Genomic DNA, 72,089 nt, shown 5'->3' on the forward strand with positions numbered 1-72,089 from the left:
AAAGATCTAGGAATTTCAAATCCAATTAAAACCTAATAAATTATTTCGTTTTTCATGGTGGAAATTGGTGAATCGTCATTCGCCTACCTTCAAATATTTTATAGCTTGGATTACGGCATCCCTCTTCCAAATTATAAAATATTGTGTTGGGTCCTAGCCTTAATATTTCATATTGGGTGTTATATTAAGGACTTGGAATCAACTAACTTGATTTTCTCCCATTATAGATGTCTGGTTCAGACAACTATGATCTTCCCAAATCTCTTGAAGATGGTGTCCCTCAACATCATGCTTCACTTCCTCCACCTCCTCCAATTATTCTCCATCACCCACAAGTTCTTGAAAAGTTTAAAGTCACTCAATCCCTATTGGCAAGCATAATCTATGTGTGCTCACATCTTGGAGATAAAGTCACATATTGACAAGCCGGGAGAGTTGGGTGTCAAAGTCTTGTGAAAGTTGGATGTTCAATAACTTTCTTAGTAACATAGTGAGTCTCTTTGGGACTACTATGAGGCAGACTATGACATGACCCTTAATGATGTTATCTTTTTGCTTAGTGTTGTGGAATCAGCAATGATTTGGAACACCAGTAAAGCAAATTTGATTAAAAGAACAACTTCCCAAGTCTTAAATGGACATTGACAATGGTAGCATTGGATATCTAGAAAAAGATTTCTCTTCCCAATGGGAAGGGATCGGCTATAGTCAACTCGGTTGACCAAATGGTAAAGAGAAAGGCTAAGTCTGAGAAAGTCTCATGTGCCATTACCAAAGGGTCCATGTGTTTTGTTGCCAAAGGAAGGGGCATTGGTTGCGGAGCTGCCCTATTCACCTGAAAGGTCATAAGGTTGATCAAGTCAAGAGGTTTGACTCTACTTCGGGTAAAGTCCACTGTCTAACTCTATTAAGTTCCTATTTGGAGATTCTTATTACATAATGTGAATGGGTCACATGTTGATGGTTTTAAGAATCAAAGAAAAGATAGGAAGCTTAAAGTAAGTATATGTTGATTCTGATTGCGAAGGTGGGTTTCAATCGCATGGTTCGACAATCAGAATTTTGAGTTGTTGCTTAAGAGTTATAATATATTGCTTATGAATAGATAACAAAAAGGTTTTCATGTGGATTGTAAGGATAAGTTTTTCCGCAAAGTTTTAAAATAAAAGAAAAAAGGGTTTTAAATTTATTTATTTTAAAAATATCCTTACAATGGCATCTGTGGAAAATTGTTGCTTATATGTTTCCAGTAATAGCAATATTGGAAAGTGGATTTGATTCTTTCATTTGTGGTAGTGTCTGAATTTACCAAATGAAGAAAGTTTTTCATCACCCAAGTTTCAATTGGACAGAAACTTGGAATCATACAAGTTGTATTGTATGATGAATGAGAATTTTCATCTTTGAAAATTAAGACTAATTCTTTGATCACATGTATATGTGAGTCAATTGAAGGACTAAGGAATTAGGTACACTGGGTGTGCGCTGGTCAAGGTCCACCACAAAGATTGATTTGTCATGATTTACTAAAGATTAGTAAATATGATTATACTTATAAGGTTAAGTATAATTCTGTAACATTGGAAAGGTTACAATGTATGACAAAACAAATGAGAAGAATCAAATTAGGCAGAAAGATAAAAGTTTCTCAAATCTGAAAGGATGGGAGAGTACTTTAGTAACATATTTCATGATCATCTTAATGATTATGAAACCATATCACAAATTCATACTCTAAGGACGTCTTAGTGCATTGTTATGGCTAAGAAGAGAGGTCATGAATTATTGGATTGGTTAAGATCGACAAGATGAGTCATACTTTGTTCCAAAACAATTCTTAGAGTCATACTCCAAGATTGTAACATTGAGTGACATAAAGTAAGGTTTAAAACACTTATCAAATGTAGTGTAGAATGTTTCTACCCTTGTACATTTGAGATTGGTAAGTTGTGATGTCTTGGATGAGACAAAGACCAACTAAGACCAATTGTGTGAAGTGTTAGTCTTGATAAGAATCTGAACTATCCCTTGAATATTTGTTTTGTCAAGGAATGGTTCTTTACTGGGGAAACTTATATGTCAAGGGGACAGTGGGAGCCTTAAAGATCCTGAAAGAGTTTCAAGATTTAATCAAGAGTAAAACCTGTAATTTATCACTAGCACACAACTTAAGGTTTGCAACGTATCGTGTTGACATAATTCTTATTTCTGTACCTACTTCAAATAAGTTGAATTTGCATGTGAGTTATCAGAGTTCAACTTGGAAGCATTGGTGGGCCTTGTGCTACCAAGGTGACAAGAAACTAAAATTGAACAAGTTTAATCCATGTAAGGCTGAATTTGTCACTAATCTTATCTTGTGATTATGGTTTTGACAAATTCACATGGATAGGAACTCATACACTATAAAATCTAAGTGTCATAAGGTTTCTCTCCGATTCATGAAAATGATGGTGAGGAAACGCTTTCACTAAGTAGATTTTACGTAGATATCAATTGTGTTATTTGCATTTTCAAAAGTCGTTAGTGGAGCGCGTGTGGTTAACCGGCACACTAACATGGACTTGTGAGAAATGGCAAATGCCTAAGCAATTGAGACTATGATTACGGCATCCCTTTTCATAGTCCTGAAAATTTTTTAGACACACATGTGAGCTATCTAAGAAAGGGTGTATAAATCTAAATTTCAGAAGTCCAGCAGATTTCTGGAAATATGTCAGAGCTAGTGGGAGCATAAGTGTTATGATGATAATCATCATGTTAGTGGGAGCATGATTATTACGTTTAGTGCTGCAAGTTAGCAATGTTAATTATAGAAAACAAAGTTTCAATTCATGAAGTTGCAGGGGTTGAAAAAGTCGGTTTGCTATAATTAAGGGAGAGGAAATTATACTTCATTTCAATTCTAGAAGCTTAGATTGAGATTTTAATCATCTTTAGTCAAGAATATATATATATATATATATATATATATATATATATATATATATATATATATATATATATATATATATATATATATGAATTTTATGTTGGAATGGTTCAACTTGAAGAAATTCTATATATATTGCGTTTTCAAAATTTGATTATGATTACGGCATCCCTCTTCATAGTTAAATTTTGAAAACATGGCAAATAAAAAAAATATTGTAGCAAAAGACTGGTCTAGTATCATGTCTTTATGTCAAACATCATGAATCGTGTACCATATGCTTCGGATATAGGATCGATTGCATGTGCTATAATATTCATCTTTTCTAAATTTTCCAAATGCTTAAGGCATTTAGAAGGGAAAAGACTAGAACTGGATATGACTAAAGTGATTAAGCAATTGTCGAGGACAATCTGAGGTTCACCAAAGATTGGTTGCTCAGGGAAAGTTGGAAGTATGATGTAAGTTGTCGGAAAGGACCATATTGACATATTCTGAAAAGAATAACTCTTGTTCGGAAGTGATAGTCAAAATGGGACTATGGAAATGTCTCCATAGGTGGAAGTTATTCAATCTATGTAAGATTAGAAAACCTTAATGCAAGAAGGATGTTCAAAGCAATGTACTTTGAATATGAGACTTCCGTTCCATAGAAGTTGACCTTCTTTGGAATACTCTGTAATGACTGGTAACAAGGTTTTGGTGACTTTGTGCATAATCATTACAAGAGGAACATTGCATAAAAGTTTAAAATCTAACAGTTTTTTTGGTAAATGATAGGAATCGGGGATTCTCACATTTACAATAAGGATTTGGAATTGTGAAATGAGTATCATTGGAACCATGTTCAATTGATCTACATCACAATGTAAGGATCATAGACAAACATAGTGTGCATACTTGGAGTATGGCATAACTATTGTTTAGAAAAACAAAGTGTTCATGCTAGGAGCATGGGACGACTGTTGTTTTTATTCAAGTCTTAAGTTGATTGTTTGAAACATTATACAATGAATAATGTGTAATCAATATGGTGATAAATAAAAGGTGGTTCTATTTATATTCAAAAGAGTTCTAAGACCATATTGGATTCGATTATTATTGTGTTTCACTTTGCATCTTTTGACTTCCAAAATAGTTAGGTTATTCTTTCCGAATGACTAAGTTATTTAAACACTCCACAGTCGTTCATATGTTGGAAGTAGGTATGAATCAAGACTGTCATGAATCGAGTTTGTAGATGGCTAAATGGGTTTAGTCATAGCAATGGTTGCTACAACATTCATGAGTGCTCATAAGTTATGAGTATTGGATTAAACCCACGCTCACTTGTATCACTTCATGGAATTTATCTCGAGTGATCGTGAGACGTTAATATCATATAAATCTTCAAACCTAGAGATATGAGTTGTTACCTATGAGTTGGTTGTGCATTGATTGCACGTAAACGCATCAGTAACTTGATGTTATAAAACGTGCCTTTGTGTACAATTCAACAAGTAGTAGAACAAGCATATGAGTCGAAGTTTATCTGTTCCTTCTATAAATAGAAGCGATATCTGGGCCCCTCGATGATTTTGTTGTGACCTATGTACCGGCCGGTCAGAACTAAATTGATGTGTTCGATTAAGTTCTTTGTCAAACAAATCGGAAATCGGGAAACAAACTGTTGGACAATAAGTACGGCGTTGTTCCATGTATTTGTCCGGCTCATATCATGAGAACAGAGGATTATATGATCACTTATCTAAAATGGCACTTCATAATTCAACAGAGTTTTCGAGAGCTACGATTGTTGGTTGGTTCCTGAAGTTATATAGGCAAATATAGTTATTAGACTTATCCAAGTGGGAGTCTGTTGGATAAGGTGTCTAAGTCCATAACTTATTTGGTATATACTTGACCCAACCCGGCATGGTCCATTTGGGTTGCATCTCACCCGAACTATTTATGGATAATTTTATGAGAGTTATACACATATGTTTATTAATATATTATAAGTTATAATATATTAATATGAAGTTATGTTATTTAATTAGTATTAGTCTTAAATTAATTATGAATTAATTTAGAGATTAAAAGGAAGACTAATTAGATTATGGGCTATTGGTTTTATATGGTGTGGGCTAACACTCATTTGTTAATGGTCTAGGCCTATATGGAAGTCCATGGATGATCCATGGAGCTTTTAACCCATGGATCCTTGGAATGGAAAGGTCATGGGTTATTAGGGTTTCACCCTAACCATGCACACTATATAAGCATGCTTATGGAGCATGAAATGGAAACTAGTGAACTAGTGTGTGTGTGTGTGCTTGTGTGTGGCCGAAAATACAAGTGTGTATACTCTCTCAAAGTTTTCCAAGAGTTTGTGGTGATTTGTGATTCCATTTGAGGCATTCACACTATTGGTGCTTGGCTCTCAAACTCCAAGGAATCAATCACATCAAAAGGTATGTAATCTCATCTAACTCTTTTATGTTTAAATGTTCCCCATGCCATGTTAAATAGGTTATGAACCTTGGAAAATTATTATTTTGCATGTATTTAGACAAACATAGATCCAAGGTTTATTAGGGTTGCATGCACACTTAGGAAGTGTTAGATTGCTCAAAACCCAACACATCTACCATCAGTGGGAACCAAAGATACATTCTCCAAGACATGTAACAATCCACTGTTCCTCTTCTACACCACCTCTAGGCATCCTGCAAAAAGAAGAGGAAATCGTAGGCTGGTCCAACTTAAGCTGATCTAGCACCTCCCTCTTGTTGGAATGAAACAGGGGCAGAAAAGGAATTGCACAATTCTAATGACAGGAAAGTAACAAAGCAACAAAATAAACTACACAGAGAACAGGGCAAAGTCTGCACCTTTATTCACAGAACTTCTGAAAAGGAATACATCACAACGTACACTTTGCCATCCTTTTAAACTAAGAAAAAGTAGTGCCTAACATAAAGGAAACAAACCATCCTATAACCATGAAAACAGGGACCACTAACCAATGTGACTTGGACTTATTCAAACACACAAGACTAAGTAAAGCTGAACAAAAACGTGCATAAAACATATTAAAAAAAATCTGGATTAAGTTAACAATCTCCCCCCTAATCCAGAGTTTGTCACTTGTTTAACACCAATCAACTCCCACATCTCCTTATGTTTCATTTTCCCCATAACTTTTGTCAGCATATCTACCTTTTGTTCCTAGCTGCATACATGAGTCACCTTCACTTCTCCCTTTTCCACACAATCTCTAATGAAGTGGAATCTTGTGTCTATATGCTTGCTCCTCCTGTGAAATATTGGATTCTTCATGAGGTCTAAGGCAGATTTGTTGTCAATATATAGAGTTGCAGGTGCTATCTTTTGTCTGGTTATCTCTGTGAGGAGGCGCCTTAACCATATTGCTTGGCATGTTGCCATTGTAGCTGCCATAAACTCTTCTTCACACAAAGATAAGGCTACACTTCGCTGTTTCTGGGATGCCCGTGTGACCAGATTCTCATTGATGTAGAAAGCCATGCCACCTGTACTTTTTCTATCATTTACATCCATTTCCAAGTCACTATCAGAATAGCCAGCAATATTAATTTCTTTCTTTCCTTTTGAGTAAACCAAGCCATAATCCAAAGTGCCTTTTATGTACCTAAGAGTGCCTTTCACCACCTGGAGGTGCTTTTCAGTTGGCTTCTCCATGAATCTACTAACTACACCAACTGCAAATGATAAATTGGGACGAGTATGAGTTAAGTACCTCAAGCTTCCCACAATACTTCTGTATTCAGTTGGATTGATCAGTTCCCCTTCTTCATCCTTCTTTAGCTACAACTTCTGATCAATGGGACATTTACTAGAGTTGCAGTCCATCATCTTTGTTTTTTCTAAGATGTTTCTAGCATAAGCCTCTTGCTTTAAAGTTATCCCACCTTCAAATTGAATTACTTTTATCCCAAGATAGTGAGATAGTAAACCTAAGTCACTCATCTCATACCTTTTGTTCATCTGGGCCTTGAAGGTGGTTATTTCCGCCTTGTAATTTCCTGTCACCAATAGGTCATCCACATACACAGCCACAATCAACACTTTTCCATCTTTTTTTACGTGTATATACAGAGTATTCTTGAGAGCATCTTTTGAACTCCAAACTTTTTAAGTACATGTCCAAACAAGCGTTCCAAGCCCTGGGTGCTTGCTGAAGCCCATAAAGGGCTTTCGTGAGCTTATACACTTTGTGCTTTTGACCTCGTTTCTCAAAGCCTTATGGTTGTAGCACATAAACTTCTTCCTCCAGGTTTCCGTTTAGAAAAGTTGATTTTACATCTAAATAATGTACCAACCAGCCATGTGTACTTGCTAGGGCGAGAAGAACACGTACCGTTTCGATCCTAGCAACCGGTGCAAAGACATCTTCATAATCAATTCCATGTTTCTGGACGTAACCTCGTGCCACCAATCTTGCTTTATGTTTCAGAATTCTTCCACTCTGATCTCTTTTCACCTTGAAGACCCACTTCAGTCCAATGGCTTTTCGACCTTTTGGAAGTTCAACCAGATCCCACATCTTGTTTTTCTCAATTGAGTTGAGTTCTGTTCTCATGGCTTCTATCCACTCGTTTTTTCTGCTTGCTTCTATGTACGAGGTTGGCTCTTCATCATCATTGATCAACAGCAGTCGATCGGTGTGTTCATACAGGTCACTTAGTAGTCGGTACCGTTTGGGAGCTCCCCCACCTGTAGAACTCGATGCCATGCTTGACGAACCGACAGATGAGGGTGGAGTTACAGGCGAGGTTGGATGTGGCGGCGATGAGTTTAGAACGGGATTAACCTGCGATTTAACCGGAGTTTCTTGTGGACTTATCTGTGAGTCCATCTGAGAAGTAATGGACTCCAGCCCACTTTCTATCCATGCCTCATTGTTTTGTGGCAGCCCATAATTGACTTCTTCAGGGGTACCTGGTACAGACCCAAATTGAGTATCTTCAATTTCATCTAGGTCATAACCTTCCACCGTAAAGCTCATCCCAGGTGTTGATTTGACTTTGACTGCCTCCTCCCATAACCATGCTTTCTTTTCTTCAAATTTCACATCTCGACTCACATAAATCGACCCCGAATCTGGATCCAATAACCTGTATGCCTTTGTTCCTTTCTCAATTCCAAGGTGTACCACCCTTTTACTTCTATCTTCTAGCTTCTTTAAGTGGCTTTTTGCTATCTTCATTTGGGCGACGCATCCAAACACCCTAAGGTGTCCCACGTTTGGCTTTCTTCCAGTCCATAGTTCGTTCGATGTTGTTTATTTGAGAGCTTTTGAGTTTAATCTATTCAAGATATACATGGCATGACTTATAGCTTCTCCCCATAACACGTGTGGCACCTGCATCGTTTTCAGGTTGCACCTTACCATCCCCAAAATTGTCCTGTTTCTCCTCTCCACAACACCGTTCTGTTGTGGAGAGTATGGAGCCGTGTGATGTCTTTCGAGCCCGGTTTCTCTGCAATACATGGTGAACTGAATTGAAAGAAACTCACCACCACGATCTGTACGGAACACCTTCATTCTTTCTCCCGATTCATTCTCAACTGCTGCTCTAAAGTTCTTGAAAACTTGGAAGGCTTCATCTTTCGTCTTCATCATGTAGACCCACATAGCCCTTGAATGGTCGTCAACAAGTAACATGAAATATTTGTTCCCAGAGGGTGTGGGAGGTGTGACAGGCCCACATAGATCTCCATGTACAAGTTCTAGTCTTCTTGTTGCTCTAAATTACGATTATGTTGGGTAGGCACTTCTCGTCTGTTTTCCAACTAGGCAGCCTTCACAAATCTGAGATGGTATGTTCATTCTTGGCATTCCATTGACCATGCCCTTTTCTGATATCAGCTTCAGCGTATCAAAGTTCACATGGCCCATCCTTGCATGCCAAAGCCATGTGGGTTCAGTGATTTCAGCAAGCATGCACCTTGACTTTACCTCTTCCAATTCAATCTTATACAACCGGTTTTGTGATCTCTGTACCTTCATCAACAACCTTCCTGCAGCATCATGAACCCACAAAAATGGGTCCTTTATCTTAATCTCATCCCCACCATCTGCCAACTAACCTAGGCTTATTATATTACTGCACAAATCTGGTATGTAGTAAACTTCTTGAAGTTTACGTTGCTCACCGTTCTTGCAGTGAAATACTATCGACCCCTTTACTTCAATTCTTACTTTAGACTCGTTCCCAAACTTCACATAGCTTTGGATCGTCTTGTTTAAATCACGGAACTTTCTCTTGTCACCGGTCATGTGGTTGCTGGCTCCGGTGTCCAGATACCACATATTGGACTTGCTTACTACATTTCCCTTTGTTTTTAGTTGTGGGTTCACATTCTCTTCATTCAGGAATACTTCACTAATTTCTTCATCAAAAGATGCTAGTAAGAGGGCTGGTTCATCATCAATATGTTCTTGAATCAAGTTGTTCACCTGATTTCTTTCACGCCTTGGATTCTTGCACTCAGCAGCATAGTGACCAAATTCTTGGCAGTTGTAGCACTGCACACCACTTTTATCTTGGCTACTTGATTTCCCACGTTTATCTTCTTTGTGGTTATGTGAATTACCTCTGCCATGACCTCCGCGGCCTCCTTGATTACCACCTCTACTGCGACCTCTACCCCGTCCTCGTGAGCTTCCACCATGGTTTCCTTTGTGGCTGGATTTGGAGTCTTCTTCTGTCTTCTTCTTGCTTCTTTCTGTCCATTCTTGATGAGTTAAGAGGAGCTTCTTTTCATCAGTTTCACCTTGACCCCACATTCTTTCTTCATGAGCCTTTAACCTTCCTATCACTTCCTCAACTGTCATCTCATCTAAATCACCAAACTGCTCAAGAGTTGAAGCAATCTGCAGGAATTTAGATGGCATTGCCCGTAGTAATTTCTTCACCACATACGACTCTTCAACTGTTTTGCCCAATGTATGAATGTTGCTCACGATGTTAGTCACTTTCACAGCGAATTCATCTACTACCTCCGTATCTTTCATGCTCAAAGATTCAAACTTTGCCTTCAGAGTTTGAATTCTTGCTGTCTTCACTCTATCTGCCCCTAGAAACCTTGTCTTCAATGCATCCCATGATTCCTTTGTTGTTTGCTTCTCCGCCAAAGACAGCAACATGTCTTCTGGAATGCCTTGGTAGATGGCTGCCAAAGCCATCTTGTCTTTCTTCACTTCAACAACTGTGTTTGTTGTTCTAGGCTCAACTGCATCCCATACTCCTTGAGCCTGCATGAAGACTTTCATTTTTATAGCCCAAGCAGCATAATTGGTTCTTGACAGCATAGGGTAGTGGAGTGTGATCTGCCCCTCCTTCTCGTTGTGGTTATTTCCTGTCATCTCTCTCTCACGGGGTTGGTATTTGGGCATGCACCAGGTTGTGCTCTGATACCAAATATTGGAATGAAACAGGGGCAGAAAAGGAATTGCACAATTCTAATGACAGGAAAGTAACAAAGCAACAAAATAAACTACACAGAGAACAGGGCAAAGTCTGCACCTTTATTCACAGAACTTCTGAAAAGGAATACATCACAAAGTACACTTTGCCATCCTTTTAAACTAAGAAAAAGTAGTGCCTAACATAAAGGAAATAAACCATCATGTAACCATGAAAACAGGGACCACTAACCAATGTGACTTAGACTTATTCAAACACACAAGACTAAGTAAAGCTGAACAAAAACGTGCAGAAAACATATTAAAAAAATCTGGATTAAGTCGACACCTCTCATTATCTAACGCAAAAGCCTATGAAAACGATACATGAAAGGCCTATCTCCAACCCATACATCTTTCCAAAAAGACATTTCAGAACCATTATCAAATCTCTTCTGAAAGATGGAAAACAAATTGACACCTTTAGACAATAAATGTAGAATACTATTAATCAGATCCAGCCAAGACGAAGACTTAGAATATGTCAAAGTCTTCTCAATCCCGCCATAACTCCCATGAATAGCTTTCATCACTCTTACCCAAAAAGCATCCTAATGAATAAAAAATGTCCAAATCCATTTGAACAACAAAGAACGGTTGAGATCAAAGAAGCTATTCACCCCAAGACCACATGCCTCGTTATTAGATAAAACTTTTTTCGAAGTCACCCATGTTATCTTCTTTTCTTCCAAACCAACCACTATAAAGAAGTTATTCCTCAAAGACTCCAACTTTGATAGAATACCCATCGATACCTAATATAAGGACTTAAATTATTAGGCAACGACCCAAGCACTGACTTTAAGAGAGTTAGTCTCCCAACAATTGATAATGTCTTCTCTTTCCACTTCAAAAGTTTAGACACCACTTTTTGAACCATTTCTGTCTAAGAGGACAATGTAGACATATTTCCCCATACACTAACACCTAAGTAAGCGAAAGGGGTTTTCATACCTGCACAACCAACCTGGTAAGCCATATCTTCGAATTTATTAGAAGGCACGCCTACCCTTAACAATTTACTTTTCGGTTTTTAGATTTCAAAAAAAGCTATATGCCGAAATGATCATGCCTACCGACTGTCTTAACTAGATAATCCTTATTTGATAACCTTTTATTGTTATTGGGATTAGTGATGGATCTAGCTTTCTGTTATCAGATATCCTTAGATGCTGATCAGTTATACCATTATAGGTCGTTTTGTGTTTGGAGCGCCTACTCATTGGTTGGATCGTTGTTAGTTGTCCAGGTAGTTGTTCAGGTGGATTTTCTCGCTATACTCTGCATTATAATATATATCATTTGTATGATAGGATGTTGTTATGTTGTAGCATGTTGTTAGGAAAATAAATAATTAGTCAATTGCCAGTTGTATTGGATTGTTTGGTTGTCTGTTTGTTATATATGTGTTGACATATCAGGTTGTAAGTTAAGGGTGGTCCAACTTTATGTTGAAAGCCAAGATACTCAGGGCAGACCCACTTTATGATGAAATCTAAATGGGTGGACTATTGGGGTTTCTGTGAAGAAACCCAAGGGATTTGATTCTAGATTGAGGGGCCATAGTTAGGTCGAGGTAGCTATGGCAAGTGCGGAAAGACTCATGATGGAGCCTACAGGGCGGGTGGTTCGGGCTGCTATAAGTGCGGAAAGTCGGGGAACTTTGGTAGCGATTGTACTGCTACGATTATCATCTAGGGACCTAATTTGATTTGCTTCCATTGCAATCAGAAGAGCCACAAGAAGGCCAATTGCCTGAGTTTAGCATCAGGAGGACCAGTAGCAACACCTGCTCCAGCGAATCTGAGGATTACAGATAGTCACCAGGGCAAGGTGGAGGCGCCCATTGTTCAGAGCAGGGCATTTTAGCTGACAGGCGAGGAGGCTCGTGCAGCACCCAATGTGGTCACTAGTATGTATCTTCTCCTTATCTTCTTATTTATATTATTTGTAATGCTTATATGTGGTATCGTTATATAGGTTCATTCGTTGTGAACGATATCCTTGCGTTGGTCCTATTAGATTTGGGGTACCCGATCTTTTGTATCCCTTACGCTTAGCAAGAGATTTGATGATGTCCCGAGAGTTGGATTATCCACTAGAGGTTGAGATTGTTGATGACCGTCCGACGTGAGTGTCAAGGGTTCACCGAGGATGCATCTTGGAGATATTCAGTGAGCCGTACCGGATTGATCTGGTTCTAATTCCCCTACGTGAGAACAAGTTCATTGTGGAGATGGATTGGTTGAGCCCCAATCCATCTGTAGACCTTTGCAGTGGAAGAGGTGGACCAAATGTCTACAGTATGCAAAATGAAGACTGGTTGTTTTTTTAAAAGTCTACATACTACTAAAAATAATTGATTTTTTACTTTGAAAAGAAGATTAATAAACAAATTTTAATATTTTACATATAACGTACAAAATTTAACAAATTATGTTGCATTATCAAGCAATAAAAGGATCATTTTTAAGATATTCAAAAAAAAATAAGAATCTACATATTATGAATCAAAATACCCATAAAACATTACATTGCAAATTATCCAAGCATCAAAATCCAAGCTCTAAACTACATTCCTATGACGTCGTCATTATATTCCAGCTTTGGGCAATCAAAATAACCAAGGCCAATCAACAATGGTGGCTTGCCAATTAACATTTCCAAATCAATCACGACATCAAGAACGAATTAGTCCCAAATATGACTAATATACAACAATAGGAATACCTTGTGTAATAAAAGTATATATTTTGGATCAATGAGTCCATTGACTTGAAATTTTTGAGAAACTAGTAAGGAAATCAATGTGTATTTGAATATGTGTTTGATATTAAAGATACTTTCCCAGTTATTGAACTGCAATGTCAATAATATTGAAAAACTTCAAAGTAATGCAAGAAAGGGAAATTTCGGCAAGTTGCATATGAAACTACTTATTGCAAATATTTTCCAGATTTCAGCAATATATAAACATTTGAAAAGTAATGAAGTCAGCGAATTTCAGTGGTGGGTGAGGAGGTGAGGACGATAGTTGTTGACAACACCGGTAGGGAGAGGAGGAAGATGATCGATGAAGGAGGGAGGCTATAAGAATGAACGAAGAAGGCGCCTGATAGAAGAGATCATGCATATGCGTGTATTTTTTTAGGTTTTGAATAAATGTGCAGACCTTGGAAACTTAATGCCAAGTCTGTGCCATGAAGACCTCGCGCAGATGTTTTTATGTCTGCAAACTTCAGAAAAACAAACACACTACAAGCATTTATGTTTGCACGTAGTCTGCGCCGCACAGACAAAAGAGATCATGTAGATCTTTAGAGAAAAAACAAACAACCTCTTAGAGAAGAATAAACATGACTACTAAGAGGAAAAGAATCTCTTGTTTCTTTAGCCTTGGGTAATACATAACAAACGTCAAGAAAATCACCATTAATCCCTAAAGGGTTCGTAAGGAAATCTAAAACCTGATTAGAAGTATAACCAAGTCGGCTATACCGGATGGTTTTTGGCAGAAAACAAACAACATTAAAGTCAAGATTTTCCTTATAACAACTCTTATTACCTTGATTACAGTAATACATCCCACAATGTTCTCTACCATTCCCCACCATCAAGGTTTGATGTAAATCCTGATGATAATCTTCTCATTAAAAGTCATGCATATCTTATTATCCTTAATAATTTTGTGAACACACATCAAATTAACATTAAATTTTGGAAAAACTAGAATATCAAATAACATAACGAAGGGTTTGTTTGATATGTCTCTTAATGCGTCTAATAAGAGGTAGGACATGACTCGGTCCGAGTCAAACAGTTTGTTTTGCGTATTTGAGAGGTATGAACGTTTATATTTTATCTGACTGAATCATTCCAAAATGCCGTTGATCGAAAAGATTATTGTGTTTTCCTTTTCCCATAAACAAGTCGATATATTCAATTCTGGACCAACACCTTAAGCCAAATCACCCCTAATCTAAGTGACCACAATCCTCCAACCTCGTCGCTATCCTCCATATTTGTCGCCATCGCCACCATCCTACATCGCCGTCAACTTTTTGATAATGTGTTCTTTAAAATCGATAGTGTATGCCATTGAATGGGGTAGATTTGATTTTGTACAAGTTTGTATGAGATCCCTAACTATGCTTCATAATTTTCTTATCTTTAGTGTTTTGTGATTATTGTTTTCGTTTAGCAGGAAAAGTTGGGAAATATTCTAAGTCTTTTTTAATCCAAAATCTTGAAAATAGTAGCATCTTTATGTTATTAGTTTGTTGTGATTGATGCACATATATCCTTGTGATTTTAACCCAACATGTATTAAATTTGATGTTTATGTATGTTTGTATGTTCATTTGATTTGTGTGTTCTAAAACAATGAATCTTTCAATGGATACATATATTACACCAAGGGTAGATTCATAGAACAACGGTTTATAGGCGTAAAACAACATGTTTTTTTATTTAGAGGTAGATTCAATCATAGCTTCTGAGCTAGTCAGGCCTTTAACTCATTTATTGATCCACTTCACTAAATAATCACTTCGCACTTTTACACAAGAAAGCATCACTATAATCTCTAACCTAAAATTAACACTCAATCCTATTTTGTTAACAAAAGATACGATCTAGTCTAATGAATAAAGAATCAAAAATAAGAAGCAGTTAAGAACTAAACTAGATTTTTCTAGAGAAATTGAAAGAGACTCAAGAGAAGAAAATAAGCAAAAATGTCCCTCTTTAGCTTCGACATGCATTATATATTCCCCGAGTCATGAAATGGGTGACGTATAGGTTTAGAAGGCCTGTGAGCCTTCAAAAAGTCCCATCCGAAAATCTATATAAATGAATCTTTGAAGTTTAATTCTTAGTGTTATGATCATTCTTTTGGTCTAGCTCTACCTATGCCCAATAATATAAGCCCAAATGACATGCTCATAATGTCTGGTTCCCGGTACGTATTTTTAATATAAGTTTTTGCATTTTTACTCTGGGACTTGACGAGTGGGAGCCCCCAACTCATCGAGTCGATGTGAATTTTTTGACGCGGGTGGAAGAATCTACTCGCCGAGTCGGAAGCCCCGACTCGACGAGTAGACCTGTGGGGATGAAACGCTAAGTTTGAGGGTTTACACCCAATTTAAACAAATTATAGGGTCTTCACTCTAGCCTCCATCACCCTCAGACTCTCTTCATGAAACCCTAAATGAATATTGAGTGTTCTTGACCTTTTTGTGCCATTTGTGTGTCTTTGAAGCTTGAGAAGAAAGAGGAGGTTTGGGAGATCAAGAGAAAGCAAGTAGATCTAGAGGTTTTGGCTCTAGCTCAGTTGAGGTAAAAAGCTTATTCCTTGACTATTCATTTCTTAGATCTCTATTTAGGGCTAGTTTCTACCTTTTTCTAAGTCATAGTGAGGCCATTTTCGGGATTGTGTGCATCAATGGGGTTGTACATTAAGATCTTGAACCTTTAAGGGTTCCCATGGCATAAAGGTGCCAACTTTATGGCTATGGGAGTCCCATGCACCTTGTAGACTTCATTTTGGGTCCTTATGAGCTACTTAACCCTTGCATGCACGTAAAGTTTGTAACTTTACGTGCTATATTGACTCTAGGAGGTCAGATCTATGTTCTGGATGCATTAAGCCCGACTAAAATCGACGGGATAGACATGGACTTTGGGGGAATCGATGAGTCGTTCATGGGACTCGGCGAGTTGGGTTATGGTTCCCCAACCTTTAATAGTTTCTGATCGATCTGGTTGAGTCTAAAAGAGGACTCAACAAGATGGACGTGAATATGGGCTTGAAGATCAAAGACCTCGACGAGTTCAAGGATGAACTCGGCGAGTTCAAGGCTATGTCCTCACTATATGAAGAAGAACACGACGAGTTCATGGAAGAACTTGTCTAGTCAAGGACTAAACTCTTCAACTTGTATGAAGCAGGACTCGACGAGCTAAAGGAAGAGCTCGACGAGTCATGAGCAAAAGGTCCCGATTCTGTATGAAGGAGAACTCGAAGAGTAGGATCGAAGTTCCAGTATTTTGTGGGTTATCGAACTCTACGAGTTAGTGGACCAACTCGGCGAGTTGAGTCAACCAAGATGTTGACTTTGACCAAAAGTTGACTTTGACCAGGGTATTGACCTTGACTTTGACTTTGACCTGAGTTGATCCTTGAAAGGGTTGAGAGTATGAAATGGTAATTAAGGAAGGTTGTTATGTGTAGGAGTTTGAGAGGAGTTGATCTCGACATCAAGGACAGTTCGGACACTTCATGACATTGAGGTGAGTTACCTTCCAGTAGATATGAGTCGAAGGCACCAAGGCCGACCTATTAGTAAGAGTTATAATAGAGATAATTGTCTTCGTGGTAATTTCCTGTTATGTTGTTGCCTGTTATGATTATGTGCTAGTCTGATATGATGTTATGTGATATTAGGGGGAATAGTCCCCATGGCCGGTCGATAGGACCAAGGGGTAGGTCGGGCATCCCAATATGCCTGATAGAATGATTATGTTATGCTATTATGTAGTAGTAGTAGGGGTGAAATAGTCACCGTAACCGGTTAAGATAAATCGGAGGGGTAGGTCAGACACCCCGGTATGTCTGACATGGGTAGGTTAGGCACCCCGGTGTGCCTAGCAGGGGTAGGTTGAGCACCCCGGTATGCTCAACAGGGTAGGTCGGGCAACCAGATATGTCTGGTAGTATATGTTATATATGGTATGTGGTATGATGGGGGAACTCACTAAGCTTCTTGCTTACAATTTTCAGTTTTGTTTTCAGGCACCTCTTCATTGAAGGGGGAAGGAGCTGGCACGGTAGCAGCGCATCACACACACAAGATTTCCATATTATGAGATTCTTGGCATTGTACTCTGACATTATTACTTTTTTTATGAAATGGTTTTGAGACATGCGATTGTGGTTTTATGAAATGATATGACTTGATGATGTTTTTCTAAAACGTTATATCAAAAATGAAAATTTTGGTCTGGAAAATTGGGATGTTACAAGTTGGTATCAGAGCCTTGGTTTGAGGGATTCGGACACACTTTCGGGGGTGTTTGGACTCAAATCGAGGGTTTGAAAGAGTTTCACAAGAAAATAGTTTTTCCAAAAGTTAGAGTAAAGAGTTTTGAGAAAGAACAAGGTGTGTGATGCGTGCAACTGGCCGAGCTCAAGTAAGTTTTCCCAAGCTACCCATACATCATATGTTATGATATGATATGATTATTAGAACTGCATGCTAGATTAGGGCTAAGGATCTAGGAAGGATGCCTTTTGTGCCTATAGTATGTGTATGAGAACCGCATGCGAGAATAGAGCTAAGGATCTAGGAAGATGCCTGGTATGCTTGTTGTATGTGCTTATTGAGCTGCATGATAGTACTGAGTAGTTAGTGATATGATAGTCGAGATAGGATATGATTGGTTTGGGTTACTTAATGCTCGAATGTTGCTTGCTTTATGCTATTAGGAGTTCTACTTATCTCTAATTAACTAGTAAACGAATACGCTAAGTTACATATTACAAGGACTAAATAGTTTCAGAGGGTTAGGTTTAGCCCTATTTTGTAGCTCTCGCTTGAGTCTAACCGTTGTAGGGAGAGACCTCTCACTCGATGAATTATCTGGTCTTAGTAATATGTAATGGTATTCACGAGCTAGTTAGGGAGAGTTGACAAGGACTTCTTATGCAGCTGATGGTGGAGAGTGGGTTGGAGGAGTTACCCTAGGGTAAGCCTAGGATGAGATTAGCATAGAGTCCAGCAGTAGTAGAAAGGACTTGGTGAAGTCGAAGCAATCCTTGAGGAAAGTACGGATAGATGTAGAAGGTAGTATGGGCCCGTACTACTGAAAGCATAGGATCCGTTCTCGAATCAAGGAGGGCCGAGATAGAACCGGGGAACTTGTAGAGTGTGTGAGACCTCTCGAGATTATGTATGACCCTGAAACTTATGTATTTTGTTTCAGAATGGTGGTGATTACGCATCACGGAGCAGGAGGATCGGGATCAGGTTCAGGTTCAGGTTCCAAGCTACTTGATGAAGGAATATGCAAGTTCATCGCGTCTGAGATCATGAGAGGCATCCTTGACTCGACCCCGATGATATTTGGGTCGATCAAGGAAGGGATTATTGAGCTAATGGAGGATCACCTCAAGGCATTTAGGAGCGACATGGCATCTGGCCAGACAGGGACACGCACACTCTTCTTCAAGGACTTCAGGGGATGTGGTGAGTCAGACTTCCATGGGGTGAAGGACCCCATTATTGCCAGGAGGTGGATCACAGACATGGATTCCGCTCAGTTGACAAGCTTCTTCCCTGAGGGGTCGAAGGTCTAGTACACTACAGGTTGTTTAAGGGACAGAGCTAGAGATTGGTGGGATTCAGTTGGTGATTCACTGGGAGCCTCAGCCATTGAGGCCATGACTTAGTCGGATTTTGTGACCAAGTTCAGGGCCGAGTTCACTCCAGCTGTGGCGCTTCAGCAGCTGGCCAGGGAGTTTCTTGACCTGAGACAGACTACAGAGACAGTGGTAGAGATTACCACCAAGTTTCGAGAGAGGACGTTATTGGTGCCTCAGTATGCAGGGGATGAGGAGATGCGGAAGACCCGTTATCATGACATATTGAGAGCTGACATTCGGAAACATGTCAGCTACTCAACATGTCCGACATTGGATGACATGATTGCGAGGGTGAGGGAGAAGGAGATTGATATAGATCACATCAGGAAGAGGAAGTCAAGGGATAGACAGGTTACTGGGGTTTCGGGGAAGAAACCCAAGGTATCCGACTCTAGGTTAGAGGGCCATCAGGGTTGGAGCCGCTACGGGAAATGTGACAAGCTACATGAGGGGGTTTGTAGGCTAGGGTCATCGGGCTGCTATAAGTGCGACAAGATTGGACACTTTGGCAAGGATTATACTGCCCCTACCCCCACATTCCAAACATCAGGCCTGATTTGCTTCCATTGCAATCAGAAGGGCCATAAAAAGACCAATTCCCCGAGACTAGTATCTGCAACGCCAGTGGCGGCGCCAACTCCAGCGACCCTGCGGCTTACGGATGGCTGACAGGGCAAGACAGATAATCCGGTGGTGAGGATTCGAGCCTTCCAGTTGACCGCTGGGGAGGCATGTGTTGCACCCAATGTGGTGACGGGTATGTTTTCTTCTCCATGGCTCTTATTATATCTCATTTATGATATTTATGTATATGTTTTATGTGTTGTTTAGGATCGTTCCATGTGAATGGTATCCCAACCCAGGTATTATTCGATTCGGGATCTACCCGATCATTTTTCTCTCTTGCACTTAGCAAGAGGTTTCCTGAGTCTTTGGGCATGTTGGATTGTCCTTTATATGTCGAGATTGTTGGCGACTGATCAGTACGGGCATCAGAGGTTTTTAGAGATTGTGTTTTGAGACTATATGAGGAGCGCTACCTAGTAAACTTTTGTTAGGCGTGTCAAAACCAACAAATAAAGGGGTACGATATACTCTAAAAGAGAACCACTATATTACACTAAAAGGTAGTACAAGGCAAGTAGGTTCGATCCACAGAGACACGGGACAATCAGTCTATACCTATTTGCGCAAGGTACTTTGGTCACCAACAGTATAGAGGGAGTTTTGAATGCGATGATGAGAACAAACAATTAAAAACACAAGTAATCTACTAAATGAGTGAATTAAATTCAGAATTTGTAAGGACTCCAACTATATGTATGACAACTTAGCAATGTGATTCCAAGATAACATGATATTTGCTCAATTCCATCTAAGTTGGTACTTGAAAGTGTTAACAAGCTCTAACACTTTCCATTCACCATATTAATGAACCAAAATAAGATCTTTGATTAACCCTAACCTTACTAACCTAATCTAAACAAGCTCTTAGAATTAGATTAAAAGATTGCATTAAGCTTTATATGAATGTTCCCAACAACACGCAATACTCCTCACAAGCTCGAGAGTGTAAAAGTGTGTTAAAAGATTTACACTAAATTCATTCAATGGAAATCAATTTAATGCTTGTTACTTAGTCCAATTCACAAAACAATTACGGATTTTTCAAAATGAATAACTTGAATGACCTAACCCTAATTCAAATGGCCAATAAGAATCACAATTAGAATCAAACATTCATTTGAAGCAAAATAAATTTCACTAGATAGAAATTAAAAGCAAACATCAAGTCATATGAATGAAATCACAACCAAGAAGTCAAAACATAAAGTTTGAGAAACTAGGGTTCTAGCCACATATGGCTAGAACAAAATCACAAGTTAAAAGATGGAAATAATGTGCAATTACAACTTACAAATAAGAGAAATAATGTTTCCAAATGATAAATGATCAAATCCTTGCAAAAGCCTTTGAAATCCCCTCACCAATAGTGCTCTGATATGATGTGTGTCTCTAAAAATGACCCTAATCCCGTAATATGAAAGATAGGAAAAACTGTCAAAAGGCAGTTTTTGGGTCGAACACGGCCCGTGTCAAAATAGGCTAAACTGACACAATTCGTGTTCAGCATGGTCAACATGACCCATGTTAAAATAGGCTAAACTGACACGAGTCGTGTTCAGCATGGTCAACAACTTCTTCTTGGTCAAACACGACCATGTTCATTTTTTAGTGCAAATCCAACAGGACCCATGTACAAAATGCACCTAACAACTTGGTTCCCATTCCATTGCTTGATTTTTTCAACTTTTCCGTTCTTCGCTCGATCATCCCGAAATCTTCACCAATGCTTCCCGACACCTCCCAAAGCGCGTTCTATCCTCCGGTTTACTTGAAAAGAACATGAAAGCGTGAAAATAAGGTTGTTCTAGAGACTGACATGAATTAGATGAAATGAAAGAAAAATGAATAACAACTATGCTAAATAGATGCATAAAAGGGACTAAAAGTTGTACAAAAAGGTGCACAAAATGCACCTAACAACTTGGTTCCCATTCCGTTGTGTGGGAACAAGGTTATCATTGGCATGGACTGGTTGAGCCCTAATGGGGAAATGATCGACTTTGTGCAACAGTTAGTATGGGTCAAGACCCCAAGCAGGGGAGAGCTGGTGATTCAGGGTGAGAGGCCACAGCGTGGACTAGCTTTATGCTCAGCAGCTCGGGCTAGGCACTATCTTCAACAGGGTTACACAGGGTATGTCGCCTAAGTTATGGATACCGAGAGGTGGGTAAGGCGACTGTGAATGATGTACCAATGGTGCAAGAGTACTCGGACATATTCCTAGAGGAGCTGCCTAGGATACCTCCGGAGAGACAGGTAGAGTTCAGGATCGACCTAGTCCCTGGTACGGCTCCTATAGCCAAGGCACCATATCGGTTGGCTCCTCCAGAGATGCAGGAGTTGTCTACACAGTTGCAAGAGCTGTTAGAAAAGGGATTCATTAGACCGAGCAGTTCACCCTGGGGAACCCCGATCATGTTTGTAAGGAAGAAGGACGGGTTGCATCAAATGTCTATAGATTACCGGGAGCTGAACAAGATAAAGATGAAGAACTATTACCCACTCCCGAGGATTGATGATCTCTTCGACCAGCTACAGGGGGCATCTTGGTTTTCCAAGACAGACTTGCATTCAGACTACCATCATATGAGGGTCAGAGACGAGGATGTACACAAGACTATTTTCCGAACTTGTTATGGCCACTACAAGTTCGTCGTGATGCCCTTCGGGCTCACCAATGCTCCTTCCGCGTTCATGGACCTTATGAACCGCATATGCAGATCGATGTTAGATCGTTCTGTGATAGAGTTCATTAATGACATCTTGGTTTATTCCAAGACGCAGGAGCAGTACGAGGAGCACTTGCGAGAGGTGTTGGATACCTTGAGGAGGGAGAGCTTGTACGCCAAGTTCTCCAAGTGTGAGTTACGGTTACGCGAGGTGTAGTTTCTTGGGCACCTTGTCACCCAGAACGGTATTTTGGTCGACTCGGCCAAAGTGGAGGCCATGATGAGATGGGAGGTTCCAAAGTCTCCATCTGAGATTCAGAGTTTCTTGGGGTTGGCAACCTATTACTGGAGATTCATTCAGGACTTCTCCAAGATAGCCGTACCCTTGACCCAGTTGATGAAGAAAGACGTGGTCTTTCGCTGGGGGCCTGAGCAGCAGGCAATGTTTGAGACATTGAGAAAGAGACTATGCGAGGCGTCGATTCTATCCCTCTAAAAGGACATGTAGGATTTTGTAGTATACTGTGATGCGTCCATTTCAGGGTTGGGCGTAGTATTAATGCAAATAGGGCATGTTATCGCCTATGCCTCGAGGCAGCTGAAGCCTCACGGGGTGAACTACCTGACACATGATCTGGAGTTAGTGGCCCTGCATGAAGCGGGAAGTAGCCTGACACGTCAAGGGATGCCTGACCTGCAGGAAGGTCAAGGCCGAGCACCAAGAGCATCACGGTAAGACACAACCGTTGGATATCCCTACGTGGAAATGAGAAGATGTTACTATGGATTTCATCACGAAGCTTCCAAAGACCGCACGGGGAGTGGATTCGATTTGGGTCATCGTGGATTGTTTGACCAATAGTGCCAATTTCATACCGATCCAGGAGAGCATCGCAGCCGACAAGCTGGTCGACATCTACATTCGAGAGGTAGTTGCATGACATAGAGTGCCAGTTTTCGTGATTTTAGATTGAGACGTGCGATTCACTTCCAAATTCTGGAAGAAGTTTCACGACGAGTTGGGTACTCGTCTACACTTCAGCACCGTTTTTCACCCGTAGACGGATGCTCAGAGCGAACAGACCATCCAGAATTTGGAGGATATGTTGCGGGCATGCATCTTAGACTTGTGTGGTAGCTGGGATACCTACCTTCCCTTGGCAGAGTTTTCCTACAATAATAGCTACCACGCGAGTATTGGCCGTCCTCCCTTCGAGATGTTATACGGGAGGAAGTGCAAGACCCCGATATGCTGGGGAGAGGTTGGAAAAAGGGTCATAGGGAGTACCGAAGTGGTATTCAAGACGACATAGAGGATCCAACAAGTCCGGAGCAGGCTTCAGACTGCTCAGAGTCGGCAAAAAAGTTATGCCGACAAGCGCCGTTTAGACCTGGAGTTCCAGGTCAGGGATATGGTTCTCTTGAAGGAGTCACCTCGGAAAGGTCTCATCCGGTTCAAGAAGAAGGGCAAATAAGGCCCCAGGTACATCGGTCCTTTCAGGGTTGCAGCCCGGGTGGGCAACGTGGCGTATAGGCTGGATCTGCTAGCCGAGCTTAGCCAGATTCATAGTACCTTTCACGTCTCCCAACTACAGAAGTGTCTGGTAGACGACATTGCAGTGGTGCCTCTAGAGGATATTCAGGTGGATGACAACCTGAACTACATTGAACGACCAGTAGCTATCCTCGACAGAAAGTCGAAGGATCAGAGGAACAAAAGGGTTGAACCGGTGAAGGTGCAATGGCAGCACCGCAAGGGATCAGAATGGACGTGGGAGCCATAGGATGAGATGAGAGAACACTACTCTGAGCTTTTTCCAAATGCATCAGCATACTTCGAGGACAATGTTTAAAACAAGTGGGGGAGAGTTGTAATGCCCGGTTCCCGGTACGTATTTTTAATATAAGTTTTTTGCATTTTTACTCTGGGACTCGACGAGTTGGAAGCCCCAACTCATTGAGTAGATGCGAATTTTGGGACGCAGGTGGAAGAATCTACTCGCCGAGTCGGAAGCCCCGACTCGACGAGTAGACCTGTCTGGATGAAACCCTAAGTTTGAGGGTTTGCACCCTATTTAAACAACTTATAGGGTCTTCACTCCAACCTCCATCACCCTCAGACTCTCTTTACGAAATTCTAATTTAATATTGAGTGTTCTTGAGCTTTTTGTGCCATTTGTGTGTCTTTGAAGCTTGAGAAGAAAGAGGAGGCTTAGGAGATCAAGAGAAAGCAAGTAGATCTGGAGGTTTTGGCACATTTCTAGCTTAGTTAAGGTATAAAGCTGATACCTTGACTATTTATTTCTTAGATCTCTATTTAGGGCTAGTTTCTACCTTTTCTAAGTCATAGTGAAGCCATTTTCGGGATTATGTGCATCAATGGGGTTTTATATTCAGACCTTGAACCTTTAAGGGTTCCCATGGCATCAAGGTGCCAACTTTATGGCTATGGGAGTCCCATGTACCATGTAAACTTCATTTTGGGTCCTTATGAGCTAGTTAACCCATGCATTCACGTAAAGTTTGTAACTTTACGTGCTATATCGACTCTAGGAGGTCAGATCTATGTTCTAGATGCATTAAGCCCGACTAAAATCGACTGGATAGACATGGATTTTGGGGGACTCGACGAGTCATTCATGGTACTCAGTGAGTCAGGTTATGCTTCCCCAACCTTTTCTGTTTCTGATCAATCTAGTTGAGTCTAAAAGAGTACTCAACCAGATGGACGTGAATATGGGCTTGAAGATCAAAGAACTCGACGAGTTCAAGGATGAACTCGACAAGTTCAAGGCAATGTCCCCACTATATGAAGAAAAACTCGACGAGTTCAAGGAAGAACTCGGCGAGTCAAGGACTAAACACTTTAACTTGTATGAAGCAGGACTCAACGAGTTAAAGGATGAGTTCGGCGAGTCATGAGCAAAAGGTCCTGATTCTATATGAAGGAGAACTCAACGAGTTCTTGAAAGACTCGACGAGTAGGATAGAAGTTCTAGTATTTTGTGGGTTATGGAACTCGAAGATTTGGTGGACCAACTTGGCGAGTTGAGTCAACCAAGATATTGATTTTGACTAAAAGTTAACTTTGACCAAGGTGTTGACCTTGACTTTGACTTTGACCTGAGTTGATCCTTGAAAGGGTTAAGATATGCCTGACAGTATGTTGAGCACCCTAGTATGCTCAGTAGAGTAGGTCGGGCACCCAAATATGCCTGACAGTATGTGTTATGTATGGTATGTGGTATGATGGGGGAACTCACTAAGCTTCGTGCTTACAATTTTCAATTTTGTTTTCAGGTACCTTTTCATCGAAGGGGAAGGAGTTGGCACGGTAGCAACGCATCACACACATGATTTCCGCATTATAAGATTCTTGGGATTGTACTCTGACATTATTACTATTTTTATGATATGGTTTTAAGACATGTGGTTGTGGTTTTATGAAATGATATGACTTGATGATGTTTTCTTATAAATGTTTTTCAAAAACGTTATATCAAAAATGAAATTTTTTGTCTGGAAATTGGAATGTTACAATGCTAAAGCCTAAGATATGACTATATCCCTAAAACACAAATAAGAAAATGTAAATCTCTAAAAATAAGAGTGAAAATTGAAGTAGTAATTAAAAGAAAGAACTCTGTCATTTAGTCTTCATTAAAAGACATAAACAATAAATTGTTTATTGATAACCAAGTTTTGGTGAAGTGGGGTTTTATATATATATATATATATATATATATATATATATATATATATATATATATATATATATATATATATATATATATATATATATAGAGAGAGAGAGAGAGAGAGAGAAATTTAATATCCTCCTATATTTTGTTCATATGTATCTTCCTACCAAATTAAATGATGACATGTGTAACATTTAATGCTCATTTATTGAAATTTAATAATATTTTAGGATACTAATATGACATATGTTATCATTTAAATGGGTAGGAGGATTGGTAGGAACAAGGAGGATATTTAATTTCTCATATATATATATATATATATATATATATATATATACATACATATATGAATCGTATCCGATAGAAACACAAGAAATAGTACGAATCAGGAGAAAAATAATCTCCTGAATAATAGGCATATATTGTCTAATATTTACGTATGCTGATAACATTACTTTCATTGGTGAATGGTTTGCAGTTAACTCTATAAATATAAATAGACTTCTTAGATGCTTCTTTTGGCGTCTAGAACGCTGCATCGTCACCATTCATGCCCCCTGTGCCCCCTCCCAATGATAATGTTGCTCCGATGGGTGACAATGAAGTTGGAACCCTCGATTGATCTTAATCGGGGGCTCATGGAAAACTCACAGATCAAATCTGACCAGGAACCTAGTGACTGCGTCTCCTCTTCGCTTGAAGCAGAAAAAACAACCATTATTGGTAAGCAATTGGGGTTCGACATAGAGATGGACAATCCTATATTAGCAGAAGTACTGGGTGATGTAGGAGCTAACACAGTACTCCAATGAATTGGATGTCACTTAATATCAGGGGGATGAGGGAAACCCCAAAAATTACGTGGGCCAGGAGATTGAAAATAAAACATCGACTCTTTTTTTTTGGAATTCAAGAAACCCAACTAACGAATGCAGAAGATATCGATGTTGGAGGATGTTAGGACTCCAACAACTTCGGTTACACAGCTGTTAATTCCAATGGAAGATCTGGTGGGATATTAAGCATTTGGGACAAAAACCTTTTCAATGTCACTGAGGTTATCAAAAACAGGTACTTCCTAATCACAATTGGCCAATGGAAGGGCATATAAATAATAACTATTTCTGCAATGTTTATGGGCCTCACTCGAATCCAAAAAAAAGAACACTTTGGGAGAATATAAGCAGGTTAAAAAATGAAAAACATGGAACTTGGATAATATTTGGAGACTTCAACGTGGTGAGGCACCCCGAGGAACGAATAAACTCACAATTTTGTCAATCCAGTGCCAGAAGCTTCAATCAATTTATTCATGAAGCAGACCTCCATGAAGTCAAGATGGGAGGTCACAGATTTACCTATTTCTGTCGACATGAGTTAAAATTAAGCAAATTAGATCGATTTCTAGTCTGCTCAAACTTCACTGATAAATTCCCCAATACATGCGTCACTGCCCAGCCAAAAGAGTTATCTGATCACTGCCCATTACTGCTTTCCACTAATCTCGCTGATTTTAGGCCCATGTCGTTCTGATTCTTTAATGGTTGGATGCAAAGAGCAGATTTCAATACGGTCGTAGACAATGCTTTGCAATGTTTTAGGGGATATGGTACCCCTGATTTATATCTGGCTGCCAAACTCAAACATCTCAAAGAATGCTTGAAGAAATGGAGACTCACCTCATTCTCAAAAGAAAAAAATAGAGTTAGATCAGATGAAAAAGCTTGTTGACTCGTTGGATATGGTAACTGAATCAAGAACCTTGACGTTAGTAGAGACGAATCAACGCAAGGATGGAAACCAAAAAATTATTGACTTGGAGAAATGGGCAGCCCTTGATCTCAAACAAAAATCATGTATTCGATGGACAGTTGATGGGGAATAGAATACCCGTTTATTTCATGGTCATGTGAATAATAAGAACAGGAAAAATACCATATATGGCCTAACAATCAACGGTGCTTGGTCGACAGATGTGCAGGAAATCATGGGTGAAGCATTTAGATTCTTTGAACAAAAATTCAAGGAACGTTGGCCCGAAAGGCCTAAACTAATCAGTAATCAGTTTATGACCCTTTCTGAAGAGGATAGTGGGAACCTAGAGAAACCTTTCACACTTGAAGAGATCAAGTCAGCCATATGGGCTTGTGGAAATGAAAAAGCCCCAGGCACGGATGGTTTTACTTTCAAGTTCATCAAAAATCAGTGGGAAAGGCTTAAAGATGATATCTTCGCTTTCGTCAAATATTTTGAACACACTGGCAGATTATCAAGAGGATGTAACTCCTCATTCATAACATTGGCGGCTAAGGTCAAAGATCCTTTATCCCTAAGGGACTTTCGTCCTATAAGCCTCATTGGATGTCTTTATAAGATCATTGCCAAGGTGTTATCCTGTAGACTCAAGAAGGTGGTGGGACTCACTGTAGATGAAGTTCAGTCTGCGTATGTAGATGGAAGAAGCATTCTTGATGGTCCTCTGATTGTAAATGAAATCTGCTCTTGGTCAAAGAAGATGAAAAAGAAGATATTACTCTTCAAGGTCAACTTTGATAAGGCATTTGACTCCGTTAACTGGAGTTTTCTTGACTCAACTATGAAGAAGATGGGGTATGGTATGAAATGGTGTAATTGGATTCGTGGCTGCCTGACTTCATCCAGATCATCAGTTCTTGTAAATGGCTCTCCCAAAAAGGAATTCTCACTTGAGAAAGGGGTAAAGCAGGGAGATCCCCTATCCCCATTTCTGTTTATAATTGCTATGGAGGGTCTCAATATAGCAATGAAAGCTACCTACAACAAAGGGATATTCCAAGGTCTTAAAATCCCAAAGTCAAATAAAACGATCTCACATCTCTTTTACGCAGACGATGCCCTCTTCATAGGGGAATGGACTGAAAACAACATCAAAAACTTGGCACGAATACTTCGTTGTTTCCATATCTCATCGGGACTTAAAGTGAATTTCCATAAATCGAGGGTGTTCGGGGTTAGTTTAGAGCTACGTGAGATATCTCGAATGCCAACCCCACTTGGATGTCAGCCTACATCTCTCCCGTTTACGTACCTTGGAGTTCCGGTAGGCACCAACATGAACCTTCAGAAAAATTGGCAACCCGTAATTGATAGGTTTAACGGGAAGTTAACATCCTGGAAGGCAAAATCACTGTCATTTGGTGGAAGGTTAACTCTAACCAAATCAGTCCTTGGGAGTCTCCCTACTTACTTTTTCTCCCTCTTCATGGCACCAATGGGTGTCATTAATTCACTTTAACGAATGCGTAGGAAATTCTTGTTGGGAGAAACGAGAAACAACAAAAAGATAAATTGGGTGGCATGGGAGAAAATTATTCAAAATAAAGAAGTAGGAGGACTCAGACTTGGCTCTCTCCGGGACTTTAACATAGCTCTTATTGCAAAATGGTGGTGGCGGTTTAGAGAGAATCGAAACACACTATGGAGACAGGTCATCCTAGGAATTCACAAAACAAACTCAAAGGAAGACTCACGCCTAGCCAACCGATCGATTACTGGAGTATGGAAGAATATTGCGTCGATTGATAAAGAACTAGAAAAGGTAGGCGTGCCCATGGAGATTATAATGAAGAAAAAGTTAAACAAGGGTGATAAGACATTATTATGGATAGATATATGGGCAGGAAACGAAACACTAAAGGCAAAGTTCCCGAACCTATATGAATTGGAAAGGAAAAAAAGATGCATTGTGGAGGATAGAGTGAAGATTACTGGATCGGAATGGAATTGGAAAAATAGCCCGAACATCACTGACCTTGCAGCTCTTTACTCTTCCCTGGGACAATTTCAGCCATCAACAGTTGAAGATAAATGGAGTTGTGAATTATCAGGAGATGGCATATATCATGTTGATATAGTCAGTCATATGATTGATTGGCCTACAAATCTGGTACCTCAAGTTAAAGTGGAATGGATGAAAGAAATTCCTATTAAAGTTCTCTGCTTTATATGGAGAGCAAATTTAGGAATGATACCGGCAACCACTGAACTAATCAAGAAAGGCATAACCGTAGAATCAACCCAATGTGGATATTGTAGGGCAATGGATGAAAGCCCAAATCATATCCTGCTCAACTGCAGCTTTGCGAAAACTGTATGGGAATGAGTCTGGAAATGGTGCAACATGCCTCAAGTTCAACTTAACACGGTGGGAGAGCTGATCGAATATGCAGCAAAACAGGGCACATGTAAGAAGAAGAGGAAGGTCATAATCGGCATATGCTACGGTACACTGTGGGAGATTTGGAAGGCTATGAATGAAAGGATATTCAAAAGACTTATCACTAACCCCACACGGGTAGCTGATAATATCCAAATGACGGTATACACTTGGATGAAATATAGGAGCTCGACAATAGTTCATGACTAGGCCACTTGGTGCTCATGTCCTTTAATTTAATTGAATTCCAATCGTTGTGCAATATGATACAAGAATTATGTAAACCTAAATGTACTACTCCCTCTAGCTCCTTGCTAGTCGGGGCTTTTTTTATTTTATTATAATATATTTGCCGGTTCCAAAAAAAAAAAAAAAAGTCTCATAAAATAAATTGTTTTTTTTTTTTTTGGCATTTTTTCAAAACAAATCCCCTTTGGACAATAATCTTTCTCATCCAGGTGTAAATATTTCCTCCAGTTTATATGAGTTTTCCAACTCATCGGATGAGGAAATTGATCATGTCTTCATAGTCACTTCTCGATGACCATTTTGAAATGGTTTTTTTCTTGGAGGGAGCTATTGCGTTTGTCTCCAAAAAAAAAAACGTGATAGATCTTCTTCTTATGCTTAAGAGGTGTGTGAAGTTGAGACATGCCTTGGTCTACTTGATGCGATGGCATATTTGGAAAGCCCAAAATTCACTTATTCTCCTTTGAAAATGATGATATTCAATTTTTTTTTTTTTTTTTTTTTTTTTTTTTAGCTTGGAATGCTTTTGGATTTGTACTATGTAAAGTTTTCTAGCGTCTCGATAGATTTTTATTAATGTATTTCTCCACCGTTGGAAAAAGTAAAACAAGGTTGGGATGACCTACGGAGTATGCTACACCATGGAAAATGTGATGGAATAATTCTTAAATTTCTATAAATTAAATTCTCAGTTTAAGAAGTCCAATTTGGAATTAAATAGAACATAAAACTCAACCTTTTCTTTATGTCTTATTATAGTATTTAACTCTATAACTTTTTAAATTTTTTTTTATTTCATTTACTTTTTTTTTAATGCTGTAGCCAACTCAGTGTGGTTCGTGTTATTGATTTGTACTGGTGTCATTACATGTAACATAAATGATGGGAGGGAATATATGATTCAATGATTGTAATTTGTCCTTAAGATCTATGGCATGTTTAAAGTCCTATTTAAATTTGATTTCAAATTAATAGGGTCCCACTTCCTCCTTTTTCTTATAAAATCTGTTTTCTCTTTCAAAAAAAAAAGGGTATGAATTTTCATCAACTGTCCCCTAATGTCTTTTTAGTCATCATTTATCGTAGAACTTTAGTTTTACCAAATTCGTGTTAGTCAATTTGATTAAAATTGATTTGAATCCTTGCTTCCAATATTGTTCATAGAATAATGTACCCCAATATTGGTTAAATTGATTTCCTCGTTTTGGACCCAACCCACGCTTGATTTTGTTTATGAGCAAATAATTCACGATCATTTTTAACGATTTTGTAGTTCATAACACCCCATGAATGGTTTTAACAATATTTTTGGTATTTAAAAGGAAGTGTAATAATATGGTTGAAATTCTTTAAATTTGGGAAAGAAAAGCTATCACTTAATATACACTAAGAAAACCATGTGGAATAATGAATGAATCAAAAGACATCAAATTATATTATTACAAGGAATTAATAAATTTACACAAAAAATGAAGTTTTTTCTTCACCGTACTAGGTATTCCTATTATATTTACATAAGTGACTACTCCATGCTCTATTTTTAGAGGATTTGAAGCCTTCGAACTTTTTGGGCAAATGATGAAACTAACATAATTACTGCAACCCTCTCTTAATATCATATTCAATTTATTTATTTTCATATTCAAAATATGTTCAACAAAGAAAACTTGACAAGAAGACGTATTTTCCCTTTATCCAAGTCAAGTTTAGCCCCCGTGACTAACCAATGTCCGGGATTGTCCCTTGGTCCCTTACATACTTGTGACATATCAACAAACTTTAAAAGTTTTGGTGATGGCACCTCCACTGGTGGTCCATTTGGATAAATACCCGAATCAACCACCACATTTGCAGTTGTTATCTCTTTCTCTGGATTTCCAGTTAATGTGGTACTTAATGCAGACAAAAATCCCGATCTTTGTGATGTACTACTGGTTTGACCTAAAGTCCAAGATGATTGAACAACACATGAGCTCGAAACCCTAGAATACAATAATCGAAGATGCAAAATGCTCTTGGACTCGTGTTTTTTGACATGAAGTTGAGCTCCCGTGACAATAAATGAGGCATCTTTTCTAGGCAATGCCCAATTAGGATCATACTTAATCGGCGCTGTACAAACATGAGAAAACTTCTTCCATTGAATTGGTTCAAAAAAGCGTGGATCAGGAATGTCCTCTGATCCACGCCAGTTTAAAGCTTCACCTATTCTATCTCTGAATAAAATCGGTGTCTCTGATAAGTGTTGGAGATGTATGGCCAACCTAATATATTAAACAACCATACTTATTACAAATGATGCAAATAACAAAGAATAAAATATATATGTTTACAAGTTTATTACCTGTTGCATTTCATACCCTCGAGATATAGCCTCATTCCAGTAACGGGCTTCTTTGATATTGTAACCTGTAAAAGACAGTTTTTGATGTTTAGTCATATTTCAAAAAACTTACTATCAAATAAATTACTTATGGTGTGTATTAAATACCTGGGTAGTGTTAACATAGAGCTTGGGTCCCATCAAGTTGAAATTCAATGCTGGTGTTTTGATGGCCCTGTTTGTAGTTGGGCCTAAAGAGAGATCATTGTGAATTGGAGCCCATAGTTTATGGGCTTGAAAGTCCAAGAAGTATACCAAATCTGCTATAGGAGGTTTGTCTGTATGTGACAAGTCACAACAATAACATGATTATTAGTGAGTAAACTTTAAATTATTTATTTATTTTCAATGATAAAATATTTTAAATTATTTTATTAAGAAAACAAATTAAATAATAATAATAATAATATAATACGATTCTAAGTCATGTTTAAGACACTATCATTTAAAAAAATGGATAAAAGGCACTTTAAGTCAATGAACTCGTTCCAACGACCTACCCAAAAATTACACGCTTATTACTAACTATCTAACCAGCTGCCATTTTGACATCTACAACAATTATCAAATAAGAAAATCTAAAGAAATATAACACTTTTATTTGATATATAATTTTACTTATAGATGTAAAATACAAATTCATTATGGTGATTGATTAAAAGGAAAATAAGAATACTTACAACGAAGGTAGAGGTTAATGGCATGTGATAAGAAACCCTTTCCTGGAACACCTGGAAGTAAAGACGTGATCGGAATGAAGTCAAAACTAATGGCATCTGGCATCGAAGGTACAGTCAGCAACCATTCACAATGTGTGGTTGATGTAAGATCACCTCCTCTTTTCGAACACATTACAGTTATCCCCTATATCATATGCACATATATTAGATTAAATATAATTTGTATTTAATAATAAAAGATAGAAAAATGACTTATTATTTTTGGTTATTTAATACGACTATATTATAAAATAAAATAAAAAATTAGTTGTAAAATAAAGTACACCAATGACGCGGTCCATGGAACCAAGTCAAGAATCCATGTCCACACATGATACTAGCTAGCTAGGTTTGAAATTGCCTAATAATGCTTCATAAAAAATACTAGTTTCCCATTTTGTTCTTCAAGATTGATACTTGCACAACACGGCAATACTTTAATAATAACAAATAAATATTCAAAAGTCTAAATTGTAGGTTAGAATTATAATCTTTTCCTTTTCTTTAATTACTATCATAATTACTATAAGCATCATTATCCTATAAGTCTTTTTTATTCAACAAAGATTAAGAGATGTTTATTCCATTTTATATATTTATATATGACATTATATTCAAACCTACATTCTTTGTTGCGGTGGAAGAGAAGCCGTTGAAGAGCATTGGTTCCGGGTCAAATACAGTACTAAACGCTGATGGTGTCTGCAATTACATGTTTAAGACTAGTTAGTAACCATTACAATATATAACCCATAAGAACAAGGAAATGTAACATGTACTCTATATGTTGTATGAAAATTATAACATTAATTAACGTCTCTTAATTAATTTTCAAGTAAATTTGACATATTTATCCGATTCGTGCATCACCATAACTATAAACAAATATATAAATATCGTTTTGTATACAATAATCGGGTTTTCTTTAAACCTTGTTTCTGTTGGTTGTTTTGAGTTGATGAGGAGGAAAAGTGCATGCCCCATTGAACATTTCATCTCCAAGGTCTTCCAAATGGTTCTTTAGTTGTGAAGGTTCCAAATTAGAGGATTTGTTTTGCTTCAACAATATTACATCTTGACCCCCTATGCTTATCCCAACTATTATATGAGTCCCATATTTTTCTATGAATCTGTAATAAAAAGTTACACATATATAAACATAATAAAATTTTAAAAAAAATACTATCACGGTTACAAGACATGAATTGTAGGCTCGCAAGTTTGTTAGAGACATATTATACACTAACAATTTTGTACATATAACATAAGTATATTTACATGCCCTAGTTTTATTTTAGAATAATTTCTTTATATATTTACAATACAACGTATTAAAACACAAATTGTATATAAAAGAAAAGCTATTGGTTGTCGCTGATAAATACAATGAAAATATATTATGAGAAATTAAATATCCTTCTACTTTTTAATCCTAACAATCCGTCTACCCATTTAAATGATGACATGTGTCATATTAGTATCCTAAAATAGCATTAAATCTCATTAAATAATCATTAAATGTTACACGTATCACCATTTCATTAGATAAAACGATATATAGGAACAAAAAGTAAAAGGATATTTAATTTCTCATATATTATACGCCGTTTAAGAATGGAAATGTACAAATCTCTACTAGATAGATAATTTCCAGCAATTATTTTGTGTCCAAATCAATCATTCATTAAGCTTAACTATGGTACCCTACCTTATCAATATATAATAATCCAAAATAAAGTAAATCAATTATATCAAACGTCATGATTATTCAAAAACAAATCATTCACATGTCATTATGATTTAATCTATTTTTGGTAGAAATTTCTATAATTTTCTATACCATAAAAAAAAGTAAAAACCAATCGCATTCCTTCGAATTCAATATGATAATGAAAAATCAGCCACTGATATTGTTGACTTTTACAAGAATAATTAGCCCAGTCAAACAAGCAAAATGTTTTACCTGGCAGTACTATTGACATTTTTGGAATTCCTTCTGTTCTTTTGAAAAAGTACACGCCTTCATATTATCCTTAAATAAAATATATAATTCTTCTAATTAAAAATTACAAATCTTAACTGAATATCGATTAACAAACTTATAAATCACAACTAGAATCAATTATTAAATAATTAAATTGTGTGTCCTTTTCTTGACTTGGTCATTTTTAACTCGTTTGGTCACCTATCGTGGGTCAAATTCAGCCATGTTTGCGATACACATCCACCAAGTGGATTATGCCATGTTACGCTGATTTGACTTTATAACTTAATTTCACATACAAAATTTCGATTTTTTGAAGATTGGTAATCACTATTTTGAGCTTAATAATCAAAATCTAGAGAAAAAAAATGATGATCATTTTGCGTACCTTGCAAGAGCAGGTGGATCCCAAGTTGAAGGAACAGCATTTCGAACTTCATCAGAAAGAACTAAGGGATAACGATCAAGATGGACGTTAAACAACATAATGAAGTAACCATCCAATCCTAAATACTTTGTGTTAGCAGCATCACTAGCCCACGAACCACTTTGGAATGCAAACATCGCATTAAAGAATCCATTCGGAATTTTCCCTGGCCCTGAGCACCTTTTGTTGAAAACTTCTGACATCTGAAAGCATTACATATTAAAAAACAAAGAACAACACAGTTTATACATTCGTTTATAAACTCAAAACTCACAACTTACTTGATTGAAGTCGAGAATATCAGATTGGTATCGAACCCTATCGCCTTTATCGCATTTGATATCGGGTGATACACCTTTGAAGGAGCCGAACCCAGGTACAAGAAGCTCATTTGATTCATTTTCATTAAGAAAAACTAAAGGGTCTTTGCCTTTGCAATACTTTAGTCGAAAATCGGAGGTTAAATCGAAGCCTTTTCCGAGACTACTGATGGCTTTTTTTACCAGTTTTTCGCTCATCTTTTTAATATAACTTTGGAGGATTGGAGAGAGTGAGGAGAGGCTTGCCAAATTGAGTTGTAATATGGATATGCGGGGTTTTAATATGTTGTGTGAAGGATGAAGACAGGATTACAGAATTTTGTCATGTCTTTGGAAGTTTCATTCCTTGCTTTGTTTTTTGTTGTTTATGAATGGTAAAGCCGACTTAAAACTATATATATATATATATATATATATATATATATATATATATATATATATATATATATATATATATATATATATATATATATATATATATATGAAAAATGAATATACCCTTAAGGGTATATAATCTTAGGTACCCAAAGACACCATAATACGTTGTTTTGTTTGATATATTCGTTTTAATGTTCTTTAACTTCAACCTATAACTTGAGTTACTTTCAAGATTTTTGAAATTTCACGATTATCTTTCTCTTACATCACATTTTTTGTTGAACACCTACTAGGCTATATATATTGTAGTTGAAAATGAAAATTATGTAAGATGAAGATAAATGTGTAATTTATAAAAATTATGAACGTAAATCAAGTTAGAAGTTAAATTATAAGAACATCGGACAATTACAACGTATTATATGATAAAAAACGACGTAGTATAGTGTATTTGGATACCTAAGTTTATATACCTTTAAGGGTATATTCACTTTTCCCTATATATATATATATATATATATATATATATATATATATATATATATATATATATATATATATATATATATATATATATATATATATATATGGTTAGGTTATTTTGTTTTCACTATCTATTGTGTGCATGTATGACTGATTTTGGACCAATCATTTTAGTTATTTTAAGAAGGGAGCTGATAAATCCACTGCTTACTTTTATCTATCGACATACTTTGGTTAGTAATTGACCATTATGCCCTTATTTAACTATACAAAATGTATTTTAATTATTCCAAGGCAGTTGATTTGATTCCGTTTCCAAAGGACGATGTTCAACCTTAGTCTTCATCCTTCAATTCTTCAAACTTACAATACAATGTAATAAACTCATCAAAATGGAATGCAGTGACCCCATGTTGTTCCACCGATGACCAATGTGTATTCCCGGTAAACACTAGTAGAATCGGCAGCGACAAATCTAGTTTATAGATCCTCATTTTCCTCTCTATTTCCAACCCGTTTTTGTTTTTCCAGTGGCTGTTTCCTTTCTCAATATTCTCAGATCCATTACCATTACGCAGGTGCTGATGTAACACGAGTTTTTAGACCCGAATTTGCGTGATATTACCGGGTCGGACCAAAAGTTATTTGTGATTTGTGAAGTCGTTTTATGAGGTTTGCGTGACAGTATTCCAGAGCTCCGATGACGGAGTTCGCGATGGTAGTCTTCCTGGAAAATAATTTCGTGTTTAGTTCAACGGATTCTCGAGGGCAGTCTTTCCGGAAAATGTAAACCTTGATCTTGAGCGACGGGAACGTGTTCTAACCAGTCTTGTTAAGACACGTGGATTCTCCGATGACTGCATTCTTTTCCTTCAGAAACATATATAGGGATGAATATTGCAAAACGTATGTGTTGGCTGAAAGAAGATTGCAGCGCAAAAGAAAGAAGAAGCATGGTGAGGAAGAAAGGGGTTTGGGTAAAGCGTTTACAAAAAAAAAGCGCGTAAAATTTAAAATACAATATATATTTAAGTAAAGGGTATATTCGTCCATTTACTTACAAATTATGTGGACGAATAAAATAATGCAGTGTAAGAATCAGTTCCTTTTTAATAAAGTAATTAATGCATATTACATGTTGAAAATATAATGAATATTAATTACATCTTCAGCATTTAATATGCATTAATTACTTTCTTAAAATAACTAAAGTGATTCGTCCATAATCAGTCATACATGCACACAATAGATAGTGAAAACATTTGAACGTAACTCTCTCTCTCTCTCTCTCTCTCTCTCTCTCTCTCTCTATATATATATATATATATATATATATATATATATATATATATATATATATATATGGAAAAGTTCAATAAAGAACCATAATTATTGGTTTTTCAAGGAACCAAATCTTTTTTTCAATTTCTAAAGCTTATTCTTTATCGAAAAAAAATCTAAAAATATCTAAATTCATATATTAACATTGTGAATGTGAAAAATATTTTTCGGATTCACCGTGTAAATCCGGATTCACGTTGTGAATTTTCAAAGATTCACATTGTGATTTAACGTAAAAAAAAAATCGAATTTTATATCATTGGAAAAAGGATAAAAAGTTATGAATTTCTGTATTTTTAGTTTTTTTTTTTTGATAAAAAATAAGTTCTAAAAGTTGAAAAAAAGATTGGTTCCTTGGTTCCATGGTTAATTATGGTTTTTTATTGAACCTCACCCTATATATATATATATATATATATATATATATATATATATATATATATATATATATATATATATATATATATATATATATATATATATATATATATATATATATATATATATATATATAGGTAAAGGTTCAAATGAGAACCAAAAAAAATTAAGAACCTAAGAATTGCTTGTATTTATGTTATCACTAATGTATGTTCTTATTTATTTTGATTTTTTTTTTCATTTTTTATAAGTTATCAAAAAGAAAATGGATATTGTTTGACCAGATGTTTTATTTCACCAAAAGCACTTTTCATATTTCCCTTCTTCCTTCCTCCGGTGACACCAACCACCACCGCCCCTACCTCCGGAAAACAGTGTTACTCCAGCGACTTTCCACCACCAACACCACCTCTTCAGTTCACTTCAGCTATCGTCTCCTCCGTTCACCTCTACTACCGCCATCACCGTCGACAACCGTCACACAAACGATGACATGTGCAGCCAGATCACGAGCGTTGATGATAGATCTACGTGCGCCGGTGATTAAAGATGACAGATCTACGATCTCCAGCGAGCGGTGAGGCCAGATCTATGAACTCTGGGGAGCGATAACGTCTGATCTACAAGCTCAGGCGAACATCGATGATGCACCGTTATCGTCTCCTTCCAGATCTGATTTATCTCTGATTACCTCCAACCACCTTGTTCCTCTACTACCACCACTCCCCGCGCTTCTCTACCACCGGTGCTTTACACACCTTAATGAAATCGAACGTAAATTAACATCAGTTATTTTGTATACAATCACTAACCAAAAACTGCAAATAATCCAAAAGCTTCTTTAGACCTGCATCACCTATCGCCATATGACGCTTTGCTACTAGAATGGGGTTTCCTCTCTATTTTTTTGTCCACTCGCCGCTCATTGGTCGCCGGAAAAGAGACTGCTTCAAAGCTGGTGTGCTGCACGAGATGGATGCGTTTCATGTTGGTCAATTAGTGCTTTTGCTAGTAGAAAACCAAGTCAACAACCAGTATTTTAGAGAGATAAAGGTAATTTTTACTTTGCTGGTTTCTTTAATATTCAGTCAATGTTAATATGCATTAGGTAATAGTCTACTATTGTGTTACTATACATTAGGTACTAGCTTACTGTTAGTTTTATACCTTATTTGCTTTCTATCACTCAACCTAGGACCTAGTCTTAAAAAATAGAGAAGAAAAGGTAACTCTTTTGATAATACTCCATATTTTTTTATAATACAATAAAAAAAATAATACATAGTTTATTACATAATAATCAAAATATTGAATTATAATCTACAAATCATATTCCTAGTTTTCGTTTCTTTTTTAAGATTTTTTCTATTTTAATATATAATAATAATATAATAACACAATAGAGTTTCATATAATATATTTATAACAAAAAAGTCGTCATTCATAAAGAACAATACAAGACGTTAAGTTGTGAATATTATGAGTGCGTATCAAAACCAATGTATTAAATTGTGAATAAATGTCAGAACTGGTGAATTAAACTGTGAATTAGTGTTTGAACGGTGTATTCAAATGTGAATTAAAAACAAATTGATACATTGAACTAAGAATTAGTGTATGAATGCTTGTATTAAATATCCAAATATGATTTTTTTTATCAAAATATGGTTTTTGGCGGTTGCTTGAGTGTATTAAATTATAAATCCAAGTTTCTTTTCTTATTTGTTATAATATTTTAACAGAATTGTTGCTCATAATTTAGGTTTTTTAGTTGTTATGTTGTGAATTGTATTTATAATATGTTATTTTGTAGTGTTTTCTCTAATAATATGAATTTAGTTTTTTTAAGTTATGAATTGTGATGTTTTATTGTTTCATAAACTATTTAGTTATGTTAATGTTATTTTTACTATAATTAATAAAAAAATATAAGTTTTATGTTGTGAATACATGACTTTTTTTTTATTAATTTTAATATGAGAATATATTATTTTTTATAAGTTTTAAGTTGTTTTTTAAAATCGATCTTAATCTTTTTTATAGAGCATACAAGGTGTTTGATTAAATTGTGAACAAGAGTCCTGAAATGGTTTATTAAATTGTGAATTCTAATTTTTTTTATCATGATTTGAATTTTATACCTATAAAATAGTTATGAATGTAGTGTATTAAACTGTGAATATGTGTTTTTATGTATTAATTTGTGAATATCTAAGTTAAGTTATGAATGTGTTTTTTTATGCATTAAGTTGTGAATTAGTGTCTGAAATATTGAATTAAGTTGTGAATTAGTGTCTAAAATATTAAATTAAGTTGTGAATTAGTGTCTGAAATAATGAATTAAACTGTGATTTTTTTAACCCTTATTTGGTTTTTTAGGGAATGATGTTAGCGATGTTGACATTGTTGCTTTGTGGTGGCGATGGTTGATGGCAACGTATGGTAGTTGGCAGTGTTAATGGTGGTGATGGTGGTAGAGTAATGTCATGTTCTATTTCTCACTCATCTTCTTCGCTAATTTCAGATAAGTTATCCTCATTTATGATTTACGTATATATTTTTCTTTTGATGTTTGCTGATGAAGTATGAGATAACTTATGTATGTATTAAAATATAAATGAGTTTTTTATACATTGAAATATAAAATTATACTTGTAAATAAGTTGTGAATGTATTGTATTAAACTATGAATTTGTTGTGTTAAACTGTAAATTTGTTCCAGCTTAGTATAATAAATTCACAATTTAATAGATAAAAATGCCTCTAGATATGAGCTTATAACTGTTAGTATTAAGTTATATATATATATATATATATATATATATATATATATATATATATATATATATAGTTGTGAACATATAATTTTTGTGTATTAAACTATGAATTATTGTATTAAGTTGTGAGTTTTTATGTATTAAATTGTGAAATGATTGTATTAAGCTGTGGATTAGTTGTATTAAGATTTGAAATTTTTATGAATTTTGTTTTTTCTTCTAAAATATGAGAAGAAAGAATCATTATACATATATATGATTTTCTCTAATTTTAACAAAATTATATAAAATTTAAACTGTGAATATTATGTAAATTAAATTTTGAAAAAACACCAACCTCTAGATCTAAATGTATAAATCTATATTTAAAGTTAAGAATATGACATTTTTATGTATTAAAGTATTAATTTTTATATTAAGATTTAAATTTTATATATTAAACGATAATTAAGTATATTAAATTGTGAATTGAATGCATGTTGCTGTGATTTTTTTTATATATAATTTTTGTAATAAAATATGAATGGTTTATGTAAAAAAAATTTGTATTAATTTCTTGTAAATATATTTATTTTTAATGTTGTATAAGTATGTAAGAATTCCTTAGTTTTAATAATTATTTTGCATTAAATTCAAAATGGATGAATTAATCAGTTTATTGAACTATGAATGTAGTATTTAACATGTCATTGTCTGACTTTATATACAGATCTCATTTGGAAGAAAAAAATTGTTACAATGTTGGCACAGGTGGTTGATGGCGGCATGTGGTGGTGGTAAAGTTTGGGTTTGATTTCTATGAATTTAAGAATTATTGTAAAATAAGTTATGTTAAGTTGTGAATTTTGTGTATTAAACTGTAAATGGAATGTATAAAGTTGTATTTTATAAAAGTTTTGTGTTAAAATATAAATTAATGCATGCACGAAAGTATTAGACTAAAAAAAATTACGATTTTACTATTTTCTTACCAAAAAGACAAAAAAAAAATAAGGATTTTAACATACTTGATAATATTCACTATATATTTAGTAATTAAATGAGGTTCTTAGGGTTCTTAATCTTTTGTGGTTCTCATTTGAGCCAATATATATATATATATATATATATATATATATATATATATATATATATATATATATATATATATATATATGGTAAATTACACAAATGATCCCTGTGGTTTACGATAATTTGTGTGTTTGGTCCCTAACAACTTTTTTTAACTCGGACGGTCCCTAATTTATATTTTTGTTGCACGTTTCATCCCTATCCGTTTTAAAAAGACTATTTTACCCTTAATAACTTATTTATTTATTTATTACTTATTCTTTTACCTTTTAATATTAAAAATATATTTTAAAAAAATAAAAATAATCATTAAAACCCTAAGCAACGCCTCCAACCCTCCTTGGCTCCTCCTACACATCTCGTCTTCCATCATCACCACTCTTCAGTTGCATCACATATTAGCTTCATCTCTGACGAATCCAACAACATCATACATGGTTGGAGAGAAAAACCTTCATCTCCTTCCGTTCTTCACTCGTGGGACTAACGTGTCTCTCTACCCCGCCTCTTTCACTCTCTCTTTCACATGAAAGCATGCGACACCTAAAACTCCAATTGCCTCGCTCACGTTTATTCCCAATCTCTCGTTTTTCTTCCTTCGAGGTTTCCCCACAAACTTCATCCTTCATGGCCTCCGACCCCCTCTACTATCGTGCACCAGCAACATCTATTACCAACACCACCAGAGACGGCAGAGGTGAAACAGACACTCAAATCTAGTGAGACAATACAAACTTAAGAAGTGGTCTCTTTCTTTGTCTCAGATTGGTGAGCATGTTATCGAACCAAAAGCGAGATTTCATGTTTGATTGCAGTTTCGGCACCCAAAACGATCCTACAACACTAGTTAGGCTTGATTTTTAGTTTTAGGTTTGATTGAATTCTAGGTCTGAATTAAGTTTCACATTCAAATTCCAGTATGATTTCATGTTTGATTTCAGTTGTAGGTTTGAATTCATATTTGATTTAGAATTTTAGGTTTGATTTCAATTTCACTTTTGATTTTAGTTTCAGTTTCAGGTTTGCATCAAAGATCAATTTAAGGTTCAAGTTCAATTCATTATGGTGATTACAGTAACATGCTTCATTGTAGTCGGATAAGAAAGTTCTGGGGGAGGTGGAGGTGGAGCAGGAGCAAACACAGCCAATGTGTGAGATTTTCCGGTGACTGAACACAATGAGGGAATGGAGAGGAGAGTACAGACAGGACCAAGCGTTCAATAAAAATATAAATTAAGGACTACCCGAGTTAAACAAAAGTTTTTAGGGACCTAGCACGCAAATCACCTTAAACCACAGGGACCATCCGTGTAATTTACCCACACATATATATATATATATATATATATATATATATATATATATATATATATATATATATATATATATATATATATATATATATAAGTTCAATAGAGACCATTTATTAACCAAGGAACCAATGAACTAATCCAAAACGTCGAAATTTAAAGCGATCAATGGCAAAAGGATTGGTTGTAGACTTTTACAATGGACGCACATCCACCAGATTATAACAAAACCCACTTCATTTTTTCGTTTAAAATTTTTTTTAGACCATGTTTTTTCTCGAAAACAAATCGAGTATATCATTGTTCACGATTTTTCATCCTCTTTCCAAAGAGATCCATGAATATATATATAAAAATGGTTTTTTTTTTCGAAAAAAAAAACCCACTTCATTTTATTTTTTGAAAGCTAAGGTCTTTTTTTTATAGAAAAAATTTGATAAATATATCAAAATTCATGTTTTTTTGTACTTTTTAAACATAAGTTCACATTTTGAACCTTCTCAGATTCACAGTGTGTATAATAATAAGTAAGATTCACAGTGTGAATTTGAAATGATCGAACATTTTCACATTGTGAATGTTGAAAATTTAAATATTTACAGTTTAGATTCACAGTGTGAATCTACACTGATTGAGGTTTTTTTTAGTCTGTGTTGATGTTTATTAATAGAGTACAAAAAATTAATATTTTTTTGTATAATTAGTTTTTTTTTATAAAAATAAACTTAAATACTGATAAATTAACAAAATGAAATGAGTTTTTTTCGAAAAAAAAAGTTTGTTTTTATATATCAACATGGATCTCTACGGAAAGAGAACGAAAAATGGAGAACAACGGTATATTCGTTTATTTTTTTTTTTGATAAAAAATGTGGCTTAAAAACATTTTAAACCAAAAAAAGAGATGGGTTTTTTGGTAAAGATGTGAATTTTTTGATATAATCTGGTATATATGCGTCCAATATAAAAGTGTATATCTATTTCCTTGACCGTTGATCATTATGGTTCTCTATTGAACCTCACTATATATATATATATATATATATATATATATATATATATATATATATATATGAGAACCACAAAAGAATAAGAACCCTAAAACTTCTAATTTTAGCTTTTTAAAATAAAATAATGGCATTATTGTAAATAACAACACATATCAGTTTAGTTTCACAAACAATTTATCAGATCTTGCTGTAACGCCCTGATTTTCAGGCATTGGCTATGCAAGAACTTTATTGATTTCAAGGCCTACTCAACGAGTTGGCTGCCCTACTCGTTGAGTAGTAGCGGGTTGGTTCGCGTGTTTTAGTGATCTACTCGGCGAGTCCAAGGAGGAACTCGACGAGTAGGAGCTGGCAGATGAAACCCAAAATCTCGGGCTATTGTGCCCTATTTAAAGGATCATTGGTCTCCCCCAGCCTCCCCTGCACTGTTTCTTGGCACTCTTAAACCCTAAATCGTGTGTGTGTTTCTTTGGTGTGATAGAGCTTGGAAGAGAGGGATTTTGGTAAGGAGCACTTAGGAAAGCAAGGAAATCAAGGTTAGGAACTCGTGGGGAGCTAACAGATTCATCAGTTATCACTCTCGGGAAGGTATTAAGCTGCTTCTTTGGCTCATCTCTCTTTTAATCCCTTTTGGGTGGGTTTTAAGAAAGGCTTTTGGTGTTTGAGCCAAGATCTGAAGCTGCAACTTCAGATCTGGACTCCCTTTGGTCTCTAGATCCATAAAAATAGTAGCTTGGTCGAGTATGAGCTTCCCCTCAAGTGTTGAACTTCACTTCAAGCCTAGTTTTGTCACTTTAAGGGCCTTAAAGCTTTGCATGCACGTAAATTTTGCAACTTTACGTGATAAGCAGGCCTTGGAAGGTTGGATATGTAGTCTGGAACCTTTGCACGACTTAAAAAGCATATGTATGGATGAAGGATTGAAGGGACTCGACGAGTAGCATAGTCGACTTGGCGAGTCATATGGAGATGGTCCTGAACTCGACGAGTTGGATGAACAGCTCGACGAGTCCGATGAAGATTGTCGTGGACTCGACGAGTCAGTAGAGTGACTCGGCGAGTCGATTAAGGTTCTTGCCAACCGTTGGAAGCGTGTGAACTTGTCGAGTTGCAGGGGGAAAACTCGACGAGTGGTCAAGGGGTTTTGACCGCGAGCCTTAGGAACTCGACAAGTCACTCTAGTGACTCGACGAGCGGATGAGTTATGTTGGGAATTCGGCGAGTGGTTGGATACACTCGACGAGTCCAGGTCAACATGGACTATTGACCCAGGAAGTTGACTTTGAATTTGTCTTTGAACAAGGATTGACCAGTTGACATCTGGGGTATCTGGGAATTTATGAACCTTATGACGTGTTTGGGTATAGGTGGTGGAGTTTGTGGCGGTGATTAAGGAGTTGAGCTTTCTACTTCCAGTCGACAGTTACAAAGTGAGTTATCCTCACTATACTCAAGAATCTAAGGCACCAGCGCCGGCCCTTTGGATTGTTATTTGGTTATGTTATGCTAGTATGATCTGTTAGATCGGTATCCTAGAGGGTAGGATAATATTATGTAGTATGTGCTATGATTTATTAGATTGGTATCCTGGTAGATAGGATGGTATTATGTGCTATGTGGTATGATCCATTAGATCAGTTGTTATCTATAGATTGTGATGTGATTATTTGTTATGAATATATGTGCATATATTTGTTTGGCGGTTGAGGCGCATCTGTTTTGTGCGAAAGCCAATAGACCTGGGTATTCCAATATGTTGGTTGTAGGCCGTGAGTATTCCATCCCGAGGATGATCCAACTTATAGTATGTGGGCATTCCAACCTGTTGGTTGTGGGCCTGGGGTATTCCAACCCGATGGTTGACTGGACCCATAGTATTCTATTGTGATTCTATGTGTATTGTTGTGAGTATGGGTATTTTGGGGGAACCCACTAAGCTTTCGGGCTTACAGTTTCAGTTTATTGTTTCCTGTACATCTGGGGATCGCGGCAAGGTAAAGGTGTGATCGTACAGCTCCTCACCTTTTGTTATGATTTCTGGGAAAAACTCTGATATAGAATATTTTGGAAACAAAGTTGTAATAACTATTGAATTAAAAATGTTTTGAAAAGTTAAAATTTGGCGTAAATTTTATGGGTGTTACAAGTTGGTATCAGAGCCTTGATTTGAGTGAATTCAGTCTCAAATCAAGGAAGGATTTTAAATATAATTTGTAAATGGTTTTCAAAATATGTAAAGGAGGATGCAGAGTGTATGATCAGCAAGAGCCAGTAAATAGACCCCAAAATTGTTGGATTAGTGTCTAAGTCCATAACTATTTTGGTATGTACTTGACCCGATGGTGCATGGTCCTTTTGGGTTGCCTTCACCAAAGCAACTTGATTGGAGAAATGAATAAAGAGAGAGAGGATAATATGATTTATATGTTATAAGAATAATATATATTAAAGGAGAAATCATATTTGTTTAATTAATATTGGTCAATAATTAATTAAGAATTAATTTTGTGATCAAGTGTAATTAATTAAACTAGAGGGGCTGATTTGTAATTATGTGATAGTTACAAAATAAGGTAAGAATTATCTTATAAGTATGGTGGACGAATTTAAGGTTGGAAAGCCTTAGAATTCGAGTATGATAAGGATTCAAGGATTATCTTATTGGTTGCTTAATGGATAATCAACTAGATAAGGATAATGACTGAAACCCTATCTCTACACCTATATAAACAACCCCAAGGTCATGAATTCGGGTATCCCTTCCCAAGAAGTCCCAAATACGAATTCTAACCTACCTCCTCTCTCCTTATACCTTCTCCACTTGCTTATGGTGTTTGTAAGCCATTAGAGGAGTGACACTTGTGACTCTCTGCTTTCCAAGGTCAATTCAAGGAGGAATTGGATTGTTATTGCTACATAACAATCAAGGTATGTTCTTAAACCTATTTACATGTGAATTCTGATGTCCATATGCTAGTATTAGGGTTCAAAGTCTTGGATTCAAAGTATGTACAATAGAGAAACCTAGATCCGAGCTTTAGGGTTTGTATGAGCACATAGGATGTCTTATGACCAAAACCCATCAAAAATACCATACAGTTATTTGATTATATGATACGTTAGAACATCATGCTAGTACTAGGCTAGGGATCTTCAGGAATTGCATGATAAAATTGCCTGATTACATGATTCCTGCTAGCCTAGGGTTTTCCTTAGATGAGATTGACATCATTACTGTAATTACTTATGTATGCATCGCGGCTGTATATAATCAAGATCTTATAGCCTGAGAATGTTTGATTTGGCCTTATGTTCTGTTCCTTTTGAGTAGGGCTTAGGGTAGGATTGGATATTCGAAAGTCTATAGGGTCTAGAGTTATGTGTGGCTAGCATACATTAGTACTACATGGTTGGTGGAAGTTTCATGGGTGGGTTTCGAGAGGCCTGAAGGCCAATTACGAGGTAGTTATTCCTCTAAGGATGAGGATTGAGCGTTCGCTATGTTTATGTATATGGATAGGGTATTGTGGTGATACTTGAGACAAATATGGGTAGGTGTGGAAGGTAGTATGGGCCCGTACTACTGAAAGCACATGACACATACGTGTAGCAAGGAAGTCACAACCCCTAAGGTTTGGTCGGGATTAGTCCCCAAATATTTGTGCGGAATATCTGATATCTTCCTATTGTATTTTCTGTATGGTGGTCACGAGGCATTTTGTGTCAGGATCCAGATTGGGATCAGGACAAGGTGATCAGGAGGCCCTAGTAGCCCCTGAGGTTATCAGTCAGGAGGAGCCAGTGATAATAGAGGATCGAGTCAAAGAGATCATCCGCGAAGAGGTGGTCGAGGTTGTCCGGAGTCAGATTCGGAGTTATCTGGGACTGTTAAGTCCGCCATGATGGAGTACTTTGATGGCAGATACGCAACCCTTGCGGAGACGCCTGTCGCCGCAACTACATCAGCTGTTACCGCGACAGGAGGTCGAGTGAGAGTCGGTCGGGGCTTCCAGTATAGGGACTTCGACAACACGAAGCCCCCTACTTTTGATGGGACCCAGGACCCCATCAAGGCTATGTAGTGGATTTCTGATGTGGAGGGATGTTTCTTTACCTATTCATGTCCTTCTGACCAGAAGGTTAGATGTGCCCTGAACCTGCTCAGGCTCGGGGCCAAGGACTGGTGGAGGCTGACGACAAGGTCGTACTCTAATGAGAAGAGAGTTGCTGTCACTTGGGAGCAGTTTCAGGAAATGTTCCTCACCCATTACATTCCATGGGTTGAGCGGGACGTTTGGCTCATGAGTTTTTGAGTTTGAGATAGGATAGGGAGTCAGTGATGGAGATCACTCGCATGTTCACCGAGAGGGCGATGTTCTGTCCAGAGTTTGCTTCCAAGCAGGCTCAAATGACTTGTTATCTGAGCATGATCAAGACTGATATCTGACAGTTTGTGTCTATCCAGCGATATGATACTCTTTTGGAGTTAAAGGAGGTCGCATGGCGGTGTGAGTTGGAGAACGAGTTGCAGTTGAGGGAGCAGCGGCAGGCCCCGGCACAGTCACAGTTGGCGTCGAAGTGGTCCAAGACCACTAATACCAGAGTTGGGGGACAGCTAGGCCATACTTGCGGAAAGGCTCATTCAGGGACGTGTCGTTCAGGGAGTGGGTGCCACCGGTGTGGCAAGCAGGCCATTTGGCCAGGGATTGCAGGCACCAGACTCCGGCCTCCGGAGTCAGGCTTTGTTATCACTGTGAGCAGGTGGGCCATATGAAGGCCCAATTCCCTCTGCTAGCCGCCAAGCTGACGCAGGCTTCAACGCCGACTACTTTGAGGATTGCAGATGGGAGGCCAGTTAAGGCAGAGCCTCCGAAGGCTCAGGGTCGTGCCTTCCAGCTTATGGCCGAGGAGGCCAGGGCGGCACCGGATGTGGTTATTGGTATGTTTCTATTCTGTACCTCATTTATTATATTTGTGTTATGCTTAGCTGTTGTACTTGTGTTTAGATATGTTTTTAGTGAACTCATTGCCCGCTCTGGTTCTATTTGACTCAGGGGCGAGTCGGTCCTTCATGTCTCCGGCCTTTAGTAGGTAGTTTAGTGTGCCAGTAGGCGAGCTAGAGTGTCCGTGGCGAGTCTGTATCTCCAACGAACACAAAGTTTCGGCTTCTTCTATCTATCGAGGATGCGAGTTGGAAATCTTCGGTGTGTCCTTCCCGATTGATTTGATTTCGATTCCCATGGGGGAAGTATGTGTGATTGTGGGGATGGATTGGCTTAGTCGATTTGGTTCCATGATAGATTGTGAGGGCCAGCGAGTGGTAGTTCAAACCCCAAGTGGGGGAGAACTGATTGTTTATGGCGAGGGAACCAGAATGGGATCCAGGTTTTGTTCAGCGGCCAGGGCTCGACAGTATATTCAACATGGGTGTACAGGCTTTCTAGCATATGTAGTAGATACGTGAGCCAGAGATCAAACTTCAGTTTCTGAATTTCCTGTGGTCAGGGAGTTTACAGATGTGTTTATGGAGGAGTTGCCAGGAATACCTCCGGAGAGGCAGGTCGAGTTTCGGATCGACCTGGTGCCTGGTGCGGACCCTATCGCCAGGGCACCATATCGGTTGGCACCGCCAGAGATGCAAGAGCTGTCGTCACAGCTACAGGAATTGCTAGGCAAGCAGTTCATTCGACCTAACAGTTCTCCAAGGGTAGCACCGATCCTCTTCGTCAAGAAGAAAGATGGTTCGCAAGGGATGTGCATTGACTATAGGGAGTTGAACAAGCTAACAGTGAAGAACCGTTATCCACTCCCGAGGATTGATGACCTCTTCGATCAGTTACAGGGTGCATCTTGGTTCTCCAAGATTGATTTGAGGTCTGGTTATCATCAGGTTCGGGTCAGAGAGGAGGACCTGGAGAAGACCACGTTTCGGACTCGTTATGGTCATTACGAGTTCGTGGTGATTCCATTTGGGCTCACCAACGCGCCTACAATATCCATGGACCTGATGAATCGGTTCTGCAGACCGATGCTCGTTCGCTCGGTCATCGTGTTTATTGATGATATCTTGGTATATTCCAAGACCCGAGAGCAGCACGAGGAGCACCTTAAGGAGGTATTAGAAGTCCTGAGACGAGATCAGTTGTATGCCAAATTCTCAAAATGTGATTTTTGGTTACGAGAGGTCCAGTTCCTTAGACATCTCGTCAACCAGGAGGGGATCTTGGTCGACCCGGCCAAGATCGAGGTAGTCATGCAGTGGGAGGTGTCGAGATCTCCCTCGGATATCAGGATTTTTCTGGGTCTAACAGGGTACTACCGGAGATTTATTCGATATTTCTTCAAGATTGCGGTAGCCCTCACTCGTCTGACGAGGAAGGGGGTGGATTTCCGGTGGAGCCCTCAGCAGCAAAGGGCGTTCGAGACTCTCCAACAGCGATTGTGCGAGGCCCCAGTTTTGACACTTCTAGAGGGAGTGGAGGATTTTGTGGTGTTCTGTGATGCATCTATCACGGGGTTGAGGGCAGTCCTCATGTAGATGGGACGGGTGATAGCCTACACATCGCGGCAGTTGAAGCCGCATGAGACGAGGTATCCTACTCATGATTTAGAGTTGGGAGCGGTGGTGTTCGCTCTCAAGATATGGAGAAATTACCTGTATGGGGTCCGTTGTACCATATATATATGGACCACAAGAGCTTGAGGCATATTATGGATCAGCCGAACCTGAATATGAGGCAGTGCAGGTGGCTGGATGTAGTCGAGGACTACGATTACGAGATCCTTTACTACCCCGGTAAACTGAATGTGGTTGCATATGCTTTGAGCCACAAGTTAGCTGGGTCTTCCACCCCAGCAACATGTATGAGGATAGCGGCGGATTCTCCGCTTGTGAGTTTGATCAGAGATGCCCAGGTTGAGGGTATGCGACCGGAGAACTGGAAGATGGAGAGGATCAAGGGCGAGAACGCTCAGTTTGTGCAGGATAGTCAGGGATTATTGACCCAATGCGGTTGGGTTTGGGTTCCGATGTCTGGAGGGGTCAGGCAGACAGTCATGGAGGAGGCTCATAAGTCTGTGACAACCCGGAATTTATTCCGTCATTTTTAACCCCTTTTCCGTTAATAAGCCTCGTTTTATTTAATTGTCCGTTAACTTTTGGACTAGTTAATTTATTTAGGACTTTTATAATGACTTGGTAAGGGTTTAAACAAATTAGAAACACCCACAAAATGCCCTTAAAAATGTTTAGTTTCAACCAAGTCAAAATACGACCACTAAACCGGGTGCGACCAAAAGCCCCGTTTAGCGACAGTATCGGGTAGATTTCCACTGAGCCCCAACTCAAACCCCTATATAAGGATGAGTGGAGTCCATTTGAGACTTTTTCACTCTCTCTCCTCTCTCTCTAACCTCTCTCCTCAATCCAAGATATAGGTCCAAAAATCACACTTTTCAAGCTTCAAATCACTAAGGTAACTTCCCTAACTCATAGATTAGCATCTTAGACCTTCAAATTCGTGGTTAAACTATCATTTAGGACCATTTTCATGTGTTTATGGCCCTGGAACATGCTTGGGCCGTAAACACACATATAAGGGGTTTTTGAGCCGTTAAACCCTTCCAATCGACCTTTGGAGCTTAGATATGGCTATACGACTTAATGTACTGGACTTAGAACACCTTGAAAGGAGTTTTTGGAGAGTAAACATGAGTTTACTGCCCAAGATCTTGCTTGGGCCGTAAACTCCCCTTCATGGGGAGTAAACTCAAATTTAAGTGTTAGAAATGCCCTCAAACACCTCCTATGGCCTTGGAAAGTATCTAGAACCAACCCCCATTGAAGTAAAGGCATTAAACTTCAATAAATCCAAGGAAATAGGAGTTTACGGCCGTAAACCCCCCTAGGAAAGGTCCATGGGCCGTAAACTCCTAGAAAGTGCCCTAATGATGCCCTAAACTCCTCATTTGACTTGGAAAAATGCATAGGATTTTATTCTCTATCATTTAAGCCTTTAAAACACCAAAAGAATAGGTACATAGGAGCTTACAGCCGTAAAATCCTTGTTTAGGGTCGTAAACTCCTATTTGGTCCATTTAGTTGCCTTAAATCCACTCATGTGCCTTATATTTGGACCTAGCAAAATTCCACAATTGAAATAAGACATTTTGGCATCCTAGAACACCCTCACCATGAGTTTACGGCCGTAAACTCATGGGGAATTAGTCCCAGGGCCGTGAACTCTATAAAGAGTTTACTCTTGAAGAGTAAACTCCCTATTTAAGCCATACACACCCTTAAATGTTACCCGGGACACTCCAAGCACTTAACCAAAGTGTTTTCCGCACTTTAGGATGCGTATACTTGTTTAATTAGTATTATATGTACTATTTGTATGTAAACATATGTTATCATATGTTAATAGGTCACTAAGTGTGTTCAAGTCTTTACTTGACACCGAGCACCCAACCGGCACCTTCGTCGGATCCACTTACATCAGGTGAGTTCATACTCCTGAATTAACCTTTTAAATGTTTTTACATGCTTTTATGGGGGGGGGGGAATACAAGTTAAACATGCCAGTTATCATATCAATCCCATGTGATTGATAACCCGCATGCACAAGAATTTATTACACTGACAACTGTTTTTACCGAGTATGTTACTGTAAATGGTCTTCGAAAACATCTTTACTTGTACAAAGCTTTTCTCAAATTTTTTTCTCACGTTGTATGTTTTACTTAAAATCCTGTTACAGCAGTATGTTAAACAAAGGATTTCTTTACCCAAAATGTTTTATCAAAGTTTCATTCAAAACTTGTTTATGAAAGGTTTCAAAAGAATTTCTAAAGGTTTTCAAACTTATTTTACAAAATAATACCAAGTCGTGATTTTCTTAAGTATAAAGGTTTTCCAAAGTTTTCATCAAGGTTTTCTTCCATATTTTTATACTCCTACTTAGTTAGATACTACTATTTCGTTATACTTCTACATAGTTAATACTCCTACTTAGTTAAATACTATTACTTTGTTAACACTTATACTTCACGATACGCTTATACTTCACGATACGCTTATACTTCACGATACGCTTTTACTTCACGATACGCTTATACTTCACGATACGCTTTTACTTCACGATACGCTTTTACTTCACGATACGCTTCTACTTGTTAAACACTTAAAGTTCGTTAAATGTTCCTATTTGTTAAATGTATGCCTGTGCTTGTATAGATATATATATATATATATATATATATATATATATATATATATATATAAATAATGTTTAAAGGACTTACGAAGGCTTGTTCGCGCTATTTCCTTTTCTTCGTTGAGATGTGTTCTGGTGGGATTGGATGTCCGTCCAAAGGTCGTTTGATCATTAGTTATATATTATGTATACATGCATAGACATATAGGTTTACATTAGTCAGTTCAATTGTGAGTCTCTATCATTAGTCCAGTATTTTACATCAGATCTCACTACACGAGATACATCTTCAGTACACGGCCTTCTTCGTTGTCAAGTTGGTAACCAGAGTCTCTTGTAGGGAGAGCGGACATTATGTGTATAGATCTATACAGGATTGACACCCCCGCACCCTGACTGCTAGCTACAGTCCACGGCCTACCGAGCCAAGGGGTGACAAATGTCACACTTACACTGACGCTTGCAGGGCGTCAAGTTCTCTAGTGTCTATCAGTATGGTTACGAGTATCTCGGGGTTACCTTATAATTCATGGCCTTAAGGTAATGGGTTTTAACATTGTATTCACTATATCCACTGTTTTTAGACATTGCTAGACGTATCATTCAGTTGATACTGTCTGGGGTCTGTGTTCACTGTTTTTAGACCTTGCTAGACGTATCATTCAGTTGATACTGTCTGGGGTCCGTGTTCACTGTTTTTAGACCTTGCTAGACGTATCTTTCATTTGATACCGTCTAGGGTCTGTGTGTCTCTTTTGTTAGACTAAGCCAGGTGTACCGTTCATTCGATACTCTCCTGGAGTCTATGATTTCTTTTTGCCTTAGTCAGCAGTCTTCACCGCTGAGGCATATGTTATTTCCATGATATTCTCCTACTTTCTTTCAAAATCAATACCACATTTTGATAATGATAAGTGTTAAGGAAAAATTACTTTTTACCACATAACTCTGTCCAGTCTTGGTAGAAGGCTGCTTTTAATTAGAAAATATAGGATTTTATGGAAAGGACTCTAATTCACTGTATACTTTAAAAATACTACTTATATAAAGTTGTTTGGATAAAATGACACTAAATACTTATGAACTCACCAGCATTTGTAAAAATGCCGATACTCGCTTTCTAATAACTTGTATTCTCAGGTCAGCAATAGACAGGTACATTCCAGGAGCTTTTGGATGAAGACAGTTTAGTACCAAGCTACACCTATATTATTACTTGTATTGCTTGATGTTTTCTATGTAATGTAAACCATGTAAAACTATTACTATTAATGCAATGGTTGTTGTACTTTGATTAGTATACTGCATATGTTGTGATACTTGACATGACGTCATCCACCCTAGAACGTTTCCGCCGTTCCGGTTTTGGGGTGTGACAAAGTCTCACTTCTCTATTCACCCGGGGGCCACCTGGATGTACAGGGATCTGAGTTTGAATTACTGGTAGCCATGTATGAAGCGAGAAATCGCTTGGTATGTCGAGAGGTGCTTGACATGTAGGATGGTCAAGGTCAAGCATCAGAGGCCGCATGGTATGCTGCAGCCTCTAGATATTCCCATGTGGAAATGGGAACAGATCACGATGGATTTCATTACCAAACTACCAAGGACGACGAAGGGTTTTGATGCCATATGGTTCATCATGGATCGATTGACCAAGAGTGCTCACTTCTTGGCTATACTGGAGAGTTCTTCGGCCGAGAAGTTGGCCGACATGTACGTTCGCGAGGTCGTTGCTCGCTATGGGGTTTCGGTCTCTATTGTTTCTAATCGGGATGTTAGGTTTACCTCCCGCTTCTAGCAGAAGTTCCACGAGGAACTGGGCACACGTTTTCATTTTAGTACAACATTTCATCCCCATACCGATGGTCAGAGCGAGCGAACCATTCAGACCCTTGAGGATATGTTGAGGGTGTGTGTTATTGACTTCGGTGGGAGTTGGGATTCTCACCTACCGCTTACAGAGTTTGCCTATAACAACAACTATCATTCTAGAATTGGTGCCCCACCTTTCGAGTTGTTGTACGGACAGAGATGTCACACCCCCGTTTGTTGGGGTGAGGTCGGACACATGATGATGGGGAGGACGGAGGTAGTTCTACATACTACCGAGAAAATTCAGCAGATTAGGCAACGATTGCAGACCGCTCAGAGTCGGCAGAAGAGTTACGCCAACAAACACCGATCTGAGTTAGAGTTTCAGGTGGGTGATATGGTACTCCTGAAGGTCTCGTCCTAGAAGGGTGTGATCCACTTCAGGAAGAGGGGAAAATTGGGTCCCCGTTTCATTGGTCCATTCAGGATCCTTTCTAGGGTTGGCTAGGTAGCATATAGACTAGAGCTACCGGAGGAGCTTAGCCAAATTCACAACACTTTCCACTTTTCGCAGTTGCGAATGTGCATTCTGGATCAGGAGGCAGTAGTATCGCTGGATGATATTCAGGTCGATGAGCGCCTGAATTATGTGGAGAGGCATGTGGCCATACTGTAGAGGAAGATAAAAGTCCTGCTGAACAAGGAAATACCTTTGGTGAAGGTGCAGTGGGAGCATCGGAAGGGATCCGAGTGGTCATGGGAGCCAGAGGCAGAGATGCGGGAGCACTATCCGGAGCTGTTCGCCACGAAAGAATTCGAGGCCAAAGTCTAGTTCAAGTGGGGAAGAATTGTAACTCCCCGATTTTCAGGTATTGGCTATGCGAGAACTTTATTGATTTCAAGGCCTACTCGACGAGTTGGCTGCCTTACTCGTCGAGTAGCAGCGGGTTGGTTCGTGTGTTTTAGTGATCTACTCGCAGAGTCCAAGAAGGTACTCGACGAGTAGGAGTTTGCAGATGAAACCCTAAATCCCAGGCTATTGTGCCCTATTTAAAGGATCATTGGCCTTAGTTAGCCTCCCCTTCACAGCTTCTTGGCACTCTTAAACCCTAAATTGTGTGTGTGTGTTTCTTTGGTGTGATAGAGCTTGGAAGAGAGGGATTTTGGTAAGAAACACTTGGGGAAGCAAGGAAATCAAGGCTAGGAACTAGTGGGGAGATAAGAGATTCATCAATTATCACTCTCTGGAAGGTATTAAGCTGCTTCTTTGGCTCATCTCTCTTTTAATCCCTTTTGGGTGGGTTTTAGGAAAGGCTTTTGGTGTTTGAGCCAAGACCTGAAGCTGCAACTTCAGATCTGGACTCCCTTTGGTCTCTAGATCCATAAAAATAGTAGTTTGGTCGAGTATGAGCTTCCCCTCAAGTGTTGAACTTCACTTCAAGCCTATTTTTGTCATTTTAAGGGCCTTAAAGCTTTGCATGCACGTAAAGTTTGCAACTTTACGTGATAAGCAGGTGGTGGAAGGTTGGATCTGTACTCTGGAACATTTACATGGCTTAAAAAGCATCTGTATGGATGAAGGATTAAAGGGACTCGACGAGTCGCGTAGTCGACTCGGGGAGTCATATGGAGATGGTCCTGAACTCGACGAGTTGGATGAACAGCTCGGCGAGTCCGATGAAGATTGTCGTGGACTCGGCGAGTTAGTAGGGTGACTCAGCGAGTCGGTTAAGGTTCTTGCCAACCGTTGGATGCATGTGAACTTGTCGAGTTGCAGGGGGAAAACTCGATGAATGGTCAAGGGGTTTCGACCGTGAGCCTTAGGAACTCGACGAGTCACTCTCGTGACTCGGCGAGCGGATGAGTTATGTCGGGAACTCGGCAAGTGGCTGGATACACTCGACGAGTCCAGGTCAACATGGACTGTTGACCCGGGCAGTTGACTTCGACTTTGACGTTGACCAAGGATTGACCAGTTGACTTCTGGGGTATCTGGAAATTTATGAACCTTATGACGTGTTTGGGTATAGGTGGTGGAGTTCGTAGCGGTGATTTAGGAGTTGAGCTTTCTACTTCCAGTCGACAGTTGCAAGGTGACTTATCCTCACTATACTCAAGGGTCTAAGGCACCAGGGCCGGCCCTTTGGATTGTTATCTGGTTATGTTATGCTAGTATGATCTGTTAGATCGGTATCCTAGAGGGTAGGATAATATTATGTAGTGTGTGCTATGATCTGTTAGATCGGTATCCTGGTAGAAAGGATGGTATTATGTGCTATGTGGTATGATCCATTAGATCAGTTGTTATTTATAGACTGTTATGTGATTATCTGTTATGAATATATGCGCATATATTTGTTTGGCGGTTGAGACGCATCTGCTTTGTGCGAAAGCCAATAAACCTGGGCATTCCAACATGTTGGTTGTAGGCCGTGAGTATTCCATCCCGAGGATGATCGGACTCATAGTATGTGGGCATTCCAACCTGTTGGTTGTGGGTCTAGGGTATTCCAACCCGATGGTTGACTGGACCCATAGTATGCTATCACTACAAGAAAAATAGCCTTTAATGACGCGCAAACAATGACACTCGCTGATTCACGTTACGCATTTTTGGGCGTCCTTAAAAATAATGTCAGACTTCCAAAATTTGAAGCATAGTGGAAACGCATTTTTACGTGCCCTTAAATTAGTGTCTCAAGAAAAAAAATTAAAAACACGGAGGGCTCCTTGTCTTAAACGTGCGTCTTCTGTAGGTGTCGCTTTATAATTTTAAGGAAATGCGCCTTGAGAAGATAACGGGGGGAAACGAAACCCTAAAATTTTGAAAACCCGCCTTTCTTTTCTACCTTCTTTTCTTCATCTTCACAATTGACTCTCCCCTTTTGTTTCTCTATTTCGATGGTTGTTTCCCTCTTGCCCTAATCACGTCGTCGCCGCGAATCACACACCGCCAGGCAGTGGAAGAAGAAGATGATGATGATTGACGAGACTTGTGAGAATTTTGAGATCGTTCCATGCTCCCTGTGTGACTGTGTGAGGATACAGAGATTAATGGTTGCGACAGGGTTAGCAAAGCTCCTTATTTCTTCTCTACCAGGTATAATAAATGTTGGGTCAAGTCTCTTCATCCTTTCACAAATCTTCTTTAAAGGAGTATTCCTTATGTGCGTACTTCGATTGTTCCTTGTTTTTTAATTGAAATGAGCTGAATCATTAATTGAAATTTTGTAGCGAAACATGGATCTAAATTAGAAGCGAACCAAAACAGTTGACCGAGTCGATCCGGTTGACCGCAGGTCCGTGTCTCTCGTATGTAAAGATTGGTAAAACGTTGAGCGGTGGAGCAGACGTCATGTGTTTATCGGAAATTGCTACTCGGTGTCGCCATAGATTGTAGCCGGGAGGCTTCCTCAGATTTAGAGCGTGACCTTGAAGGGGAAACCGAGGTTTTCGGATTTCAATTTAGTACCGAAGGATTGGGGAGCTGATGTTCATCCATGGTTGAGTGTTCTCGCCAAAGCGTATCCATTCTTGGAGGAGCCGGGACTGAAGAGAATGGCAATTTGCTACTCATCACAGGTAAAATTTCTACTTTTCTTCTCGATGTTAGAGCTAAATATGTTCTCTAAGGTGCATCAATCACTTTATCTGTTTAACATCTACCATCCCAATTCATATGAATTTGTCAAATTAGGTTTTGTTTGCTGTAAGAGACATAAATCTAATCACTTTACTCTTGTGTTTTATCTTGATGTTATCAGATCACACTAATTTTGTTGTTATTGTTTGAAAATTTTGAAGATCTGGAAGCTTTACACATTCATATCCATTTTGTTGAATATCTTATACCCCTCTTATCTACAGAGAAGTTCCCAGCTGGTACCCTATTTTTCCTTATCTCCCGTGCAAGTTTAAACTGTTCTTTCATTGTCCTTCAAATCTCTTTTTTTTTACCATTGCCCTTCAAATCTATATTTTTACCTTAGTTACACATCATGGTTTATTTCCCGAACTCTTTAGGTTCTCTATATTCAAACTATGAATCATCCTTGACCTTTGTTTCTTTTTTGTGAAAACTAGTATAGGTGGCTTCCTCAAAATCAGGTAGCTCTACAAAGTCACCATTTGAAGATAAATTTCTATCACAACAACCTCAAGCTCCAGCTGGATGGCCAAATTTTTTGTGTGTATGTTCTGTTTTCTCATACGGATCTATTCAGCTCCATTTAAATAAAAATTACCTGTACTTCTTGTTCTTTCTCAGTATGTATCAATGGAGATCATGAAGCCAACCCAAGTGAGAGAATATAAACATACGTTTTATATTTTATATAACTTATATTATATTTATATGAATTTTTATCTTATTTCTTGTTTTGGCATTGCAGGTATAGCAATGAGTATCCTTTTAAAGGAATGGACATTGTCATAGGAGCATGGCTATTTCTCAGCTTGTTTCATCACCTGAAGTACTTGGTGAGTATAATAATAAAATATATGAGAACATAAGTAGAAGATGCTTGTAAGTGAAAGCATAATAAGGACAGTAAGAAATTAAATTCATCATATGAGCATATGGTTTTCACTTTTGAACATGTTTGCTCTGTTTCCTGTGTTTTTCAAATAAGAGATATCAAGACAAAAAAATTGGAGCAACTGATCAATGGTTTTTAATTATTAAGTATGTGTTAACAAAAGTAAAATGAAAGGATCCGTGTTTTCTGATATGATTTATGTATTGTTAAACGATTTGGTGATGGACTTGCAAAAATGCTTAGAACGACTAGATTATATATTACATTTAGAAAGGTTTCATGTTTGTTTTGATATCAAATACTATGAAAGCTTTTGATTCAATTTCTTTCTTTCAAGTTTCATAACAAGGGACAAACCGAATTGGCAAAAAGGAAATTCACGAAGGGCAAGGGCAGTGGTGCAAAGGAACAAAGGATGGACGGATACAGCCAAACAAGCTTATGCTCATGACTTCATTTCTTCTCTACCTGAAGGCTATAACTGGGCCATTAGCAGTCAGTAGTCTACTTAATGAGTCAATGAAATCTCATTCTTTAAAATTGCCTATAACATTGTCATTCCAGGTTTGTAGCCTTCTGTTAAATGTTTTTTTTAAATTAAGTAAAGTGTGCACTTTTAATGATGTTGCACAAAATTACAGGAATACCCTCCTGGAGTAAAATGGACATGGCCATGACAAGGAACATTGTGTAGAGCTTGTAAAATATAAGTTGTGATTTTTTACCAGAAATTCACTATGGTGACGATTATTTACCAAAAATACCCCTGAATATGGCCAAGCTTTCCTTTTAACCTTCCTTCTATATATCCAGAAAAAAAAATCATTTAACAGGTTGAAGACTGTAGAACCTGTGAAATATAAGTTATTAATTAATCATGAATCACTGCTAACATCAATTACTTATTTAGGAGATGAAATTTAGGGATCCCTGTACGTTTACCCTAATTATAAAAGGCGATTTCTCGTAAAAGTTCTATGAAAATCCGTACTCGCAACTCAGGTCAGTCGATCTTTTCTTCCATCGATTCATAGTACAATTACAGGCATCAGATTTCATCGACTTGCAATGATTTACCAATTTGTAATTTGTACAATCAGAGTCGACTTATGATTGCTAAGTATACTGTTTTTTTCCGTCAAATTCCTGGATTGAGGTTGAGACGGGATGTTTGGAGGTGGTTGTCCCATGAATGGGCCTGACACAATATTACAATAGATCACATTTAACAGATCAATAATAATAGTAATTTAACAAGTTCGGTTCTATATCTTTTTCTTCATTTTTTTTATTAAAAGACCAAAATACCCATGTTTTATATATACCGAAACAAAAGAAAAAGGAGTGTACCAGAAGGCATTGATGATCCATATGGTGGCATTGCTAAAGGATGAGAAGGTTGAGGGGGCATCCATGCTTGTTGTATGCCTGATGGAGGAGGTCCCATGTTTGGTAACACATTTTGCAATGGAGCCATTAACGGGAACATCTACCAAATAGGATTATAAATTAGTTGTGTCATTAATAAATGGAATGGAATGATGGTTTTTCATTTCTAAATTACAAAGGGTAAAACAACAGAATAATGACATATGCTTACTAGCTAACAAATAATAGAAAAATATAGCACGTGTTCGGGAGATGGATGCCTTGCAGTCAAATACAAATCACTCATTGCAAGCTGAACTTAGAGAACGCAATGAACAATACAATCAACTTTGGGTTAGTTTCTAGAGACAGGTTGCTTTTCAGTCAATGCATGGAATACCAGCTTTCTTTTCACCTGGACGACTGGAGGACGTGTTGTTGCTGTTACTTGAGATGGAACAAATGATGCCCCTACTTTACATGAGGTAATAATTAAAGATTTTTTTTACGATCATTTAGTTATTTTTACTATAATTTATTTATATGTTTTTTATTTTGAGATTGAAACTGTAGGCTGATATATGTCTTGTTATGGGCATCTAAGGAACTAAAGTTGCAAAAGAAAGCAGTGACATCTAAGGAACAAATGATGCCAGCTTTCATTTAGTTTGTATTGTCCCCCTTGATGCATTCTAGGTCTCTCTCTCTCTCTTTCTTTCTTTCTTTCTTTCTTTCTCTCTCTCTCTCTCTCTATCTCTCTCTCTCTACTTAATTAAATATAATTATATCTTATCTTGTTACTATAATATGTTTTTCCATTGACATGGTAGCTATTAAGAGACCTCGAATAACTGTTGATGAACATCAAGCTTCAGTTCATGTCATTTATATATCTTTTAAAAGGTATAAAGGAAAAACACAATATTGTTTAATGCTTCATAATTACATGTTTATATTCTCAAATTATGATAAATCTGATGTTTTTGGTGCTCTTTATTTTACTGCAGCGGGCAGATGAAATCTGAACAGGAGACCATTTTATTCACTTTAGGGTTTTTTGAGGGCAGTGAGAGTAATTCTTGTCCAGATTGTGTATCTGTTCTAATGAAATCGGGCAGGCTGAATCTCTACGGGCAGATTTGTTTGAGTATCAAAACTTTTTTGTAAGTGATTAATTAATCTTTCCTTTTTTATTTAATAAAAAACGGGTTGTGATGATGAAAGTAATTGACAACCCTTTTCTGTAAATGATGTTGTGATTGTGGGAGAGGTATTGTGTTTTTCTCTGTTGCTAGGTAACCTTTTCAACAACAGCATTCTACTTAAGCAGGTGAGTAATCAAGATTAAGGGAGACTTGTAATCATGTTTAGCATTCCTTTCCAGTAAGAAACAGAGTTGTATGATTATTTGTTAGTTTTATAGGAATGTATAACACATGTTAGCAATGTATTATTTTTGTTTAACATTTGAATGATTCTTTGTATGACATTATAATTTGTGCAATTTATTTTATTTTTTGAGTATGAAATTTTATTTTATATTATGCAATGGATTGTATTTTTTTTATATGGTATTTTATTTCTATTATAATAAATTAAATGAAAATTTAATTTAAAAATTAATAAATATATAAATTTATTTTTTTAAACATTTAAATTTACGATACGCAAAAATGTGTGTCATCTTCATTTATGACATGGCCTTTCTTGACAAAGGCTTTCTTGATACGCATTGCGTGTCATTAACACGCGCGTCGTAAGGTTACGACACGCGAATGCGTGTCGTCTTACTTTATGACAGGGCCTTCCTTGATACGCATTGTGTGTCGTAAACGCGCGTCGTCTCTCTTTATGACAGGGCCTTCCTTGACGCGCATTTGTGCGTCGTCTGAGCCTTTTACGACGCGCAATGAGCGTCGTAAAAGGCTATTTTTCTAGTAGTATTGTGATTCTATGTGTATTGTTGTGAGTATGGGTATTTTGGGGGAACCCACTAAGCTTTCGGGCTTACAGTTTCAGTTTATTGTTTCATGTACATCGGGGGATCGTGGCAAAGTAAAGGTGTGATCGTACAGCTCCTCACCTTTTGTTATGGGTTCTGGGAAAAACTCTGATATAGAATATTTTGGAAACAAAGTTGTAATAACTTCTGAATTAAAAATGTTTTGAAAAGTTTAAATTTGGCGTAAATTTTATGGGTGTTACACTTGCAAACTAGATCTAAAATCTAGATCTAATTCTTTCTTTCATAGTTCTCAAAAAATCAACCCATCAATTCTCTCACTTATTCACCGGTGACAGGAACCTCCAGTCGCCTTCGCCGCCACTGTCGATGTCGACCTTGCTGGAATCCAAGTTTGCACCGTCGCCGTCATCCAAATGTGTGATTTCTACCCGAGATCTACCTGATCGAACCGCCATATACATCGCTAGCTTTGTCCTCCTCCACTTTCAGAGCTATGATTTTTGCCGGTAGCCTCAACCACCGACGACATACCTCCTCCGACGACATCATATTCTTCATTCTCCACCGTCACTCCACCTGATCTACAGCCATATCAATCATTTTCTCTCCATTTTCTTGTGAACCAATAGATCTACATCAGATCTCTCTAGATCTGGATCAGATCTGTATCGGACATCACCAGATCTGATGTGTTTGTGCATTTTCAATTCAGATTAGATCTAGTCGGCGTACTAGATCTCGAGATTAACAAAGTTTCAAACGCTAGATCTACTACCTAACACCAGATCTTCATCAAATCTGATGTGTGTTATGCATTTCATGTATAGATTAGGTGTATCTTGTGCATTTCATGTTGGCTTGCATCAGATTTGATTTTTGAAGATAAATCTACAAAAAAAATCAGGTATGTCGATTTTTATAGATAAATCTCCTTTAAGTTTTGTTTTCTACTTTTTTTTTCTACTTGCATCTGTTGTAGATCTCTATGATATAGTTTTTTTGTTTTGTTTTTTCTGTTAAAGTGTGAATTTGATGTTTTAATCTCTCATTTGTCGTATAATTGTGTTAATCTTAGTTTTAGTTGCTCTTAAGTTGTGAATGTATAAATTTTTTTGAATTAAACTTTGAATTTATTATACTAGTTTGTGGATTTTCTATATTAAATTGTATATTAATTGTAATACGTGTTTTAAGTTGATAATATGGATGTGAATACTATTTTTTATGTATTAAAATGTGAATTTAGTGTACTGAGCTGTGATTTTTGTGTTTTAAACTGTGAATTGATTGTATTAAGCTTTGAATTTTCTTGTTAAGCTACGAATTGACTGTATTAAGCTGTGAATTTTCTGTTTGAACTGTAAATTGACTAGATTAAGCTGTGAATTATGTGTATGAAGCTATGAAGTTACTTGTGTTCAGTTAAGTTATGAATTTTGTGTATAAACTTTGAATTGAATATATAAAGAGTGTTAAGTTGAAAATATAGTTGTGGATGCTTACTTTTTGTGTATTAAACTTTGAATTTTGTGTACTAAACTATGATTTTTGTGTTTTAAACTGTGAATTGACTGCATTAAATTATGAATTTTCTTCTTAGACTATCAATTGACTATATTAAACTGTGATTTTTGTGTTTTAAACTGTGAATTAACTGCATTAAACTGTGAAGTTTCTTCTTAGACTATGAACTGACTATATAAAGCTGTGAAATTTTGTGTATTAAATTATGAATTGATTGTATTAAGTTGTGACAATAAGTTGTGATTATTTTATAATTTTTTTTGTTTGCTTTTGAAATAATGTAAATTTTACTCACGGCTTAATATATTAAATTTACAATTTAAAATATGAATGATTTATGTATAAATTTTTTTTTGTTAATGTTCTTCTGAATATATTTATTTTTTGTGTTGTATAAGTATATAAGAATACATTAGTTTTAATAATAGTTTTTGCATTAAATTCAAATTGAGTGAAATAAATGGTTTTATTAAACTGTGAATGTCTTTATATACAAATTTGATTTAGAAGAAAATGATGGTTGCGATGCTAGTACAAGTGGTTAATGGCAGCGTGTGGTGGTGGTAGTAGTAGAGTTTGAAGTTTTGATTTCTTTCAGTTTGTGAATTATTGTAAAAAGGTTTGTATTAAGTTGTGAATTTTGTGAATTAAACTATAAATGAACTGTATAAACTTGTAATTTATTTTTGCATTCAAATATGAGAGCATATAAGAATGAAAATATTATACTACAAAAATTACCATTTTGCCCTTTTTGTATCAAAAAAAGAAAAAAAAAGATTTTCACATGTTTAATAAGAATATCATGTAATATTTACTAACTAATGAGGGTTCTTACGGTTCTTAATCGTTTGTGGTTCTCATTTGAACCACTCCATATATATATATATATATATATATATATATATATATATATATATATATATATATATATATATACACACACACACACGCACACACACACACTAAATAGATCTGTGCACAAGGCAAAGCTTTGGCGATAAATAATTTTTTTGACAAATAGTTTTTTACGAGGAAATAGCTACTACATTTTATTATTAGTTATTATGTATCAAAAATTATCATTTCTAAATAAAATATTTATGTTTATATGTTAATTTATATTGTTTGTATATTTTATGTAAATTAATTAATATCGATGTCTAGTTTAAGTAATATAAATTTATTTATATACATGAATTTAATATTTTAAAATTGTCATTTTGCTTCAAATTAAATTTCTTAATAACCTTGTTTAATTCAAGTCTCCAAACTTTTAACTAGTAATACTGATTACTTATGCATAAATTGATTTATACAAAAAAAATCAATATATGACTAATATAGTTTTAATATAGTATAAGATATATATATATATATATATATATATATATATATATATATATATATATATATATATATATATATATATTCTATGAAAAATTAAATATCCTGCTACTTATTCTTTCTATCCTCCTACTTATTAATTCTGTTAAATATGACAAGTAACACAATTTCAAATGTGTACGAAAATGACAGGAGGATATTTAAGTGTTGTTTGTTTTTTTGAAACAAAAATTTATGAAGTTTGTGGACCACCTCTGCAACACTCTGCAGTAGAAGAGGTGGACCAAACGGCTGCAGACTGTAATAAGAAGCGTGTTTATTTTTTTAACATCTGCATGTTGCTGCAGATATTAAAAAGTTAAAATAAACTGATTTCATAAACTGAAAATAGTTTTTTAATATCGAAAATTTAATAATGTATGACATTTCCGAAGAAATTTATAATATTTCAGCAAAAAATAATGATATTCAACAAAAAATAAAGATATTTTAGCAAAAAATAATAATATTTCATCAAGAAATTATCATTATTCAATATAGAAAAAACAAAAAAGTTCCACAAGAATAAACAAAAAAAATGTAAAATAAGATTTTAGCAACATATAATCACGATTTCAGCAAGAAAAAAAAATAAGAGGTTGGAAGATTCAATACAACTGTTGCGTCAAACAGAATACGCGCATATGTTTTTTTTAACTTTGAAGATTTCTAAAAAACAAACAACTGCGAGATCAAAAATGTTACACATGTGTCGCGTCGTGCATCAATAAGATTTCTAAAGAAGTTTTTTTTTCCAAAAACAAATAGCACCTTAATTTCTCATATATTTTATATATAACACGATGTATGATGTAAGCATTCATTTAAAAACACTTCAGGTGTTTTCCTATACGCTTCCTTTTTAGCTTTTGTTTTTTTCCCTTGTTTTATACATTTGGCTTTTAACAATATTATAAAATCCAAATAGATTAAATTCCTGCTAGTAAGTTGAAATTATCACACCTAAAGATATATAATATTTCAAAAGCCACATTTATAAAAGCTTCATATTGCACCCAATTACACGTATACGGAATGAGAATGATGTTCTCATTGCATTAAATTCTTATTTTGATATTACACCTTGAATTGACCAAGAAACACAATTGAAGGGGTGATCGGAGCTTGTTGCATTCACATGAGGTCATTGCCTATGGTGTGAACGAATTGAAACTAAAGTGTACGTACAAACTTGTAAATAATTGAATGGAGATAACGTATTTGGTTTGGTTCATAAAATTGACCCTTCATATTGGACTACTTGTTTTTTAACCTATCTCATTAATTATTACATTTTGATTTTTGAATTATTAGTATTCGACATCTTGGGTCTTGTCTCATGTTTTCTCCTTATACATCGACAAGGTGGATGTTCTTGATTAAGATGGACTCTATCACAATGATCAAATATGTGTTGTAAAGAACTTAGCAACCTAATTCAACTCCAACCCAAATATCTATTAAAAAACTATTTTTTTTTATTATTTTCCACATACACAACACAACATAACTGGGTATAATTTTTTTCTCCACGTTAAAAATCCAATTCAATCCATTTTTTTATTTTACAAAAAAAATATCAAAAAAATTTCAACATTAGTCTCATTTTGTGGATATTTTTTTTATGTATTTTAATATATTTTACTTATTTTTAAAATTAATACCACGTCTATTTTTTAAGATAAATGAAATATAAAAAGAAAAAAAATGAGAGAAACATAGTGAACTAGGTTGTGGGAACAATTGCTCACACCATTTCTTTTACTTTTAATTTATTTTTTCAATTTTTTTGGAGTGAGCCATGGTGAGCTGGACACTAATGGTGATAGTCTTAGTTAAAATTTTGAAAAATAATCAACTAGACTTTGGTTTATACCATCATTTTATATTAGTTTATTTAGTCAAAATATGAGATTAATAAACTGCAATAATACGTATGGAATCCCCACTGCTTAACACTATAAATAACTTTAAAAGATTTATAGATACACAAAATATCTAAAAGAGATTATTATAAGAAAAAATTAAATATATATATATATATATATATATATATATATATATATATATATATATATATATATATATATATATATATATATATATATATATATATGTCGTTTTACCACCATGAGTTGCTCAGAAACTAAGGGTTATGATTGGAGTTTGCCATTATAGCTAAAGTTGCAAAACCAAAGTGTAAAAACAGGGGGAAAATGATCAAAAACACCATACGTTATAACTCAACCCCAACTAAGTAGCAATCTATACATGTTTTTGCTAATCTTTATCCCACATAATGTATGGTGTTTGAATCAAACAAGCTTGGGTTTAAATAAAAGGGGTCAATGCCTCAATGGTGCATCACTAGTAACTATTGAAACTATTTTACCCCCACATATCGAGTTGCTTTAGGAAACGAATCATCTTTTTCATAGTAGTTTTTTTAATGGTATATGTAAATAAAATGTATAGATTACAACCCCTATTGAAATTAATAAACTATTATTTAAAAATAATAATAATAAATAAATATAACTTAAAGTCATTAATACCCAAATGAATTATTATTTAAAAAAATTCAAATATTTTAATAAAATATTATTGTAATCTATAAAAGGTTATGATTTGTTTCAGTAAAAATTACATCAGTTAAAATGGACTATTATTATATATCATATATGTAAATAAAATGTATAATTTTAACTCTATAAACTATTTTAATCATAATTAACGAAATTCTATTTACAAAATAAAAAATCGACATAATCAGAGGAGGTCGAAGATTGGTCTTCTGAAGTTTCACTGCTTTAATTGATGATATCCTCTTCCTACGAAACATTTGATGTTATATAAGAAAACATCGGTAATATAAATCTCAACTTTATTAAAAAATTAGGTGTGAAACCCGTGTATTACATGAGTTTACTAAAAACAAAAGTTTAATTTAAAATTATAACAATTATATATTTTTTTAAAGTAATAGTTTTACATAAATATAAAAGATATAACAAATAAAGTAACTAATTTAATATATAATATAGGAGATTTGAAAGATTATAAAACATTTATTATGAAATTAAATAGAATGGCCTACCTTACATATATAAATCTTACTAACATGTGGATTTTAAATTTATGAAAATGAAAAATATAAAAAAATGACAATTGGAAAAAAAAGAATTCAAAAACTCTTAGAAATTACACGTGTCAAATTCAATAACAAAATGACATTTGGCAAAATTATTTTCATTTATTAGGAATAATACCCTTTCAAAATCACAAGAAATTATATAAATTGCGTCAAACAGCAAACAGCAACGTAATTTATCATTTTTTTTATCAAAATAGACAATGTATTTTCCTTTTGACCCACAATAGCACCATGTGATATGTGTGATTCCAATAACTTTATAACAAACCAGTTTACCAAATTAAGCAATATGTAACCTAGAAAACTGATAGTACCCATGTGGCAAAGGTTCTTGCCACATCAAGTGCCACATATACAGATTTGTAGACAAAGAATTTCCTATGTTTAATTATTTTGGCAATATGTAACGCACACAATAATTATTCAATTCAGGCGATCAAACAAAAAAATAGAAAACTTGGTATCCATTTTATTTTTGGCCGGTAAAAATAGAGGTAGTTGGGCAGAGATGACAACTAAGTCAAGTAAAAAAGTAAATAATAATTTTAAAAAAATAGTAAAAGACACACGAAAATCAAGTTAATAGAAAAATACAACACGTCAGTTCGGTACTTGCACCTAGTACAATATCTACAGCAAAAGGTACATCTAAATAGCATTAAGATTTAAATAACTTGCAATATTCAAGTCACGAACACATCTGTTAACATTCATTTCAGGCATTATTTTCGTATTTTTTTCTCCAAATTCAAGATCTAGTGGAGAATCTCTTGTAGAATTGAACATATTTTGTTAGTTTTAAACTTTTTATGTGAGGCTTGGATCAGTTTGCTGTGGAGCAAAAAAATCCAAGAAAACGTTGATTTCAAGATGAAGTTGTGTGTTCATAAACTGCTAAGCTTCATTTCTCGAAATTTCAAAAGTTGTAATAGGGAATGTCGTTTTTAAAACACATGGATAAAAAAAGTAAAGAAAAAGAAACAATCTTGACAACATTTTAAAGTAGAAAAGATCAACGTTTCAAAGTAAAAGTTTGCTTGATCATTGTCTCATCCCCTTTATTGAGGTATATCAGCAATAGAGCTAGTGAGCCATCTTTTAAGCCTGATTTTTGAGTGACTGCAGCTGCAACATTAGCATCTGGATGATTTATTATGTAATCCAAACCCATAAGCTTTGTCCTGAATAATACTCATCATTACCATGCTTATTCCAAAACTCTCTCTACTCCATTCCATTCCATCTCACAAAACATACATTTTCTTGGATTTTTGCATTAATCTTGTAAGAATATTGTTTATCAATTCATGAAGTTGTGCGGCATTTTACAAGTTACATAGGCAACGGACGTGTAGAGTCATATCAACATATCTACTAAACCACTACATTTGTTTTACTTTTCTTAATTTGAATAGACGCTTCATGCATGCTATATGGAAAACTCAAAAAATGACATCTTTGTTGGTTTTGTTGTCATGTCACATAATACCAAGCAGACACTACTATTGAGGAGTCGGATAACTTTTGAGAAGAACTTTGCACACTCTGCCTAATTTTTTAACATTGCTTTTTTAGGCGACAGACGTGTAGGAGTCATATCAAACTACCATATGACATTTGCATACCAGAACCTGAAAAAGCAATGTCCAAAAATGTATAAAGCTCATAAAGCTCTTCTCAAGTTGTCTGAATCTCCAAAAACAAGAGTTGACATAGAGATCCTTGAATATCTCCAGACCAAAGGATTTCCAGATTTCCTAGAAAGATCCACACAAATCACATACCGGTCCAAGATAATAAGTAATAACTGGTGAACTATATCGCACTGCCAAAATCAGAAGATAACAAATCGTCAGTCCTTTCACATGTGACATGGCAAAGGAAAAATGATGCTGACATGCTAGTAAAGGGGTTTTGAGAGTATATCTGAAGCTTTCGATTAAAAAAAATATGATGATAAATTGCAACTATTTATGGACTATTATGTAATTCAAACTAAGACTGAATTGTTCGATGGTAGGGATAGTATCAGGTGTATATCGAAAGGTTTTGATGCCTAAAATGATGTTGAGTGGTTAGTTTAGCCGTGGAGTCTCTAAGGAATATTACTGAAGCAAAAAAGTCTGCTTGGTATAGAAATATTAGAATCGAAACAAAACCAACAAAGATGAGCACTCATTTCACTTTATGTATGCGTTACTCAAATTACAAAACACACGAGAGAGAGAGAGAGAGAGAGAGAGAGAGGA

At 36.6% G+C, this 72,089-nt stretch overlaps 1 protein-coding gene across 1 annotated transcript; it reads right to left on the reverse strand.

The window, feature by feature from the left end:
* Positions 1-31,705: 31,705 nt before the first annotated feature.
* Positions 31,706-36,494, reverse strand: LOC111904379 (MACPF domain-containing protein At1g14780). Its single transcript, XM_023900148.3, has 8 exons — positions 36,088-36,494; positions 35,768-36,009; positions 34,327-34,525; positions 34,020-34,097; positions 33,357-33,540; positions 32,785-32,954; positions 32,638-32,702; positions 31,706-32,557 (listed from the first exon to the last, which is right to left on the reverse strand). Exons 1-8 carry the CDS (start codon positions 36,322-36,324, stop codon positions 31,936-31,938), a joined length of 1,797 nt encoding a protein of 598 aa, XP_023755916.1. The 5' UTR covers positions 36,325-36,494; the 3' UTR covers positions 31,706-31,935.
* Positions 36,495-72,089: the final 35,595 nt, after the last annotated feature.

Source organism: Lactuca sativa, chromosome 8 (assembly GCF_002870075.4).
Source record: "Lactuca sativa cultivar Salinas chromosome 8, Lsat_Salinas_v11, whole genome shotgun sequence".
Lineage (NCBI taxonomy): Eukaryota > Viridiplantae > Streptophyta > Magnoliopsida > Asterales > Asteraceae > Lactuca > Lactuca sativa.

What these genes read in the sequence shown, in the direction of transcription:
- LOC111904379 (XM_023900148.3), bottom strand. Translation starts at nt 36,324, where the DNA reads ATGAGCGAAAAACTGGTAAAAAAAGCCATCAGTAGTCTCGGAAAAGGC. An exon ending in ATATTCTCGACTTCAATCAA is followed by an intron (nt 36,010 to 36,087) that starts GTAAGTTGTGAG and finishes TAATGCTTTCAG; the next exon opens with ATGTCAGAAGTTTTCAACAA. An exon ending in AAACAACCAACAGAAACAAG is followed by an intron (nt 34,098 to 34,326) that starts GTTTAAAGAAAA and finishes ATGTAATTGCAG; the next exon opens with ACACCATCAGCGTTTAGTAC.